This window comes from Spinacia oleracea, chromosome 5, assembly GCF_020520425.1.
Source record: "Spinacia oleracea cultivar Varoflay chromosome 5, BTI_SOV_V1, whole genome shotgun sequence".
Lineage (NCBI taxonomy): Eukaryota > Viridiplantae > Streptophyta > Magnoliopsida > Caryophyllales > Amaranthaceae > Spinacia > Spinacia oleracea.
Genome location: NC_079491.1, coordinates 101117242 through 101189330, shown reverse-complemented (window position 1 = coordinate 101189330; position 72089 = coordinate 101117242). Strand labels below are relative to the sequence as shown.

The 72089-nt window shown below is 38.5% G+C and overlaps 2 protein-coding genes and 1 long non-coding RNA gene across 6 annotated transcripts; 1 reads left to right on the top strand and 2 right to left on the bottom strand.

Moving 5' to 3' along the window:
* Positions 1 to 37655: 37655 nt before the first annotated feature.
* LOC130460852 (uncharacterized) lies at positions 37656 to 39335 on the bottom strand. Its single transcript, XR_008921039.1, has 2 exons — positions 39057 to 39335; positions 37656 to 38567 (listed from the first exon to the last, which is right to left on the bottom strand). It is a non-coding gene; the product is annotated as an uncharacterized lncRNA (long non-coding RNA).
* A 13558-nt stretch (positions 39336 to 52893) lies between these two features.
* Positions 52894 to 53832, top strand: LOC110784411 (uncharacterized). The gene has a single exon (XM_021988866.2). The coding sequence runs from the start codon at positions 52894 to 52896 to the stop codon at positions 53830 to 53832; it is 939 nt and encodes a 312-aa protein (XP_021844558.2).
* Positions 53833 to 57396: 3564 nt separating this feature from the next.
* Positions 57397 to 66059, bottom strand: LOC110784419 (peptidyl-prolyl cis-trans isomerase FKBP43). Of its 4 annotated transcripts, none has more exons than XM_021988875.2 (14): positions 65592 to 66050; positions 65324 to 65394; positions 63402 to 63649; positions 63189 to 63268; positions 62413 to 62599; positions 62076 to 62153; positions 60936 to 61031; positions 60659 to 60745; positions 59760 to 59855; positions 59413 to 59526; positions 59187 to 59303; positions 58643 to 58717; positions 58361 to 58489; positions 57397 to 57941 (listed from the first exon to the last, which is right to left on the bottom strand). In XM_021988875.2, the coding sequence occupies exons 1-14, from the start codon at positions 65746 to 65748 to the stop codon at positions 57707 to 57709; spliced, it is 1770 nt and encodes a 589-aa protein (XP_021844567.1). In that variant the 5' UTR covers positions 65749 to 66050; the 3' UTR covers positions 57397 to 57706. The 4 variants fall into 4 exon arrangements, 3 of the variants coding, with proteins under 3 accessions (XP_021844567.1, XP_021844569.1, XP_021844571.1); XM_021988877.2 differs by having other exon boundaries at positions 62413 to 62590; positions 65592 to 66048; XR_008921678.1 differs by having other exon boundaries at positions 57803 to 57941; positions 58233 to 58489; positions 65592 to 66059.
* Between the last annotated feature and the right edge of the window lie 6030 nt (positions 66060 to 72089).

Sequence of the window (72089 nt, the reverse complement as noted above, 5' to 3'; positions counted from 1 at the left end):
TGACGACTTGGATTCTTCTTCGTGCTTTCAATTTTTCTTTCGACTTGGATTGCAAGTAATTAAATTTCAATAAGGGACTTCTATTTTTATTCTTGTTATTCTATAGGCTCTAACATTTTTGCAAATTGGTTGGACCGAATCATGGATTGCCTACGTATCCGCTTTAAATAGATTTAATTTGGAATCAGGTCTTGCGTAGTTCTTAGCCAGAAAATGGTTTCTTAGAATGCCGAATTCGATAAGTATGTTCTGAGATGGAAACATATTATTTGAAACGGTAGAATAAGTGAAGTTTATTGTTATTTTAATCTGCTGCCTTGCCGTAAGCCAAAAATTTGTTTTATATATTTTTTTTGAGTACATGTATTTTTTGGTGGTATGTATTTTTTTGTGGTACGTATATCTGAATACGTGTTGTACCCCCCAAGTGTTCGTTATTTTTCCTTGCATGTGCGGATAAAATGAAGAGCACTTCTGGACAAATTTTAGCAAGCAGAGAGATTCAGCGCCCAGGCTGGGGCGCTAAAGATTTCGGCGCCCAGCTATGGGCGCTGAAAATAATTTCTGGGCGATCTTTTTGGTGCGCTAAATGCTTCTTTTTCTTTTTAGACGAACTTTTAAAGGCGCTTTGCAAAGTTTGCTTTTTTACATTATTTATTATTTTTTGTAATTTTCATTTGTCTTCTTTTTTTTATTCGTGACTCAAGACGGTTTGAAAGATGGGTTGAATGAGATAGGATAATTTGTATGGGTATTGGTCGATCATGAGGATTATATCTGCTAGGACTCATAATTTGCAGCCTCAAGCTAATGTCATGAGTTTACATCAACCAAGGTCAATGAGTAGCATGGGGACGGCTCAAGGGTATATCAACAGGATGCATCCAAACAAGGTATATGGTCATTATGCTAACGGTGATGTAATAATGGGTTTGGGCTTTGGAAATAATGGGTATGACGCACGTGTCAATGGCCGCACGTGGTCTGCAGTTGATAACAAGTTCAAGAACAAGAGTCGAGTTAATGGTTTCTTGGGTTATGGCGGTGAGAACATGGATGGATTAAATGAGCTGAACAGGGACCCCGGAGCGAAGGCGTCTCAGAGCATAAGGATTGGAAAGGGTAGACATCGTAGAATCTTATGATTTTTGTGGCATGATTTGGATTGGTTGGCTTAATTCTTTTCTTTCGTCTGCTTGGGTAAATTCCGCACTTTGGGAGGTACGGGCTAACTCAATTCTTTCCCTTCGTTTAATTGGGTAGACTTCGCACTTTGGGGAGGTACGGGCTAAGTATGCCATGGCTCGCTCTTTTCGCTCTCCCTTTTCTTTTTCTCTTTTTCCTCTTTTTTGCTTGGGATTTCTCCCCCTTTTTATTTGGGCTAAAAGGTAGATGGTTGTGGTCTTTGAGTCACGAGGTGAGACTGAGTGAGCCTCGTTTGGTAGGCCTATAGTGGACCTTTAATTTTAGTAGGCCTAGGGTGGACCTTTAATTTTAGTTGGCCTAGGGTGGACCTTTAAATTGTCTTACTTTGCAAGCGTATTTAGTCGTGTGCAAATAGCGTAGATTCAAAATGTTGTTTTTACTTTGTTGAAATTTAACGAAAGAATTACATCGAAAATAATTTTTTGTTTCTTTTCAGATTCCGGTTTTACGGGATTTAATTGGAAGTTGTGATTTAGACCCGAACTTTCATTAATCTTTCTGATTATAACCCGGGTATGAATATAAGGAGGTGGCCAAGACTCAAAATAATGATGTGGCGTAAGCCTATAATACTTGACCCAGCAACTCTAAGACTTAGGCTAATTGGACCATAACTTTCGTTGGTTGACACTTTAGATTTTAACCCTTGGGTGTTCATTTGTCATGCGCCATTTTTCTTAATGTTGGCAAGGTAGTTAGTTAAAGAGATCAAATTTTTATTTTTGCAAGACTAGAATCATTAGTGCGGCTTCTCTCTTAGTGTGTATTGCTTTACCCCAATGGTAGCCTAATGGTATGCCGATTTGGGTATTTTCATGGTTGGTCATGTTGCATTCATGGAAAATCTTTTAGTCCGTACTTAGTAGTATTTCAAGGAGCGAGTGACTCGAGAGGACTATGATAGTCGTGACCCAATGTGATTATAAGCCTTGAGGCCATTAATTTTTTCTTTGCCAATGGTATTGACACCTTAGGTTCACTTTTGGGGGTTATGCGACTATGGGGGAATGATTTTCAGAATGTGACCGTTTCCATTTTGCAAATACATAACATATTCTTTTTATGGGTGAGAGAGAGTATTGAGGCCGTAGACTCTTAGCAAGGGATGAAAATTACATATGGGTGCTTATTGATTTAAATGTTAGGAAGGGAGACTCAATATGGTTTAACCTTTTGACTTGCAGAACGACACCAAGCATTAGGACCGATTCTATGGATAAGACAACTAAGACATAGGATTTACATTGTACTTTTGGCATAGCCTAGTCTAGACTCGGATTTTTTTTTTTTTTTCGAACATTATTTTTCTTTACAGACTCTATTTCAACATTATTTTTTGAATACTTTGCCCATGTGACATTCAAGGTTATTTCGATTAGCGTGCTCGGTTTTGGAGCCGAACATTGTCGTCATAGGAGGCCTAACAACGACACAAAGAGTTATTTTATTTTTTACAAGTCGCTTTTAGAATCGAGTGCCTTTTCATACGCCCTTGCAGCAATTTTTACGAAAGGTTTTTTTTTTGCTACGTGTATATTTTTTTTTACGCGGGCACCGAGGCTGCTGCGCCTAACCAAAAGGCCAGGCAGCAACTTCAGCGCCCAGCGGTGGGCGTGAGAAATTTTAGCGCCCAGCCAAGGGCATTGAAAATGCGTCTTTGGCTGGTTCTCGTTTTCAGTTTTCGTCTACTTTTGTTTTTGAGACTTTAATTTTGCGTGCTTGCCTTATAACGTCCTTTACGCGTTATGCAGCATTTGTGGGATTCGTTACGGCCATCCCGAGCGTCGCTTATTTTTGTGGCGATCGTTCGGGCTTGCGGAACACGTATTTTGGTATAACTCTTTGGCCAATTGTTTCATGAATGTTTGGGCAATTTTTAAGGTCGTTGGTTTTCTAGCATTATTTGTCTAGCATTATTCGTACGCACAATCATAACATAGTCACATAGTTCGCTACACATAACTACATTACAAACATGGATTTGAAAATTAAATATGTCACGTAGTTTATGATAGGCTTCTATGGGTAGTATTTGCGCCTGGCTTGGTACCGCTTCTGTCGCAGATCCGACACATGCCCCGGTCGAGGTAGTGCCTTCAACAGACGAATTTCGTCCCAGAAGGCCAACCCGCAAGTGCAAGCCAAAGGGGCATGCAGGCGAGAGGGACCTAGTGGGCGAGCGATTGGGTTTGGGACGGGTGTACTACTAGCGAAAGTGCCAAGTGGACAACATTCAAAGCGTATGCACCCCCCGGTTGGCGATGGGTATCCTTAGTCCCAACTCCTGAGATGAAACACCAAGGGAGCCAAGATTCGTTATGCGGTTTTGTCCGTTCACATTAATATGCTGATTTTCAGGTCGTCCCAACTTGATGGGGAAATAAACGCGGGGTAGGATCGTTTCACCCTTCGCCTATTTTGATTACCTACAAGCACGAGTATTTCCTTCACTTTCCCCAGTGGAGTCGCCACTGTGAGGGGGTCGAAAAAGCACGAGGCTAATGCGTGACCTCGTCCCTCGTGAATGTGACGCTTCTTTTTGTCAAATCAAGTGTAATTGGATTTCCTGTGAGTTTACACACAATTGACTAGTAATATAGGAGTCGCCATTCAGTTTTTAACGACAATGAGAAAAACTGACAAAACCCGGTGATCGTGACATAAAGGGAGTGCAATTATGTTTGACCACGACGGCCGAAGGTTCCCTTGTGATCCCTGGTGGTGGGGATCGCTCAACGTACACCCGCAGGGTAGAGATTGAGGGTTCGGGGGACTGTAACTACCGAGAGGAGTACTCGCTCTTCGATAACTCCAGAGGCAGGATATCCTTACTAGCTCAGCATAAATAATTGAAGGGACATGCGTTACCTATTAAACTAATCTGAGTTGATTTTAACAATATGCAACATATAGTATTAGATCGAGCGCGATTATCTGATTTAGATTGTTTAAGGGACCTAGCATGATAATCCAATTTCCCAAAATATCATATTTATTAGGCGTGATCGAACAATCAGATTTAGTTAGTTTAACAGTTCATAAAAGGGCGAGGAAAGCAATTAAATCATAGAAAAGGGACACATTACGATGCACCCTTGAGAGGTGCGTCACGGTTCTCAGAAAACTAACCACTTTGACTTTGCTATTTCTCCTTTTATTTAACGAATCTCAAATTATGGGACAGGATACGTTCTGTTCGATTTATGGATCGATTGCGACAGAACGCGTGATCAGTTTTGCAGCGTGAGGCTTAGGCTTAGGGGTTTAGAGTCAATACTCAGAATATAATTGTGTGTTGTTGTGTGTTCTTTTCACGTCGAACTTAAGGCCCTATTTATAGAAAAGAGTTCGTGGAAAGATAGAATTGCAGAACTCTAATCCACGAGGAATTAGGAAAAAACACGTACCAGGTATTTTCAGCGCCCAGAACCAGGCGTTGAAAATAGGATCTGGGCTGTTTTCTTAGTAAGATTCGGATTCCTAGAATCCGGAGTATTTGAGATTTAATTGAGTCTTTTAGTGCGTATTAACCTTGTGACGGGATGCGTCTGGGCCCGTTACGAACTCTAGGCTCGTTAGGATTTTAATTAATACGTGACTCTTATTTTCGAATCATATTAGGAATAGGATTCTCTCATAATCTCTATCTCATTTAGGATTTATGTTGGAGTGCAACACCTAATTCTGACAGGTTTCTATCTTTTATGACTTGCCACTTTTAACAACTACCCATTTCCGCAGTTACTATTTTTAGCAGGTTTCCATAAATAGCAGGTTTCTATAAATAGCAGGTTTCGGGTGAAATGAAAAGGGGAATTGAGATTCGTTATTTTATAGGAGATGCGTTGTCAAGTGGAGATTTATGTTTTCATCATCAAACCTTCCCTTTCGGGAATGGGGACAAAAGTAGGTGTCTACAAAACCCAGTTGTGCGTGCGCACGATGATGAAAAATTGCCATTGTAGGACTTCAAAATCTGTGCGGGTGCACAAGATTGTTGTGCGTCCGCACAAGTCCTAAGTGCTGATTTCAGGACATTCTGCCAAATTCATGCGCCCACACACATTATAACGCTGCGCCCGCGCACAGCAATTGTGGTGGATTTCAGGACATTCTCCCAAATTCGTGCGCCCACATATGTTTTAACGGTGCGTCCGCACATGGATGTTTGTGCGTCCACACACTTATTCTATGCGCCCACACAAGAGTTGATCTAAGCCAAGCCTGAAACTCAACTGTGCCCCTGCGCGGTGCGTAACTTCTAATTCTTCGTTGTATGTGGACGCACGAAAATTCTTTGCGCCCACGCGTATAATTCTGTGCACACACAAAGACCCCTGTTCGCCCGCACGACGACACGGGCTGACTCTTTTTTGTAATTTAAATTGCCATTTTGGGGAATCATATAAATAGATTCTTTTTCCTCCTTTTTAGAAGTTAGTTTTTGGAGTTAGTTTTCAGAGTTTAGTTCTTAAACACTTTGTAATTCTCAAATTCTAGAGAGAGAAACTCAAGTTAATTCATAGTTTTTGCTTCCAAATTCAAGATTGTTCAAGATTTCTCAAGCTTCTTAGTAATTTCTCTTCTCCTTAATCTCAACTACTCTTTCTTTTCTTTCCTCTATTGGTTTGATTCTTGATTTTTGCACTTGTTATTTATTGTGATTTCCATTGAATCATAGAATTTCAAGTTTAATTGCTTGTTTTATTTTCAATTTTGTTTTCAATTCAATCATCATGTTCAATGTAATTCCAATTCTTAACCTAATTTCTCTTTCCATGTCTTGTGAGTAGTTTCCATGCTAGGGTTAGGGGTGATGCTTAGGAAGTATTTGGGGATATAGAATTGAATTGTTGATGGTTATATGATTAAATTGTGATGTGTTAGATAGGATTTCAATGTTTGACATGATTAGTAGTTGCAAATGCTATGGTTGTTATTAAAATTGTAGTGTTTATCATATACTTGTCAAGAGATTGAGAGATTGTGGTTGCATAAGAGTAGCTAGTTTATTTCAGGAACCATTCTAGTTCTAAGGTGACGCGAGAGCGTGCTATTGGAACTAGGTTGGCATTGCATTCTAACCGAGAGAGGTGAATTGCTATAATTGTTGCTTGCTCCCTAGAAAGCATGTCTTTGCATTATCATGTGTGTAATTCAATTTGTTTTCCCCATTGAAACCAAGTTGATCCCCAATTCCCCTAGCTTATCCATATTGATTGCTTGCCAAATTAGTCTAGATTCGTTAGCCTCGTTAAAACCAATTCAATCTCTCTTCTAAACTAGCTTGTTTGTTTAAACTCAATTCACTTCGTTCTCTTGGGACAATCCCTAAACTTGCCTCTATAACCAATATAGTGTGTTGGATTATGTGTTTCTATACATATTATTTAGTAGGTCGTATTCGTTCAACGACCGGAAATCGCCCTATCACTTATAATGGAAAAAAGAGACATATTCATGTGAGACAAGAATACGTGAGAACACTAATAGAGAATGGTGTAATCACTATGGACTTTGTAAGATCTGTGAGAAATATAGCAGATCCTTTAACTAAGGGACTAAAAAGAAGATTAGTTCTTGGTTGGGGGAGTTCCATATTTGTTCACTTTCTCAATAAAGAAATTGCCTAATCTGCACTATGTGTTGGTTCAATCGCAAGTCACCAACAATTAAGAATCAAACCTTCTAACAATGCTAAGAACTCTTTTTCTTAACTTTTAAAATGGGTCTTTGCATTTGTGGGAGATTGTTGGATATGATACAAAGAGTAAGCTTTAACACTATCTTTTGTGAAAATAGGTTTGTCCGACATTGGTAGAAATAAAAAGTGTGGGTTTCAACACTAGTATTTAATGAAATGTGTCTTCACCCACATTGAAGGAAAAAGGAGGTTTCCCTTGTTTAAATATAAGGAAGTGTTGTTTATACTTTGAAGTACTTCCCCTAGTGGTTCGGGTTAGAAGGGGGCAACCCCAAGCGCGCGTCGCCGCCGCCGCCCGGCCGGTTCGTGGCGTGTTTATGACACGTACGCGATGTTGCGGGGCCTGGTTTTTGGTCCAAGTCGTAAACTGACAGTCCAATTATTATGAGACCATTCAGTTACGTAGCTAACTCCACATTCTTAATTAAATATCGTAACTCTCGATTTACGTCTCCGTTTTAATTGTGAAATTGAATTATGATTTTTGGGTACATCCGTTTTAATTGTGAAATTGAATTCTGATTTTCGGTTACAAATTTTGCTGCCTTTATAATCAGGTTATGGGAGCACATTGGAATCAACGAAAAATATTCTACCTCTTTCTCTCTTTTCTGTTTTCCAAAACCTATTGTTCTTAGCATATTATTAGTTCCTAACTTCGTCTTATTTGAGTGCACATTAGGACGAATTGTTGTGTCAAATCTTGGGGGGCAACGCATATTCCAATTGTATCATAGTCACTGCGAATTTTTATTCTCGGACAGTGTTCTATAACACATCGCATCTTCACATATACACATCAAAAATTCGTCCCCATGTCCTTAATTATTTTCGGAATTTACAGTATCATTTCCTACAATCTAGAAGTAAAATTTCTCAACTGTTAAATCTGATTATTGATTCATCACTCATCAAAACTCTTCCTGATCTCTCCAAGCTGGAGTACTTGTTTTTTAGGGTGATCAGCTTGTTTTATCTCTTAATGGAGAATTTGCGAGGAAGGGATATCTATCTGGTGGTTTATTTATTTTAGAGATTGTTTGTTGTTGAATTTATGAATAAGACTTCTACTTCTGGTTATTTGCTTGAGTTCGTTGATATTTTGCATGATAGATTAGGTCATGTCAATTTATGGCTCTATGAAACGTTTCCAAACAATGTCTTTAATTCCTAATCTGAATAGTAATGGTCAAAGTAAATGTGAAATTTGTGTTGAGGCTAAGCACTCTAGAAATCACTTTAAACCAGTTACATCTAGACAAATTGAATTGCTTGAATTAATCCACTCAGACTTAGGTGACTTTTAGAATACCGAAAGTAGAGGTGGTAAACGGTATTATATCACTTTTGTAGATGACCATTCTAGATATACCAAAGTGTATCTTTTAAGAACCAAAGACGAGGCAGAACATAAGTTCTTAATTTATAAGGCAGAAGTTGAAAATCAAGTAGACCGTAAGATTAAAAGGTTTAGGTCTGATAAAGGTGGTGAGTATGGTACAACCTTTTTAAAGAAACTTTGTGAGCAAAAGGGAATTATTCATGAATTGAGTTCTCCTTATACTCCCCAACAAAACAACATTGCTGAAAGGAAGAATAGAACCCTTAAGGAAGTGATGAATGCAATGTTCACTAGTTCTAGCTTACCTGATAATATGTGGGGGAAGGCAGTACTTGAAGGATATGTGTCCTTCACCCAAGGTGCATTAGTCTAATAACCAAGGTTCAGATTAATTACGAACAATTAATTCAGTGAGATCAAGTGATCGGAACAGCTAGCTGGAGCAATGCTTCCGATTAGTGAGTTCTAATCTATATTAGGCTCACAACTTACTCTTGACTAAACTTATAAGGTCACACCAATGGCATGTAACAGATCACCGGATTAAATGAATCAGAAATTCATTTAATAGCTTTTCGGGAATTAGTTCGGAAAAACATAATATACGATATGACGTTGAATCTGAATCGTATATAGTATCGCGAATATTCGTAAGCTGGGCGAAACGAATAATCGTATCATACGACGGTGATTCATCGTGTACGATACAATAAATAATAGCCGTAAGGCGTTCGTCGCGAAAATGAGCCGCAACGGAGCTGCCGGCCCATCGAGCCAAGGGCGCATGCGCGCAAGGCCCAACGAGCCAGCAACTCGCGTGCAGCAAGCAGCCAGCCTGCAGGCGCAGCACATGCGCGCACAATGGGCAGCAGCGGAGCGAGAAAAGCAGCAAGGTCGGCGGCCCACTGCCCACTGCTGCGATGCTCGGTTGCGGAGTGTGGGCTTCGGTGAGTGTGGCCTTGTGTTGCCGGTTAGGGCCTTGTGCCTTGGCCGGTTACACAATATAACCTAAGGGTTATATTCCACACTACCAACTTGTTTTTCCAATCTGAAAACCTAATTCTAAATATTACATACGTTCCGTTTTTCTCTCCGCACAAAACTGTTCTTCCCAAAAGGAAACGATCTTGAGCATTGTCTAAGGTACGAATCTCAAGACGGATCTGAACGTGTTGGTGAACCAAATAGAGGAACGACGATTGGAGTTCTTTGTTCGTGTTCGTGAATCATAAACTCGGGAAAACACACTTCGAATGTAAGTTTGCTTAATCTGTTCTTTATACATGTTTCCTGGCTTTGGGGATTGTGCCGCACATGTTATATGTATTTAACTGTATTCCCCTACAGTGGTATCATGATCCTTATGCATTAAAGTACTTTTTAGCATGAATTATATGTTTTTGTATGCTGGCGAAATTATTCGGATTTTTTATTGAATTTACGAAATATTTGGATTATTGGATGAATCGCGTAATATGTTATGAATTAAAAGAGTGTCGAAATTTTGATTTTTCTGACCCTGATCTGATTGAAAACAATTTTCTAAGATCAACTCATATGAACAGAATTGCAAAAACAGGCCACGAAGTATGAGTTTTTGGGCGTTTTTGTTAATTAACGAAATAAAATTAACAATTTCGGAAAGTATTTCAATTAATTGGTCAACGTAAACTACTCGGAATTGATTGAAATTTTTCCCTACTGTTATTCGGTATATTTTAAAATTATGGTAAAATTTCCGGCCATAAATGTTAAGTATAAACCCTAATTTCACTTTCCCCATATTTGTAATTTTTAGATCGCAAATTGATTTTTTAAAAATAATTTAGATCTGGAAATTTGGTTAATTGGGAAAGGGAATATAATTTTATATAAAGTGGCAGTTTTTATAAATTATTGGATTAAAATTATGATTAGATTCGTTAATTTTAATCGTCACTTAAACCAAATTGGTAAAAATCTGAATTTTGAATGTTTAGAACGATTTAAAATTTTAGATTCGATTATCAAAAATGTTCAAATTTTTGTTGACATTATTCGTTCGTTAAATTTGAATATAGTTAGCCTATATTTAATAAATTTTGCAAAATTGGATTGTTGTAAAAATTAATTAAATCGTAAACTTGTTATTTTTCGAAAATAAAAACGATTAATTGGTTAATTTTATGAAAAATAACTAATGCAAATATGGATTCGTGAAATTGAAATATTATTATTTTTTAATTAGTTGGTTCGAATGGAACGAACCAAAGGAACGAGACAAGGGGTGTGCAGTGCGTGTGGCTCGGCGTAGCCCATGCGCGTTGCCTCGCCGCAGCACAGGCGCAGCAACGCGGGCAGCCAGCAAGCGAGCTGGCGTGCCGCGCGCGCTGGCCGAAGGAGCGAGCAAGGCAGGCGCTGCCTTGGCTTGCGAGCTGCGAGCAAGCAAGGGGCGTCGCTGCCTTGCCTTGCGCGCAACACAAGCACAACACGAGCACAGCGAAGGCCGCGAGCAGGGATGGCTGCGAGGGTGTGCTATGGGGCTTGCGATGCAGGGGCAATGGGCCTCGAGGCCTCGTATGGCCACAGCGCACATGGCATTGCTGGGTTGGGTGCAAGCCTAGCCCGCATTGCACAATATTTGGCAATTTTTGTTCGTTGTGTTTCAAAATTAATATTTGCATTAAAATGGCTAACGGGGATAATTAATTAATTATTTTATTTAACTTGGGCCGGGCCGTGAGTTTAATTAAATATTTATTATTAAATTATCCGAAATAAAATATTGGTTTGAGTGGGAGCCGCTTAATGGAATTAAATGAAATAATTATTTTAATTATTTTCGTAGGGCGCTTTATTTTAATTAAATTAAATTTTGATTAGAATAAATTCTAAGGATTAATAATTCAGAATTGATTAATATTTTAGGATGTGTTTATGTGAACGTGATTTTTAAATAAATCATGTAAATACTTGCATATTTAATTGGGCCATTCGTTTTAGGATATGAATGGATGAATGCATAGAATATATATTTTATGTAATGCACGTACTCAAAGTGACTAGTATGGCCAATCTTGGATAGTTAAATACGGTCTGCTGACCGTTTTATCTTTGAATATAAAGTTTTAAATATGGTCTGTGTAACATTGATATTTTGATGTAATTTTTTAATTATTTCAAGTATTTCTAGTTTAGAACTTTAAGTTAGCATTGAAAGACGATGCCAAGCTAACAAGGTGGTGAAGAAGATTGGATGCTTCAAGACAAGAGTTTTGTGCCATACTAGTTCACCAATTTTTATTTATGCACTATATATTATGATTGAATGAATATATTATGCATGATTGTTGTTTGTATGCTCGATTAGATTTAGCTAACTAAATAATCGAACCAACATAGAAACAACTAGGTCAAAAGTAATATTGAGTTCAAAAATTGCCTTCCAAATCAAGCACTTACAAAAATCTAAGAATCTAACGTAGTAGGTTTCCGCCAAAGTGAGGTGCTATTTTAGTTGACTTAGATGGTAAGGTATCCCGGCCCAAAGGAACACGTTGATTGTGGTTTTAACTCAAACAACAATGGCATATGTTGTGGCATTGGGATAAACTATGGTATTAATTTATTAACCAAGAGCGATTTGGAGATTGCTAGCAATAGGTTTTGCTTACCTAGAATCTTAAAAGACTTAAGACATGCCAAAGCTGCTTAAGGATTTAGGACTTTTAGGGTCTTGGAATCGTTTCTTTCATTTTGGACCATGTTTTGCTTTTGCATGAATGAAATGTTTAATAGCTTTAATGATTTCATGTTCGCATTTATTTCAAAGTTATTAAGGTTATGAATGGTTATTTATTGCAAATTCTTTTCAAATGTAGTAATCTAATGGCCGCAATCAAAACAACAATCAAATCATCGGAAATTCTAGATGTCGAGTTAAACTTGACTAACCTTCTTGAATGGGAAAGGAAACTTATCGAAGTTTTTAATGTTAACGAGATGCGCTATGTCATCGAACAACCTTTTCCTAGCTATTATGCGCGGGGTATGACTCCAGAAAGGTACAGAAATTGGGCACTTCACAAGTACCTTGTCTCGGAGTTTATCCTAAAGTCTATTCCCGAGAATTGGAGAGGGAGATTCATTACTTTTGAACCTCATGCTTTCCTAAGTCAACTTAGGGATAGATGTCGTGTGAGGTATCAACCCAAGGGCCAAATTGGTGGTAATAGGGTTGATGAATTGGCTAATTCAATGAGCAATCTCAAACTCATTACCCCACACAGGTCGTGTCTAGAGAACGACCTTCTAGAGGCAAAAAAACGCATTTACTCAACTAAGATGGACAGAAATACACCAATTCGGTCTCATGTGAATATGATGTCTGGATTATTCTTCACAATTGAGAGACTTGGTGGTTCCATCAAAGAGCCAATAGTTATTGCACTAGTGCTGAATTCTCATCATATGGGATTATGAGGGGTTTAAGATGCACTATCTCTTTAATCAGAAAGAGAGCACATTTTGTGAACTTGTGGAATGCTCGAGAAATTCGAGAGAATCCATAAGTTCAAGCAAGACCCTTTGAATGTGAAGTGCACCAAATTCAAGAACGTATGCAAGGGGAAGAAAAGCAAGGTTGCATCTTCATCCACTCTCGGAGGGAAACTGGCGCCTTCCAAGAGCAAGATGAGGAAGAATTCTTCTCTTTCTACATCGCAACGCTTCAATTGTAATGAAATTGGTCAATACAAACGAAATTGCCCTAAACTAAAGGAAGAGAAGAAGGACGGAAACGTTGCTTCTCCTTCAGGTATGTATGTTATACATGTAATCTTGCTAATTCTACTTCTTGGGTATTAGATACTGGTTGTGGCTCACAATTATATTCCAATTCGTAGGGACTAAGGAGAAGTAGAAGGCTTGATAAAGGCGAGATGGATCTACGCGTGGGAAATGGAGCACGGATTGCTGCATTAGCCGTAGGATCTTATTTTATTTCTTTGCCTAGTGGTTTTGTTTTGGAACTAGAAAACTGTTACTATCTTCCTAGTATCACCAGAAACATCATTTCTGTAGACACCTACTTTTGTCCCCATTCCCGCAAGGGAAAGGTTCGATGATGAAAGCATAAAAACTCCACTTGACAACGCATCTCCTATAAAATAAACGAATCTCGATTCCCTATTTCATTTCACCCGAAACCTGCTATTTATGGAAACCTGCTAAAAATAGTAACTGCCGTAAAAGGTAGCTTCTAAAAGTGGCAAATCATAAAAGATAGAAACCTGTCAGAATTAGGTGTTAGACTCCAACATAACTCCTAAAATGAGATAGAAAACTGCGAGAATCCTATTCCTAATAGGATTCGGAAATAAGAGTTACGTATTAATTAAAATCCTAACGAACCTAGAGTTCGTAACGGGCCCAGACGCATTCCGTCATGAAATTGATATGCGCTAAAAGACTCGAATTAATCTCAAACTCTACGGATTTTAGGAATCCGAATCTGACTAAACAAAGCTGCCCAGACCCTATTTTCAACGCCTGGCTCTGGGCGCCGAAATCTTCGGCGCCCAGGCCTGGGCGCTGAAAATACCTGGGTACGTCTCTTTTCCAAATTCTTTGCGGATTAGAACTCTGCAATTCTATCTTTCCACAAACTCTTCCCTATAAATAGGCCCCTAGTTTCGACGTGAAACCAGACACAACAACACATAATATATTCTGAGTATTGACTCTAAACCCCTTAGCCTAAGCCTCTCGCTGCGAAACTGTTCACGCGTTCTGTTGCAATCGATCCATAAATCGAACAGAACGTATCCTGTCCCATAATCGAGATTCGTTAAATAAAAAGGAGAAATAGCAAAGTCAAAGTGGTTAGTTTTCTGAGAACCGTGACGCACTTCTCAAGGGTGTGTCGTAATGTGTCCCTTTTCGATGATTTAACTGCTTTCCTCGCCCTTTTTATGAACTGTTAAACTAACCTAATCTGATTGTTCTATCACGCCTAACAAATATAATATTTTTGGGAAATCGGATTATCATGCTAGGTCCCTTAATGCTATTTAAATCAGATAATCACGATCGAATTAGTATTATATGTTGCATATTGCTAAAATCAACTCAGATTAGTTTAATAGTTAACGCATGTCCCTTCAATTATTTATGCAGAGCTAGTAAGGATATCCTGCCTCTGGAGTTATCGACGAGCGAAGTACTCCTCTCGGTAGTTACAGTCCCCCGAACCCTCAATCTCTACCTTGCGGGTGTATATTGAGAGATCCCCACACCAGGGATCACAAGGGAACCTACGGCCATCGTGGTCAAACATAATTGCACTCCCTTTATGTCACGATAACCGGGTTTTGTCAGTTTTTCTCATTGTCGTTAAAAACTGAATGGCGACTCCTATATTACTAGTCAATTGGGTGTATACTCACAGGAAATCCAATTACACTTGATTGAATAAAAAGAATCGTCACACCCACGAGGGACAAGGTCACGCATTAGCCTCGCGCTTTTTTCGACCCCCTCACAGTGGCGACTCCATTGGGGATAGTGAAGGAAATACTCGTGCTTGTAGGTAATCAAAATAGCCGAAGGGTGAAACGATCCTACCCCGCGTTTATTTCCCCATCAAGTTGGGACGACCTGAAAATCAGCATATTAATGTGAACGGGCAGAACCGCATAACGAATCTTGGCTCCCTCGGGAGTTGGGACTAAGGATACCTTTTTTCGCCAATAGGGGGGTGCATACGCCGCGCATGTTTCCCACTTGGTACTTGTGCAGGTAGTACACCTATCCCGAACCCAATCGCTCGCCCATTAGGTCCCTCTCGCCTGCCTGCCCCCTTGGCTTGCACTTGCGAGTTGGCCTCTTGAGCGAAATTCGTCTGTTGAAGACACTACCTCGACCGGGGCATGTGTTGGATCTATGATAGAAGCGGTACCAAGCCAGGCGCAAATACTACCCATAGAAGCCTATCATAAACTACGTGGCATATTTAATTTTCAAATCCATGTTTGTAATGTAGTTATGTGTAGCGAAATATGTGATTGTGTGTGACAAACTATCCTAGAAAACCAATGACCTTAAAAATTGCCCCAACATTCATAGACTAATTTGCCAAAGAGTTATACCGAAACACGTGTTCCGCAAACCCGAATGATCGCCACAAAATAAGCGACGCTCGGGATGGCCTGTAACGAATCCCACAAACGCTGTTATGCGTAAAGGACGTTATTAGGCAAGCACGCAAATCGAAGTCGCATAAACAGAAAATAGAAAACGAGAACCAGCCAGGGACGCATTTTCAACGCCCCTGGCTGGGCGCCAAAATTTCTCACGCCCACTGCTGGGCGCTGAAGTTGCTGCTTGGCTTTCTGGTCAGGCGCAGCAGCCTCGGTGCCCAAGCAAAAAGAAAGTACGTAGCACAAAAAAATGCTCATCAAAAGAATTGCTACGAGGGCGTAAAGCACTCGATTTCAAAAGGTGACTCGCGAAAAATTAATAAATCTTTGTGTCATCGTCAGGCCTCCTACGACGGCAATGCTCGGCACCAAAACCGAACATGCTAACAACTATGAATGTCACACGGGCAAGTGTTTCGAAAATCCAAAGAACGACCAAAATAAAAAAAAAAACCCCCAAAAAGTGTACCGAAAGAAGAAAGAGCGAAAAGAAAACACCAATTTAGAGAGTCGAAGTCTAGACTAAGTAATGCTTGAAACTTTGGGAACCTAAACTTTAGCTTATCTTATGCATAGGACTGGCCCTGCCACTTGGTGTAGATCAGGGAATCAACGGCTAGTGCGTCTCGAAGATACATCACCAACACCAGGTCTAGTAACTCCAAGCTCCGTCCGTCGTCCCTCATTTCAAGGATCTCCGCTTCCCCAACCTCGATTCGCACCTCATGTCCATCGAAGATTTGCGAGACCAGATGGTCCAAATGACCCAACTCATGGGCCAACTGAAAATGGAAAACGAAGCCTTAGCGGCTGCGCAAGCCAAAAATGACCTCGAAAACGAGAAGAGGATCGAAAAAATGGTCCTACAGCAAACCATGGGGAGCAACTACTTCTCCCTCGAGCCTGAACCTTTTTCTGGCAAATTACCAGAAAAGTTCAGTTCTTCTGACTTACCAAAGTTCAAGTCCACGGACAACCCCCGTGATCATCTACTGAGCTTTGTGAATACCATGAACTTGAAAGGCGTGGACAAGTCCATGTACCTACCTGCCTTTCCTTTGTCCTTGGAACCTGTGCCGCTCAAATGGTACTATCACCAGGACCCTAAGCTCTTCCCCACCTGGGAAGACTTTGCCAATGTCTTCATCAAGCAATACTCGTCGAACATCGATTTCCAAGTCACCATGCGCGAGCTGGAAATTCTCTTCCAAAAGAAAAATGAGGGTTTCACAACCTACTTTGCTAGATGGAGGGACCAGGCGGCCCAGCTAATCAATAGGCCTCCCGAAACAGAATTGGTCCAAAAATTCATTGACAACTTGGACCCGGCTTACAGACAACACCTTAGGTACCTGGGACTCGACACTTTCAAAAGGGTTTATGATGTGGGAATAAAAATCGAGGACGACCTCGCCAAAACCATACAGAGCAAACCTGCATATAAGACCAACACCTATAATCGGGGTAACACACCCCAAGCCCAAGAAGTCCATGCTGTAGAAGAGGCTCCCGCCCGAAGATACCCTGTAAGATGGGTCCGAGACCGAAAGTTTGCCCCACTCGGGTCAACTTTGGTACAAGCCTTTGAAAGACTAACCAATCAAGGAAAGTTGAGACCTATAGGCCCCACCCGTGACCCTCCTGTCAAAAACAAATATTGGGTCGAAGGTACTTACTGCAAATTTCATCAAGGAAATGGGCATGACACTGAAAACTGCTGGCATCTAAAACATACGATCCAGGACATTATAGAGGATGAAGTAATACATCTCCCTAACGTTGGCAAACCCAACAACAACAAGAGCCCACTCGGCTCTTGTCACATCTCTCTCGACCAACCAGAGAATTTCGACCCCACGGTGTATATTACACCTCAAGATGCACCACTCGCTGTGGTACCTATGGATCGAATCGAGGGGGAAGTGTGCGGTGTGTGGAACGATGATGCTGAAGATATTTACCTATCTCAAGTCTCGGGCCAGGACCTCTTCACTGAAACTTGGCCCGGGTATGCTCTCATTGACACCACCCCTCAGGAGCCCGAGGTCGACAACCTCACCCGATCCGGAAGGATATACCAACCGGATATTCACCCACCTCCTATGGACGACATCCCGGTTAGGCAAACTCCTGAGAACGGGCGGCACGCCACCGTCGCGGAAGTCATTGAAAATCCTCTCCTGAAACAACTGAAAAGAACCAAGGCTGAGATTACCATCTGGGATCTTATGTTTACTTCAAAGGAACATCGCGAAAAGCTTATTCGCTCACTTGACCTCATCTCAGTACCCACAGATATCACACCTGACTCATTGGTTAGCCATGTCACGAGAGATGCCGGAGAAAAGGCCATAGTTTTCACTGATAAAGACTTACCCAAATAGGGGGTGCTCACAATAAAGCCCTTTACTTAGTGGTTGGATGTAGAGGACAAAACATCCCCCTAGCGCTCGTAGATAATGGTTCGGCGGTTAATGTTTGCCCATTGCGAACCGCCCATTGCTTGGGGCTAGGAAGCGATGACTTCCAAACCTCCTCACAAGGGGTACGAGTTTATGATAACTCCCGAAGGCCTGTGTTGGGAAAAATCAACCTTACCATACAAACTGGGCCTGTGGCACGCACCACGGAGTTTCAAATAATCGACATCAAGCCCACTTTCAACCTCCTCTTGGGGCGACCTTGGCTCCATGACTTAAGAGGTGTGGCTTCAACCTTGCACCAAATGGTTAAACTTAACCATAACGGGGTAATACTAGAAATCCGCGCCCCTCCTTTCGACGTCAGTTGTACTATGGTTGGAACGGCCGAAACTGCAGATGACCTTTATGGGTTTCAAATGGAAGAAGCAATCCAGTTCATCGAAGATTATGATCCAGCATTCCTAGACCCGCATGCATCCCGAGTCATCCCTAGAATGCTGTTGGCTCAAGGTTATTTCCCAGGAACCCCATTGGGCATAAGGAAGAAGGAATGCACATTCCATCCTTTTCCTGACAAATCTACTCCCTTTGGCTTAGGTTATGAACCAACGGAGGAAGATATTGCTGACCGCCTATCTAGGCTACGCCTTAACAAAGCCAAACAAACCACCCTCCTTCCCCCATATCAAAGGACCCTTAACGGGATGTTTGTTCGGGAAGGAGAAGAACACCCATGCTGTGATTTCCCTGAACCCTTCGTTCAGGATGGCTTGCTAAAACCCGGATTTGAAATTTTCCATGACTGCCACACCTTGGATGAGGCACCCCACCTCACCAAGACTAAGAAAGCTGAAATATTGGACAACCAGGCTCTATGGACATTGTTTAACGAATCGAGGCCTATGGAGAACGAGACTGTGATGACTACCCTAGCTTTACAAGATGAAGGTTTCGATCCAACCCGGTTAATCTCTCCTGCATCAACACTAGAAGAGGTCGGGAACGGATGGGTGAAGACATATCAGTGGGTCAACGCAAAAGGAATAGGATTCAAGATGAGTACCGGTGAAGGACCGAAGTTTTATGAGACTAAACCCCAGGCTTGAGCCATATAGAGCACCATTAGTAGTTCTTTAGATTGATAGAAAAAATAATAGAGACTTTAGATGGTCCTAAGGCCCTTTAGAATATGGGTCAGTTTTATTTCAGTGTGTTTTCCTTACTTTCCAAATCAATAAAGGCGTAATATTTCTCCTAAAAATTTTATTCTAACACTAAATAAACACCAAATGTACTTGCAAAATAAAAAAAATAAAGAAGCGGCCCACTATAGGCCCAACAAACAAAGCCCACTCGGTTTTGAAATAATGCCATGCGAACCAGTTCCCGAAACCCACAAAATAAACCACACTATCCCATCCTCAAAACCTAAAAAGCCAACCAATGTCATCATGAGAGTTAATCCATGCAACCCAAAATCAAAAAAAAAATCAAAAATTTAAAACAAATGCAAATATTACCAAAAAAAATAAATTCATAAAACATAGAATCCACCGACAGCTGTTTCACATAGATTCCATCATACCCTCCACAAATATCTTCATAAGTTCCGCACCCTAACTCCATTTTCAAAACTGTTTTGAGTCACCAATAGAAAAAATTAATCTGGACAAAAATGCGTTTCACGCTAACAGTCAAAAAAGCCTCCAAAATAGCCTCAAAATTAACTTTAACTACGAAGCAAAATATCAAGGCACAAAAAACGAAATAGAAATAAACGCAAGAACATGTGAAGCAAAAACGTCAAAATTGACCGCCCAAGTTATTTTCAGCGCCCAGGGCTGGGCGCCTAAATTTCTGACGCCCCAGCCTGGGCGTTGAAACTCTCTGCCTGCCAAAAGTTTTCCTTTTTTCGAAAAGTGCTCGTCATTTTATCCGCACACAACAGAAAAATAACGAACACTTGGGGGGTACAGTACGTATCCAAATAGTTTCACCAACAAATTAGTCGAATTTTACGCAACCTATGGAAAACGACAGATGAAAATAATGGCAAATACTTCACTCAATTGACCGATTAAGTAATATGTTTCCACTTCAGGACATATCTACCGAAATCCGGCATACTAGAACTTATTCTAAAGCTAAGAACTACGCGCGACCTGATTCTGACAAGATACGTAGGCAATCCTTACCAAGGATTCGGTCCAAATAATAATAAAAAATTATATTCTTTGTGTAAAAAAGTGTTAGACATATAAACAAAATTGAATGGAAACTAAAAATACGCCTTTATTAAAATATAATAAGAAGGAAAACAAAGTGCTAGGAATAAAAACAAACACAACTGAAATAAATAGAGGGCACCTACACCCTAGCAAAAAACTACACTACTCTAGTTCTTCCGGATCATCAAATAAAGTCTTGAAGAGAGGAATGTTCGCAGGATCCACCCCCATAGTCTTCTGCGCTGCCCCAATATCATTCTCCATGAGAACTGGCTCCTGGACACTAACTTCCAAAGATGTCAAAGCTTTAGAAACATTCTCAGTTATAGCCCGCTCAGCCTCAAGGGCACAAACAGTGGTGGGAGAAGGATTACTATCATCAACTGGACTAGCCACCGTTTCTACAGGCGGCTGAGCCTTCCTAACCCATACATTGTTCCGGCGACGATCTCCGCGAGAGCTTGCATTTCTTTTGACAACAGCAGGCCCCTTCATGTTAGGCATCTTTTTAGGCCTGACACTGGAACGGGGAAGAACTTCCTTTCGCTTTCGATCAGGACGAGCTTTCACAGTCTTAAAACTATAGGTACGAGGTCTGGCGGAATCAGGACCCTCATACTTAACACGAATACGAGGTATCAAAAGCTCAGCCGGCTCCCCATTACGAGCCTCGGTCCTCACATCCTTGTCATCGGAACTCATCCACAACTTATAGTTTTCAGAAAGACCCACAAACCCATTTGTAGCTACAGCCCAACGCGGGAGACCATCATAATACCTAGCCCACGCTAAGACCCGTGTTTGAGCAAAGGTCGCTACCTTAGGTGGTACCGTATCAGAAAAGGGGATAGTCTGCCTTAAACCATATTGACGCATGACTCAGTAAGGGAAAATATAAATGGGACAAGATAGCCCCAACAAAGAAATATAAACCGATACATCAGACCCCCCTGTCATAGTAGTCAAACCCCACCATGGTACCACCCACTTAATAGAACAAATGCCATAAGTGAAAAAGGAGGTCCATTCGGCCTCGTCCTGGCCTTGGTGCAAGTATTTTCGGTTACCCAAAGCTATAGGGCGATAATGTTTAGGATCGGCAGGAGCTTCCAAAAGTCTAAGCCGTTCCGCAAGCCAAATCTGCAAAAACAGGTACGATCGAATCAAAAGAATGAAAAGAAAGAAAAAAGGTTCCTGGGGCGCAGTTTCAACGCCCAGCCCTGGGCGCTGAAACTCAGCCCCAGGCGAAAAGAAATATATAAAAGTAGCATATGTGTGCGCAAAGAAAAAATAGATTACCTGCAGTAATAGGGGGCTTCCCTTAAAAATTTGGAATTTGGCATCCTTCTTCAGCTCATCCGCACTCAGCAAAGTCTCAGCAACAACCAACGGCATAATAGAATAGCAACTTTCCATCTGGCTAATCAAGGGGATCAGCCTTATGTCACCGAACTCACCATTATTATTCGACAGCAAATAATGATTCAACAAGCAAAATACAAGGGCTCGAATGTTCAATTTTTGTTCGGTCATATTCTTACTAGGCCTAAAATGATGTTTTACGAGTTTTGCCAAGTTAACCTTATCGTCTACAACGAGTTCAGCAAACATGTTATCATCTAGCCCTAGGAAATCCCTTATGGTTGTTTTACCCTCTTCAATAGTGTCAGGGGTAACAGGAGTAGCATTAGTAGGATAACCAAGGATCGCAGCAAATTCATCAGGCAAAGGACATATTTCATTGCCCCGAAAGGAAAAAACATGATGATCGGAGTCCCAAAAGTTTAGGGCAGCATGCAGAAAATTATAATCAATATTAATTTGTTGTAAGCCTAAAAGTGCCTCTAAGTGGTATTCTTTTAACAAAGCTTTTTCTGTGGGAGTAAGGGCTCGTAGCCAACTCCTAACAGCCCGTTGGAGTGAGAAAGTAGGGATCGACATGGCAAAAGCAGTAAATAATTAGAGCACAGCAAAAAAAAGAGAAAGAATTTGAAAGTGGTGGAAAATAAGGACGTACCTAGCCCCTATATATAGCTGAACGCACCCAATAAACATCTTGATCCCATTCGGAAACGTGTTTAGAAATCCGAAAATCAAATATTACCAGGAAAGAACTTTCAGCGCCCACCTCTGGGCGCCGAAATTTTTAACGCCTGAGCTGGGGCGCTGAAAATGCAGCCCAAGGCCCAGATTTCACAAAACACAGAATAGGAAAGGACTTAAGACCGTGTTGCTAAAACACGAGGCCCTATTACAAGTAAGATCAAGCCCAAAGCACCTTTAGCTCCCAAATAAGCAAAAAAATAATAATAACATTGAAACTTGGTCGAAACTTAGACTCATCTCAGAAAACGCTCATGTACACTTTTAAAAAAAAAAAAAGTTAAATATCATGGTCATTCTACGAAACACCAAAAATATGTGTCGTCAAGTCATTGGTTTTCCAAATAGAAAATGTCTGTCTGTCAAAGGGATAATCCGGGCCAAGCCAAAACCGGATGTCGCCTGAAAGCTAAAGTCGCACTCCACGGCTTCACTAAAATAGTACACTACTATAGGAGGTCGCTCGCACATACGAGCGTGACCCCAAACATGATTACAAGACGCAAAAAACAACCGACGAGCCCCAACACTTGGGGGCTCGCGAAAGTGGACTCCAACAAAGAGCGCGCAATCAAAATCACATTCCCAGACTGCGCCACGCACCATATCATGTTTGGATATCTCAAAAAATGTATTGTTAAATATACACAGTGTGGACCCACTTATAGGACACATCTAATCAGGAAATATTACGACCCACCAACAGGTTGTAATCACCAAAAGCTCTTCTACATAGGCAAAATAAGAAATTTAAAATGGGCTCGCCCACCCTCAGCGGGCGGGGTCTGCGTCACTAGCCGCGCAGGTCCTCAGTTTTTCGAAGAATAAAGTCTTCAAATTTAAAATAGGCTCGCCATCTTCAGCCGGCGGGGTCTACGGCGCAAACCGCGTAGGTCCTTATTTTCAAAAAAAAAAAACAAAAACAAAAATTTCAAAACAGATTCATCCACTTCTATCGGACGGGGGGTCCACCCTCAGCGGAAAGGTTCGCCATCTTCAGCCGGCGGGGTCTACGTCACAAACCGCGTAGGTCCTTATTTTCAAAAACATCAAACAGATTCGTCCACTTCTATCGGACGGGGGGTCCACCCTCAGCGGACAGGTTCGCCATCTTCAGCCGGCGGGGTCTACGTCACAAACCGCGTAGGTCCTTATTTTCAAAAACATCAAACAGATTCGTCCACTTCTATCGGACGGGGGGTCCACCCTCAGCGACAGGCTCGCCCACCTTCAGCGGGCGGGGTCTGCGTCACTAACAGCGCAGGTCCTTAGTCGCTGCAGCGATAACTTTTATTGGTTTTCCCTTTTTCTAAAAATTAAAGGATTGGATTTTCCTTCGTTTTACGTCCTATAAAAACAAGGGGGTTTTCTCGTTTAGCTAGCCCTGAAAATGAGAATCTTTAAAAACGTTTTACCTCGTGATTGGGCTTGGCCAGGCCCAATTACACTTTACAGCTTTAATTTCGAAAACATCTGTAGTTACTCCCAATGACAAAGTGAGGGAGTTTCTACGCATCTTTAGATCCTTCCAATGACAAAGTGAGGAAGTTTCTATACTATCAGTTGACAAATCCCAATGACACGTGAGGGATATGTCGACACTTCAAGTGATGACCCTTAAGTCAAATGTTATCACTCGGGGGCTCGTAAGACCCTCGCAAAACAGGTCACATACACCATGGCTTGTGTGACGCACTCCGTCTAATACTTTGACCATCGTCTTACTCTAAGACTCAGTCAAAGTGGGGGCTAACTGTAGAAACCTACTTTTGTCCCCATTCCCGCAAGGGAAAGGTTCGATGATGAAAGCATAAAAACTCCACTTGACAACGCATCTCCTATAAAATAAACGAATCTCGATTCCCTATTTCATTTCACCCGAAACCTGCTATTTATGGAACCCTGCTAAAAATAGTAACTGCCGTAAAAGGTAGCTTCTAAAAGTGGCAAATCATAAAAGATAGAAACCTGTCAGAATTAGGTGTTGCACTCCAACATAAATCCTAAAATGAGATAGAAAACTGCGAGAATCCTATTCCTAATAGGATTCGGAAATAAGAGTTACGTATTAATTAAAATCCTAACGAACCTAGAGTTCGTAACGGGCCCAGACGCATTCCGTCATGAAATTGATACGCGCTAAAAGACTCGAATTAATCTCAAACTCTACGGATTTTAGGAATCCGAATCTGACTAAACAAAGCTGCCCAGACCCTATTTTCAACGCCTGGCTCTGGGCGCCGAAATCTTCGGCGCCCAGGCCTGGGCGCTGAAAATACCTGGGTACGTCTCTTTTCCTAATTCTTTGCGGATTAGAACTCTGCAATTCTATCTTTCCACGAACTCTTCCCTATAAATAGGCCCCTAGTTTCGACGTGAAACCAGACACAACAACACATAATATATTCTGAGTATTGACTCTAAACCCCTTAGCCTAAGCCTCTCGCTGCGAAACTGTTCACGCGTTCTGTCGCAATCGATCCGTAAATCGAACAGAACGTATCCTGTCCCATAATCGAGATTCGTTAAATAAAAAGGAGAAATAGCAAAGTCAAAGTGGTTAGTTTTCTGAGAACCGTGATGCACCTCTCAAGGGTGTGTCGTAATGTGTCCCTTTTCGATGATTTAACTGCTTTCCTCGCCCTTTTTATGAACTGTTAAACTAACCTAATCTGATTGTTCTATCTTGCCTAACAAATATAATATTTTTGGGAAATCGGATTATCATGCTAGGTCCCTTAATGCTATTTAAATCAGATAATCACGATGTAATTAGTATTATATGTTGCATATTGCTAAAATCAACTCAGATTAGTTTAATAGTTAACGCATATCCCTTCAATTATTTATGCTGAGCTAGTAAGGATATCCTGCCTCTGGAGTTATCGACGAGCGAAGTACTCCTCTCGGTAGTTACAGTCCCCCGAACCCTCAATCTCTACCTTGCGGGTGTATATTGAGAGATCCCCACACCAGGGATCACAAGGGAACCTACGGCCATCGTGGTCAAACATAATTGCACTCCCTTTATGTCACGATAACCGGGTTTTGTCAATTTTTCTCATTGTCGTTAAAAACTGAATGGCGACTCCTATATTACTAGTCAATTGGGTGTATACTCACAGGAAATCCAATTACACTTGATTGAATAAAAAGAATCGTCACACCCACGAGGGACAAGGTCATGCATTAGCCTCGCGCTTTTTTCGACCCCCTCACAATTTCCATTTCAAGTTTGGATTCAAAAGGTTTTAGTTTTCAATTTAAAGACAATACTTGTTCTTTTTCTTTGAATGGAATGATTTATGGTTTAGCACAACATGAAAATGGTCTATATGTGCTAGATATGAGCAAACACATTTAAAACATAAACACTAAAAAGGCTAAAACCGGTGATTCCGATCTCACATATCTGTGGCATTGTCGATTAGGCCATATAAACACAAAGCGCATGGAATTACTTCAACGGAAGGGAATTCTAGAATCATTCGACTTAGAGAAGATTGATCAATGCGAATCTTGTTTACTTGGAAAAATGACATAGCGACCTTTCTCAAAGGTGGGAGAAAGAGCAAGCGAACTACTTGGGCTAATACATACGGACATATGTGGGCCTATGAGTACGAAAGCTAGCGGTGATTTCAGCTATTTCATAACGTTTACGGACGATTTTAGTAGATATGGCTATATTTACTTAATGAAACACAAGTCTGAATCGTTTGAGAAATTCCGAGAATTTCAGAATGAAGTAGAGAATCAACATGGCAAGAAAATTAAAGCTCTAAGATCAGATCGAGGAGGTGAATATCTTAGCCACGAGTTTGATGACCATCTAAAAGAATGTGGTATTCTTTCTGAATTGTCTGCTCCGGAGACACCTCAATGGAATGGAGTGTCGGAACGGAGAAATAGGACCCTACTCGATATGGTCAGGTCAATGATGGGTCAAGCCGAACTTCCTTTACAATTTTGGGGACATGCGTTGCAAACAGCAGCACGCACACTGAATCGTGCTCCGTCAAAAGCTGTTAAAAAGACTCCATACGAATTATGGACTGGGAAACTTCCAAAGTTGTCTTTTCTAAAGATTTGGGGTTGCGAAGCATATGTCAAGCGATTAACTTCGGACAAGCTCGAACCAAAATCTAACAAATGTTTCTTCGTTTGGTATCCAAAAGAAACAAAGGGGTATTACTTCTACAACAAGTTAGACAACAAAGTATTCGTTACTCGTGACGGAGTCTTTTTGGAAAGAAATCATATTTCCAAATTGACAAGTGGGAGAATAATAGACCTCGAAGAGATTCGAGACGAACAACAAACCAAGAACTCTTTAGAAGCAGTTCAAGGTGATGGACCTCCGAGGCCTTTAGAAGAGCCAGTGGGAGTAGTTCCTCAAAACGTTGTTGCCCCTCGTAAGTCAAATAGAACTAAGGTTCAGCCGGACAGATGGACAGGCGCCCTCTTGACTGAAAACTTAGATGTTCTCATATTAGATAGTGATGAACCTATGACCTACAAGCAAGCTATGACGAGCCCCAAGCTCCACTAAATGGTTAGAGGCCATGAAATCTGAGATAGACTCCATGTCTGAAAATCAAGTCTGGGATTTGGTAGATTTGTCGGATGGGTTCACACCTATCGGATGCAAATGGGTCTTCAAATTGAAGAAAGACAATGATGGGATTGTATACATATACAAGGCTAGATTGGTAGCAAAAGGTTACAGCCAAGTTCACGGCGTTGACTACGATGAAACCTTTTCTCCAGTCGCGATGCTTAAGTCTATTCGGATAATCCTTGCGATTGCCGCGTTTCATGACTATAAAATATGGAAAATGGATGTCAAAACTGCCTTCTTGAATGGTGTTCTTGAAGAGACTGTGTTTATGACGCATGCAGAGGGATTTTTCGATCAAAAGAACCAAGGAAAGGTATGCAAGCTTAAGAAATCCATTTATGGATTAAAGCAGGCATCAAGGAGTTGGAATAAACGATTTGATGAAGCAGTCAATAAGTTTGGCTTCATCAAGAATCAGGGCGAATCTTGTGTATACAAGAAGGTCAGTAGGAGTAAAATTGCATTCCTAGTCTTGTATGTAGACGACATACTATCTATTGGAAACGACATTCCTATGCTGGAGTCTGTAAAGACTTGGCTTGGAAAGTGTTTCTCAATGAAGGACTTAGGGATAGATCTATTGAGAATCAAGATCTATTACATATTGGGAATCAAGATCTATAGGGATAGATCTAAAAGGATGATTGGACTAAGCCAGAGCACTTACATTGACAAAGTGCTAGCTAGGTTCAATATGATGGAAGCCAAGAGAGGCCATCTACACATGACACATGGCACATATCTAAGCAAGACTCATTGTACCAAGACATTTGATGAGCATAGAAAGATCAGTGGAATTCCATACGCTTCGGCTATTGGATCCATCATGTATGCTATGATTTGTACAAGGCCGGATGTTTCGTTCGCACTCAGTGCAAGGAGCAGGTACCAGTCAGAACTAGGTGAGGCGCATTGGACAACTGCCAAGAATATCCTAAAGTACCTGAAAAGGACTAAGGATCAGTTCATGGTCTATGGTGGTACAGATGAGTTCATTGTTAGAGGATATACGGACGCAAACTTTCTAACCGACAGAGATGATTTCAGATCACAGTCTGATTTTGTGTTCTTCCTTAATGGCGGAGCAGTAACCTGGAAAAGTGATAAGCAAAGCACTTTCTACAACTGAAGCCGAGTACATTGCTGCCTTAGAAGCAGCAAAGGAAGCTGTTTGGATTCGGAAGTTCATCGAAGAACTTGGGGTTGTCCCCTCCATTAAAGGACCAATGACTTTGTATTGCGAAAATAGCGGAGCCATTACCCAGGCAAGGGAGCCTAGGAGCCACCAGAAGTCCAAGCACGTATTGCGGCGATTTCACATACTTCGAGAAATCGTTGAAAGGAAAAAAATCGAGATTTGCAAGGTTGGAACTGACGACAACTTCGCTGATCCATTGACTAAACCATTTCCACAAGTGAAGCACAACGCACATGTAGCAACCATTCGAATCAAGAATATTTGAGAATGGCTTTTATTTTCTAAGTGTTGTTTTAGAACATCTGTTAGATCTTTGTTTAAAACAATTGGTTTAACCATTTTATATTTATGAAATTATTCATTTCATATTAATTTAATTTGGTTTAGTATTAAATGAAAAGTCCATGTGACTCAAAGCATTCAAATGGAATGTCAAGATGGATTCTTCGACAAAAAAACACCCATAAGTGAACTTGAATATTTAAGTAACAAAGGATCCCTAATCGAGGTCCTTGAAAGGTGGACGACCAATGACTAATGAATATTAGATTGCAAGTAGATTTGTAGTTCGGTTTCTTGAACTAGATTGACTGGATGTTAGAATCTTTTGCATACATACTTATTGGATCTTGTATCGGATTGACCATGAGAACACTTTAAGAGATAAAGTCATGTCATAAGAAGTTCTCATTAATGATGATTAGAACCATTCCTCGGAACATGAGTAATTATGATTGCTCGTTTGAGAATTAGTTCGCTCTAATGCTAGCAAAACGTCGCACCGTAAAAGGAGGCTATGGATTGTCCTCCTATCTTTGATAGGATATGGTGTTGTTGTGTAACAAGGCCTCTCGAAGAGTTAGATACTGTGAAAATTCATGGCCGTGCTCAGAATGGTTAAGGCTTTACCTTCTGTAAAAGTTAAACAATTGAACTCAGTAATCCGAGAAACACTTCTTGACCTAATAAGGATGGCTTGGATCATACATATGTTCAGCAAGTAACACTAAGCGACAAAGGAATGTGAATGCACACTTGTCTGGATGACAAGTGGGAGACTGAAGGATATGTGTCCTTCACCCAAGGTGCATTAGTCTAATAAAAAAGGTCCGGATTAATTACGAACAATTAATTTAGTGAGATCAAGTGATCAGAACACCTAGCTGGAGCAATGCTTCCGATCAGTGAGTTCTAGTCTATATTAGGCTCACAACTTACTCTTGACTGAACGTATAAGGTCACACCAATGGCATGTAACAGATCACCGGATTAAATGAATCGGAAATTCATTTAATAGCTTTTCGGGAATTAGTTCCGAAAAACATAATATACGATATGACATTGGATCGGAATCGTATATCGTATCGCGAATATTCGTAAGCTGGGCGAAACGAATAATCGTATCGTACAACGGTGATTCGTCGTGTACGATACGATAAATAATAGTTGTAAGGCGTTCGTCGCGAATAATAGCCGCAACGGAGTTGCACGCAAGGCCCAACGAGCCAGCAACTCGCGTGCAGCAAGCAGCCAGCCCGCAGGCACAACACATGCACGCACAATGGGCAGCAGTGCAACGAGCAAAGCAGCGAGGCCCGCGGCCCACTGCTGCGATGCTCGGCTGCCGAGTGTGGGCTTCGGTGAGTGTGGCCTTGTGCCTTGGTCTTTTACATAATATAACCTAAGGGTTATATTCCACACTCCCAACTTGTTTTTCTAATCCGAAAACCTAATTCTAAATATTACGTACGTTCAGTTTTGCTCTCCGCACAAAACTGTTCTTCCCAAAAGCAAACACTCTTGAGCATTGTCTAAGTCATGAATCTCAAGACGGGTCTAAACATGTCGGTGAACCAAATAGAGGAATGACGATTGGAGTTCTTTGTTCGTGTTCGTGAATCATAAACTCGGGAAAACACTCTTCGAATGTAAGTTTTCTTAATCTGTGTTTTATACATGTTTCCTGGCTTTGGGGATTGTTCCGCACATGTTATATGTATTTAAATGTATTCCCCTACAATACTTTCTGCTAATTATGTGTTAACAAAGTACTCCATAAGAAGTTAGACAAAACCCCTTATGAGCAATGGAAAGGACATGGACCCAACCTGAAATATCTAAAAGTGTGGGGGTTTTTAGCTAAAGTGGGTTTAACATCTTTTAAATTGGAAAACATTGGTCCAAAGACCTTTGATTTTGTGTTTGTTTGTTATGCTAAAACAGTACAACTTATAGGTTCATGTGCTTGAATGGTAGGCCAATACTATAGATGCTGGACTTTTTGAGCATATTTTCCCCTTAAAGATTAATGTTTTCTCACATGAAAATTCCCATGATGCTTCACATTATGTCTCTATGTCTATTCCCTCTTCCTCTTCTATGCCTTTATCTTCTCCTGTTGTTCAAACTGATGTTGTAGAACCTAGGAAAAGTAAGAGGCGTCGAACTGAAACTAGTTAAGGTCCTGATTTTTTGACTTTGTTTCTGTCTGAACTCAATGATGTCGATGAAATAGATGAGTTAGTTGTATTTCTTCACTTGTTTGATAATGAGCCTAAAACTTTTGATAAGGCCATGAGTTCCATTGTTGCTTGGTTTTGGAAAGAGGTAGTTAACAGTGAAATAGAGTCCATTATGTCTAATCATACATGGGAACTAGTTGAATTACCTAAAGGTAGTAAGGCCATTGGTTGTAAATGGATTTTAAAAAGGAAAAGGAAAACTAATGGTGCGGTTGACAAGTACAAATCTAGACTAACAATTAAATGCTTCACTCAAAAATTTGGTGTTTATTTCTTTTATACTTACTCACCTGTAACTAAAATCGCCACAATTCGTGCTTTACTTGTTTTCACTTCAAGTTATAAGTTAATTGTGCATCAAATAGATGTAAAAACTGCTTTCTTGATTGACGACTTAGAAGAGGAAATTTATATGGTTTAACCTCATGGTTTTGTAGTTCCAGGACAGGAATATAAAGATGGTAAGTTAAAGAAATATTGTATGGGTTAAAACAAGATCCAAAATGATGGTACGAAAAATTTCATAAAACTATTTTGAGTTTTGGATTTATTGTGAACCGTGTTGATGCTTGTTTGTACTCAAAAATGTTTGGTGCCGATTTTGTTATTGTCCGCTTATATATATATGATATGTTGATTTTTGGTACACATATTAATGCTATTAATGAAACTAAAATGTTTCTATCCTCTAAATTTGAAATGAATGACATGGGTAAACTGATGTGATTTTGGGCGTTAATGTTACCAAAACTAGTAATGTTATCTCTTTGTCTCATTCTCAATATGTAGATAAAGTGTTTAAGATATTTAATAGTTTTGATGTGGTGTCAGTTAAAACTCCTTATCATTCTAGCATACACTTTAAAAAGAACAAACGCAATGGTGTATCTCAATATGTATATGCTAAAATAATTGGGAGTATAATGTTTCTTATGAATTACACTCCGCCTGGCATAACCTAAACGATGATTAGGCTTAGCCGGTATACCCATAACCCTAGTAGAGATCAATGGAATGATCTTAGGCATTTGTTAAAGTATCTTAGAGGTACTATGGATTGGGGTTTGCATTATGTTGGATTTCCTGCTGTTTTAGAAGGTTAATGTGATGCAAACTAGGTATCTGGTAATGATGAGGTAAGTTGCATTAGTGGATATGTATTCACTTTATGTGGAGCAGCTATCTCTTGGAAGTCTTCTAAAAAGACTTGTATCGCCCGGTCAACTATGGAGTCTAAATTTATTGCATTGGACTTGGCCGGCCAAGAGGCGGAGTGGTTGAGAAACTTAATGGTTGATATTCCATTGTGGGGGCGTCCTGCTCCACCAGTATCTCTACATTTTGATTCTCAAGCAGCTATTTGTGTTGCTAAAAACAGTGCTTATAATGGTAAAAAGAGACATTATCATGCGAGACATGAATCTGTGAGAACACTAATAGAGAATGGCATAATCAATATGGAGTTTGTAAGATCTGAGAGAACTATAGCAGATCCTTTAACTAAGGGACTAAACAGAGGATTAGACCTTGATATGTCGAGGGGAATAGGGATTAAGCCCGTTAGTTGAGGAAATCATGGTGGACACCCAACCTTGTTCACACAAGGTTTCTTGTGGTCTAACAAAGACATGGAAAGACTCATTCTTGTACACTTCCCATTCATATGACTTGTACCTTTTTTATGAGGTTAAACTTTTTAGATTTTAATGAAATTCATATCCGAGAGTTTGGGTGGTCGTAATGAGAAGGACTTGATGAATTCACTGCATGTGAATTGAGAGGTTGAGAAATACCTCTTAATGATTTCATATCCCAGGATATGGGTGGTCTATGTGATAGACTTGATAAAATCACCTACTCGAGTGTGAAGGTTTGGGCACCTTCTATAGAAAACTTTGGAAAGTTTTTCTAGAGCACTCATGAGCATCCCAAGTAATGGCTATTGTTGGTTGGTTATCGCAGAACTCATAATGGTCTAAGTTAAGATATGTGTTATTATGATCTATTTCTTGGTTTGTGGAGTTCCATATTTGTTCACTTTCTCAATAAAAAAATTGTCTAATCTTCACTATGTGTTGGTTTAATTACAAGACACCAACATTTAACCATCAAACCTTCTAAAAATGCTCAGAACTCTTTTTCTTAACTTTTTAAAATGGGTCTTTGCATTTGTGGGGGATTGTTGGATATAATGCAAAGAGTAAGCTTTAACACTATCATTTGTGAAAACGGGTTTGTCCCACATTGGTAGAAATGAAAAGTGTGGGTTTCAACTCTAGTATTTAATGAAAAGTATCATCTCCCACATTGAAAGGAAAAATGATGTTTCCCTTGTTTAAACATAGGGAAGTGTTTTTCATACATTGAGATACTTCCCCTAGTGGTTCGAGCTAGAAGGGGGCATCCCCATGCGCGCGGCGCCGCCACCGTCCGGCCGGTTTGGGTCGTGTTTGTGTCACGTGCGCGGTGTATTGGGGTCTCCTTTTTGGCCCAAGTCGTAAACTGACGGTCCAATTATTATGAGACCGTTCAATTATGTAGCTCACTCCATACTATTAATTAAAGATCGTAACTGTCGATTTACGTCTCTGTTTTAATTGTGAAATTGAATTTTGATTTTCGGTTACAACCGTTTTAATTGTGAAATTAAATTGTGATTTTCAGTTACCAATGTTGTTGCCTTATAACCAGGTTATGGGAGCTCATTTGAATCACCGAAGAATATTCTACCACGTTCTCTCTTTTCCAAAACCTATTGTTCTGAGCGTATTATGAGTTCCTAAGGTCGTCTTATTTGAGTGCACATTAATACGTACTGCTGTGTCAAATCTTGGGGGGGCAATGCATGTATTCCGATTGCACCATAGTCGGGGAGAATTTTGTTTCTAAGACAGTGTGGTATAACACGTCGTAGCTTCACCTAAACACATCAAATATCCGGCCCACATTTCCTTAATCATTTTCTGATTTTACAGTATATATCAGTTCCTACACTTAATAGGTAGGTAATGATCATTAATTTCCAAAAACGTTGTTTAACTGTTAGAAAAGTATGACAATTTTTGGCCTTTGTGTAGCTTTATTTTGTTATGTAACGTTAGTGATTAAGCTTTCATCTCCACCACCATTTATTTTTTTCATTAAACAAATGAATTAAAAATAGTTCGTTACGTAAGTGACAACTAACAAGTGTCTCTCGCAATATTATATATGTCAAACGGATAGGGTCAGACTTGAATAAATTATTTTCAGATTATAGTTCATTTTGAATGGTCACTTTTGAATTTGAGTTGATAACCCAGAATCTTCGTATTGAGGCTGATCAAATAAGGAAATTTTGGTATTTACTACCTTAAAAATACACCACTTTTGTATTTACTACCTTATGAAATTTTTATTTTAAATTACTACCTTAAAGTTCCAATTTTTTTTCATTTACTACCACTTTACAGTTTTCTCATTTTAAAACTGGGATATTTCTTTCATTTCTTAACCGTTTAAAGTGATTCAAAGTTCATTATTTTCCTTTTTCTATAAGGATTTAATTGAGAACGACATTTCAAAATAATTCGTTTGGTGATTCATAAATATTTTAAAGTTTTAAAGATAATATTTAATATGTTTAACCTTTTACAAAATGTTAAAAGCAAGATCCCTATGGAATCGTTACACATAAACGAGAAGAATGGGCTTTGAATCACTTAAAATGATTAAGAAACGAATGAGATATCTCAATTTTAAAATGAGAAAACCGTAAAGTGGTAGTGATTGCAAAAAAAATCATACTTTAAGGTAGTAATTTATAATAAAAATTTCATAAGGTAGTAAATACAAAAGTGGTGTATTTTTAAGGTAGTAAATACCAAAAAATCCATCAAATAAATTAAAAGATTTAATATTGTTATACACATTTTAATACCTACTAGACTACCAATAAAGGTATATGGTTAGTTAAATGGGCTCAATATTATATAGGATCCTATCAATAAGGTCAAGCCCAATAAACCACGGCTTCAAAAAGAAAGAAGTCAGCCCAAGATAGGTGAAGCTCAACAAATACGCGAGCCTAGAGGAATAAATCCCAGTGCCAGTTGCAAGAAACTTGGACGCTCGGACCAGGTCAAGGAGGAGACAAATACGCGAGCCTAGAGGAATAAATCCCAGTGCCAGTTGCAAGAAACTTGGACGCGCGGACCAGGTCAAGGAGGAGTTGAGCTGATGTGGCCACAACATGCTGGTTTTTTCCCTATTCAAGCAGTTAAGGGAAATAGCTCCCACTCTCCCTCAAATTCTCAGTAACCACACGGTCTCATGAGAATAAATAGGGCAGAAAATGGCATATTGAAGACAACATCAACACACAAACAAAACTTTTCTTAGATTTCTTAGCTTTCTTTAGCATTAGCCGTAGCGATTAGTTTAGCCTTAAGCTTGGTATCCTAGCAGTAGCAAAGCATTAGTTCATAGATAGTTTTCTCCATGTATTGAAGGACTCAAAGTTGCTTGCATTGGTGTGTTTTTTCAAGCATTCAGCCATGGAGGTATACTTCTTCGTGATTTAATTTTTGTCCAATTTTCTTACATATTAATCAATGATATTTATTAGCCTTGTATGTTGTTAATCTTAAGCATTTCATTTCATATTAAATACTTTCTAATCGGGTTTGATTTGGTAGTTTCTTACTAAATTACTCGTTTACGAGCAACGCCTCAACATAAAAAGGTCAGTCGTCCCTAAGGCAGTACCTCTGAGCACCTTGATCCCCCTACAAGATAAGGTGTTATTGCTTGTTCGCGTATAGCGTCAACAAGTTTTTGGCGACCATAGTGGGAGAGATAATTAATAAATTAATTAATAAATCTATTGTAATTCTAACTGCGTAATTTTTCATCCAAAATTATGCCACCAAAGACTAAGTGAACAGAAGAGAAAACCCATAAGCGGATGATGATGAATAATGACATCTCCTCGGAAACCCTCCTAGACCAACAACTCCTTTCCATGACACTTCCTCTCCTGGATCCTATTGAGGTTAAAAGTCCACAAGAACATCTAACCCAAGTCTAGAGTTAGACGAATCCTCTCCTATGAGGGGTGGCCAGGCCTCTTCCCATACTAGAAATTTAATCGGATAAATACTTTATACACTGGGTATTTAGAGATAGTGAAGGGTTTATTGGATGAAACTAGGGAGAGTCAGCGGATTCAATTCGATTCTAAATACCAGATGCTTGTAGAGGAGTCTGCTAGAGTATTCACTGTCATACTAAGTAATGTATCAAAATCTTCTGGGGAATCAGTACCAAGTCATGTAAACTTAGTAATAATTGATATCAACAATACTCTGAACGTAACCAATGATGCGTTGACAAAAAGCGTAGCAATTGAGGTAGTGGTTAAACTAGAACAACTAATTGAGACGCATATTTAATTAAATGAAAGAATACTGAAAGCCCTTGAAAGTAATAATAATCAACCTAGAAATAAAACTCTACAACATAATCAATGGAATTACTTCCTACTAGGGTATCCTCCATAAGAAAAGGATTGGCCATGCATCTAGTTAAAGAGCAGTTAACAGAAATCATAATCTTCCCTCGAATCGGTCCAGAGCCATAAATATCTCTGATGGTTACGAACATCTTAGAATGAATGAAGGGTTACAGAACATGTTAGATTAATACTAGCAAGCTTCCATGTCATCAAATCCTTCTATGATGCATAATGAGTTTCCTACAACCTCATACGAAATACATGTTTAGTACCAAGGATTTCACCGGCCCACTCCACAAAGGATAGGACAACCAAATTTCCTTCCTAATGATAATCCAAATCATGACGGTGGAGGATATTATCGGGCTCATAAAATATATGTGCCAAATTAGACCAAACCTCCATTCCCAAGACCACCATATGGGTTTTCAATAAGACCCCCTCCTAACCATGTCATGAATTTTGGTAGCTAGTTATCCTATTGGGGGGAATTAATATTACCAACAAACCTTTCCTCCTACGCCTAACAACGATAGGTGGGGAACTCCCCGAGTCAATCTTCCTCAAGGCCAACATGAGCCACTTGTGAGGCATTTGGGGAGTCTAGGGCAAAGACTAGTAGGTGACCGCTTAGTTACTAGGATAGAAGCAGTCATGGGAAAACCAATTCTCAGATGGATAATAGGTTCTTACCTTTTGCCTAGAAATATTAGAATGCTTAGACCTCATTTTCATCACTGGAGATGAGAAAATTATCAAATATGAGTGTTAGTGTAGAGAATTTGATAATGACTACCTAAACTTGAAGATGTTTGTCTGTTCCTTAACGGGAATTTCTTTTGAATGGTATTCCCACGTGCATAAGGGTACAATGAATAGTAGGAAGGCCATGGTTAGTCAGTTTAAGAGTCACTTTAGTAGAATAGTAATCGGAGTCACAATAAGAGATTTAGCTAATTCAACAAAAAACCGGAGAGTTAGTACGAGACTATCTCACCATGTTTAAAAATGCTATAACCACGTGACATGTCCACATCCTAGAGGCAAAAATTTTACAGATGGCACAAAAATGGGCTATCTATTCAATTCCCTAAGAAGTTGGATGGTTCACTCTTCAGGGATTTCTCAAGTCTGGCCCAATCAGCTACTAGCATTAAGATAACTCTGCAGGAGGAATCTAACCTCATATACAAAGCATAATATAATAACGCCGAAGATTACGATTTTAACATGACATTCGAGGTTGACTTAACCCAATTAATTACACGTCTACCCTTTAAATGTACTCCACTGGAAACAAAAGAGTCAGTGACCAGTAGGGATCTCAGAGCCGGCAAAAGGAGAACTTATACTTTAAATCTTATGAAAGAGGATGAAATAGTAGACTAGTTGTCTAGGAATAAAAAGATAAAGGTCAATAATAGAGGAATAACCAAATCACCTGAAGAAAGCAAAGGCAAAGTTTTCTTTAAATGGCATATTCCTTTCCCACTTTAAAATTTATTGACTAGGAATATAGTTTGTTGGGAATAGGATACAACTCTACAAGGTTGATAACTATTTTTCAACATATATCATGATGTTTCGGGAAGTTACAATGATTTAGAGTGAAGTTACATAATGTGCAATAAATATCTTATTTGAAACAAACACTTTATCATGAAATTTGATGCTTGTGTCCATTCATAGTCTGTCACGACTTAAAAAAAACAATCCAGCACATACTGGCTCTGACCTGTACAGTTCCGGAAGGAATCTGGCTTCTCGCACATTGATGGTCAGTATACAATGTCAGTTCACTATCAAGTGTATTATGTAACAAACAGGATTCTCGTTGCATATCAAGAGCCTGCTCCACTAGTTGCTCTAATCTTCTTTCAGGTACAATCGTTGCACCAGGAAACAATTTCCGCAATTTCTCCAGAATGTCTGGCCGTGAACTGACACATATAGTTTCGGTACCAATTATTTCGGATTGCTGCGAATGAGAGATAAGGCAGGCATCAAGCTGAGGAACCCTGTTCGTGTTTATAAGAAGAGGTGAAATCTCATTTCTTAGCATCACCATTGCATCCTCAGTATTTCCACTTTGTATGAGTTCCAGAAACTTTGCTCGAAAATTATAAATTTAACGGATTTCTCAGTTTGAATTGGGACGTTGATAGCACGCAAACTGAGGATACTCTCATCCCATTTCCCTTCCAATACAAGCTGCATAAACGACGTAACTCTAGATGAATGCAGAGCTATTCCTGTTTCTTGTTCTAAAAGGGCTCCAGTCTTATTATAACCAAGGAAATACAAGGCCTTGGTAATAACTTTAACAAATTCATCTTTCCTTATAAACCCTTTTGATCCTACCATTTCTCTTTCGAAGGGTATAGTTCTAGCCATTGTATCTCCCAAATCAATGGCAATCGAATTGATGGTACAAGATTTCTCCAAGAAGCTATTTGATTCCTCTAAAGATTCTTTAATACGTTTCAAACGCGGATCAATGTCATTTATACCTCTCATAAAGTGCAATATTCAGCTCATATAAGTTGTCCTAGAAAAGCGTAAGGAAAGAGTCATTAGCAAATTGCAAACAACCATAGATTACTAAATTCAAAGGTCAATGAGACCATTCATGACAGAATAACTAAAATGATGCATGCATTCCAAGAAAAAATTTGAAAACCCTTGTTAATTTTCAACTGTATTAGCTTCCCCAAATTCAATTAATCACTTTAACATGAACACTTCCGTCCAATTTTAATGGATAGCATTATGGATAACTTATCCAAGAACTAAAATGAAATTAGATACTTGCACGATATCATGATCACTAGCAAAAACAAAAACATATCAACTGACTACTCAAAATGAACAATTAGGAAAACAAAATGACAACTAAATAGAAAAATTCCAACCCATCAAAGTATAATATGCAAGAAACAGTAAAAACTTAATGAAAAACAGAAATAATATACATAATAATAATCAAATAAGTATTTATGAAACACCAAGAAGAAAAAGGGAAACCCAAGAACCTAACCTGAAATCAAGATAGAATGAATCTGAAGCCCTTGAATTCTGAAACAGAAACACCCAGAAAGCAAAACCCAGAATTAAGATTGAAATCCGAATAGAGAATGCAAAGATGACCACCAGAAGAGAGGAATGCGTATGAAGGAGGGAAACAAGCTAAATGCGCCGAAGGGTTAATAATTTAGTAGTTTATCTCGTACGACTATTTTACTTAGTTTTTACAAAAGAGTTCCTTTAGATTTGGGTTTTCTGTTTTAAGGGAAATCTTTTTGTTTGAGGTAGTTGTCTGTTTTGCATGAATTTTCTTGGCAATTGACTCTACTTATATAACACTCCACTAGAGATGGCAACGGGTCCAAGACCCTACCCTGATCCTGTCAGACCCTACCCTAAAATTAGGGTATGGGTCTTAATTTTCTAGACCCTATAGGGTAAGGGTAGGGTATGGGTATATGATGTATCGAATAGGGTAGGGTAAGGGTCCAAGACCCTTACCCTACCCAGACCCTACCCATAGACCCTTAAGATCCATATCCTACCCAGACTCTAAACTAAATCCGCTCAAATTTCATTAAAGAAATATAAAAATAACACAAAACCTTAAGGCAATCCACAAAATCACATTTACTCCTCTAACAACCATCCAACACTACCACTCACTAGTCAAAAAAACCTCTAACATTGACATTGTGTACTTGAGAACCTGAGATTTTTTTTAATTCGTGACCTTAGTACATTAAATTGTAATATGTTTAAGGAAATACAAGGATGATTTGGGGCACTAGGATTTATTTGTTTTAAAATGTCAAATTAATCGTTTGTCTTGTATTTTTTTTTGTGCATTACATATGGTTGGATATAAAAAAACTTGAAAAAAGTTATAGAAAAAATACGCAATACGGACCCGCTCCGGACCCTAGACCCTACCCATACCCTACTGGACCCATAGGGTCCGGGTAAGGGTCTTGTAATTCTAGACCCTATAGGGTAAGGGTAGGGTATGGGTATAGGTCAAAAAATTAGGGTTCGGGTCCGGATATTACTAGACCCTACCCAAACCCTACCCATTGCCATTCCTACACCCCACCACAATCCGCAGTTTCACGTGATACTAGAAAATAGAAATCAGCACAAAAGATTACCTTCCCCCAAGTCTTCGACCTCCTCTATCTTCTTCTCGAGTACATTTAGATCTTCTATTCACCTTAAATAAGTTCAGTCCAGTTCAATTAAGATACGATAAGTTTAGAAAAATACTTCGTAAATAAAAATCAAGTGATTAGAGTGCACTCTTAACGGATGTTTGTTTTACCAAAAGAAAAGGAAATAACATAACAAAGGGAAAAAAGGAGAAAGGAAAGAGAAGAAAATATGTAATGTGAATAATAATCATTCTATAAATTTTTATAAATGAGAAAAGCTAATCAAGCTAGCAAAAATACACACTTGGTTCCATATTTACACATAATCTTATATGTATCTAGGAACAAAATGATTTTTCAAAAAATTGAACATATTACTGATTGTGTTCCGATTTAAGTGAAATTCCAGCCGACACTCCCAAGTATAACATAAAGTTGTCTTCTAATTTTGGTGAACTTAACATAAAATTGTCTTCTAATTTTGGTGAAATTAAGTAATTCAAACACCTTTCATGCAAACTTTTTAAGAACTTTGATGATTATGTACGTTTTTAAATACAAGTAACATTTGAATTTTTTGCACACTTTGACCATTACTATCATTAATTATATATTAAAGAAGTTATAAAAAAGTTAGATGTCAAGAAAATATATATTGAGTTCCACCCAACATTACTTAAATTGATGACATTTAATTTTTTTTATATAAGTAATAAAATAATTAATAATTGCATAGTGCAAAAGAGTCAAATGTGGCATGTACATAGAAATAGTGAGATCACATCTTGTGTCAACCTAAAAAAAGTACGAGAACGAGCAACCATGGTCATGTATGCGGGATAAAACATAACCTCGGTTTGAGGAATCTTTGAAAAGAGTAAGTAAAAGTATTGGCATATGTAAAAATTAAATTGTTGTAACAAAAAATGAACAAACTTTAGGGTAAACGAATTAAAGGGGCACTTTTCCATTTGAATTGTAGAAAATATGTAATAAAACACAAGAACCGGCCAGTTAGATTTTATCCGATTCATTTTTTCTATTTTGTCCTGGTCTCTAAGCTCAGCCCATGTCTTTCTTTTGGACACAACTCACAGAAGTAGCTCAAGTAACTTAAAAAAACCAATAATTGGCTCTGTTTAGTACTCCCTCTGTCCCAGATTAGTTGTTACACTTTCCTTTTTCGTCCGTCCCACATTAGTTGTTACACTTTCCTTTTTCGTCCGTCACAGATTAGTTGTTACACTTCTAAATTAGGAATGACCCCACAATTATTATATTGTCTCTTTCTTCCCACTAAAATTTTTTTTGTCCCCACACCCTCTCTCATTCAATTAAGAAAATACCCCACTAACTCCTATCACATCTACTTTTTCAATAAAATAACAATTGATAACCACACTACTACATATCGCATTAAACTATGTGCCCAGGAGAGTGTAACAACTATTCTGGGACGGAGGGAGTAACTTTTTTTGTTGATAAAACACCTTATATTAATATTGTTACATAAGCATACCTTAAGGCATGATTCAGAAGAAACAAAAATCAAGCCTTTCGTAACACATATATATAATACACGGAACACAACCCTAAAACGACATAAACTCCTAAACATAAACTACGAACAATAGGGAACATAACATATTACATAAACCGAAATTCTAGATACACTATAATTCCTAATACTCCCCCTCAAGTTGGAGCATGTAAGTCACAAATGCCCAACTTGCGTAACAGAAACCCAAATTGTTGCCGACCAAGTGCCTTTGTTAGAATACCCACCAATTGATGATTAGTAGGAACATACGACGTAGAAAGATTACCCTTTAACAGCTCATCATGAACTAAATGACAGTATACCTTAATATGCTTAGTATAGTAATCCATAGCAGGTTAACTGTCGCATACCAACTTCATAGGCCTAGAATGCAGAATACCAAGGGAGTGAAGCAAAGATTTCAACAATTTTAACTCACAAGTGGCAACAACCATGGCACCATATTCAGCTTCAACAGACGAACGAGACACGGTAGACAACACCAAACAAAAAACAAACCAACCTCTGTTCTGAAGTTATGTTAACTATAGTGTTAGATTATGTAGATAATCCAATGTAATCGTACATATTATTCTGTGAATATCGTAGATTTATTTAGTGTATATTTTATAACCCTAATGTACCTAGTATATATACCCTTTGAGGTTAATGCAAAGATTACGGAAAATATTCTTTCATGGTACCAGACGCCTAGGGTTAATTTGAAGGAAATAATGCCCTTGGTCCAAATATGCATTCTATGTTAAGTCTAATAAATGCGGTTCAGTATTAATTAACAAGTTAATAATTCAGTGAGATCAAGTGAGCTGAATGCCTAGCTAGAGGCCGCTTCAGTTCAAGTGGAATTAATAATATTAATCCACAGCTTACTCTTGACTGAACCCGTAGGGTCACACAAATAGTACGTAAACGGATCAAGTATTTAATGGCATTAGATACTCCATCTATGGATATTCGGAATCGACGGATCTTGGTTTCAGTGGGAGCTGAGATCGTCACAGGCAAGAAATGAATACTCCGGAAACGATGATATTGCCGGAAACGGAAATATGGATCGTATCGGAAATATAAATATTATCCAAGTCGTAGATGTTGCCGGAAACGGAAACATGGTACGTATCGGAAAATATTATCGGAAATGGAAATATTACCAGAATCGAAAATATTGCCGGAAACGGAAATATTGTCAGAATCGGAAATATTATCGGAATCGGAAAATAATTCCGGAAACGGAAATATTAAATATTTGTTCGAAACGGAAATTGATTCCGGAATCGGAAATATTAAATATTGTTCGTATCGGAAATGAATCCCGGAACCGGGAATTTAATCGGAAGCGTATCGTACGAATTAGCATCGGACGAGGCCTGCCGGACGAAGGCCCAGCACGAAGTCGGGCCATCGCCCAGCAAGCCAAACGCGCGCCCAGCCAAGGCAGCGCCCAGGCCCACCACAAGGCAGGCCCAGCGCGCGCCTAAGGCCATGGGCCTCGCTGCGTGGGCTGCTGCTCGCACGCACGCATGGGCGGCCCTCGTGGCTGCCGTGTGTGTGTGTGAGTTTGTGTTCATGCACGATTCCTAAAACTATTAGAAATTAGTATATGATTAAATTCCTATTCCTAAAAGGATAAATTAATTAATTAGAGTTCTTATAGGATTCTAAGTTTAATTAATTCGTATCCTACTAGGATTCCAATTCCCTTTCCATAACTCTATAAATACGTGCCTAGGGTCACATATTTTCAGAGATTAATTCAAGTATTCAAAGTGAGTTTTGAGAGAAAAATTCAGCCATATTTCTTACCTAAGAGTGCCGAAAATTCTAGTACCTTAAGGGCGATTCTAGTTGGTCAATCTTAAGGCGGATCCGGACGTGCTGTGGACTATCTACGGAGGGACGACACTTGGAGTCCTAAAGACTTGTTCTTGTTCGGTTCGGGCGCAGCTAGGGAAGGCACGCAACAAAGAGTATGCATCTAAATTATGCTATATGATTATGTGTAAATAATATGTATTCCTGGCTAAATGGTTTTTCCGCATGATTTATGAATTGTCATATGTATCATAACCTAACAGTGGTATCACGAGCCCCTTATTATTTTCATAATCTAAATTGCACGAACATGGTTAAATATTACAAATTTGCATGAATTAAAAGGGGTGATTAATTTTCGTAATTGTTAATTAATTGCAAATTGCGTTTATTTAATTATACGTACGCAGTTTTTCGGCAGTTTCTTCGTTACTCATCCAAATCGAGTGATTTTTGTGTCAATTCCGCATGTAAAAGGCATTCTAAAATTTTGACAAAAATAATATTTTTCTACCGAACCCAGAATTCTCAAATTCGAAGCCTAACTATGACTTTTCGAAGGTTTTAGTTTTTCGAATGCAAAATTTCGTAAATTTAAGATGTTAAATTAAATATTTGCGATTCTTGTTGATAAATCTTGAATTTTTGATTGACCTACTGTATATGTTTAACAAGTTTTAATCCCTAGCCTTGTTAATTATGCAATCTAATTTGTAATTATGATTAATTTGTTGAAAATTAGAATAATTTAGAATTAATTTGATTTTCATAATTAATTATAATTTAATTAGAAACCTATGATTAAAAACCACCATAAAAATTGTAAATTTATGATAAATTTTAAATTTTTATGACCTAGACTTGAATCCATAATAATCGGAAATCAATTGGATAATAAATTTTCGATTTTTCGCCCTAAAATTATGAAATTAATATTATTTATTAATTTGTCATTAATTTTAAATATAAATTTTAAATTTTTTATGCGATTCGTTCATATAACTTGCACGCACAAAGCAATGGACGCTTCGTGTTACCCTTAAGGGGTGTTGTATAGTGCGGGCATGCGACGACGAGCAAGGGAGCTCGTCGCCCGTGCGGCACGAATGCAATGAGCAAGGCATGGTGCACGAGCACAAGGCAGCAGCCCTGCCTTGTGTCGTGGGCCACGAGCTATGGACGTATGGGCATGGGCGAAAGGAAAGCCATGGCAGTCGCGTGTGGGCAGCAAGCGAGCTGCGCCACAACGCGCACTGCCTCGCGCAAGCGCGCGCAGCCTCGCGCGCAGCGAGCGCAAGCTCGCGTGCCACGAGCGCTGCGCCCAGCGTTGAACGCGCGCAATTGCTCGCGCACAGCGAGCGATGGCTCGCGCGCACAGCGAGCGATGGAGCGCGCGCAGCGTGCGCTGGCGAGCGCGCACAGCGAGCGATGGCTCGCGTGCGTCGAGCGCTGGCGCGCGCGCAGCAAGCACCACAGCGTGCGATGGCTTGCGATGGAGATGCAGCAGCTATGCGACGAGCGCATAGGCTGCGCGCACATGGCCAGCGATGGCTGTGTGCGTGCGGCCCATGGGCGTGCGATGCGTAGGGTGTTTGCGTTGCGATTAGATCGTTTTGAATGTTTAATTTGAAATTTTTCAGTTTACGTAATTTTAATTAATTTTAAAATTAATAATTTAAATTATTTTCTTGGATTTTGATTTTGAATATTGTAATTATAATAAATTTTATTTATTCTAATTATTTTACTAAAATTAAAATCATGAATTAATTTAAGTACGACTGAAATTAAATTAAACTTTTGGATTCAATTATAAATTTATATGAGCTTTAAATTTTAATTAAATTTGTATGTTTCCGGTTAGACTAGAAATACATTTTTATGTTTAAAATTAGTAAAGCATATGAATTTATTGGTTTAAGTGGGAGCCCTTTTAGTCATAAACTCTTGATTAGGTCTACAAATCCTTAAGGTTAAAACAACTTGATTAGAATTAATAAGGACTGAATAATTGGTAGATTATTGGTGCCCTTGATTAATTGCTGCAAATGTTTACGTGATGTATAATGTGTTTTACTAACCAGCTAAGTGGGCCATTCATGATAATGAATGGGTGAATGGTATATATTGTATATGTACTGTTTTGCAGGTTATGAAGTGACTAGTATGGCCCAAATAGAATAGAAAATATGGTCTGCGTACCATTAATTTGAATGTAATTGGTCTAAAGTACCAAAGTTGTTTTTCAATTTAAATATGGTCTGCGTACCATCAAATAGTTGTAATTAGTTTTAATTATAGCTTATTCTATTTGAAGAAAATGGTGCCTCCCACAGAGATTTTCAAGACGGACTTTGAAGTTAAAGCTTCAAGATGAAGTCGGGCCATACTAGATCACATTTATCTTATGCATGTTTAAGTTATTTATTGCTTTTAAATATGTCTTAAAATGCATGAGATCAAAAGCTTGATTATGTTGCATGATTAAGGATTTTAGTTCACTTAAAATCTAACCAACATAGTAAGAGCCTTAAGTTCCAAACTTAAAAATTGAGTTAAAAGGTGCCATGCCAAAATATACACTTGCTTGGATATCCTTTACATCAATCTAGTAATAGTTTTCGCTCAGCGAGGTGTTACTTATTGGTCCTAAAGGGGCAAGGTACACAAATAATTGTGAGTACACGTTAGTTTTGGTGAAACTCAACGATATAAGTAAGGAGTCCTTTTATGTCGTGGCAAAATCGATAGGTTTACCTAATAAGTTCTTAGACGTACCTATCAACCAAGAATAGTTTCTAGACTATTAGCAAAAGGCTTTTGCTTACCTAAGATGTTTTAGGATTAAGTCGACAAACTGTGCTTAGTTCTTCAATGATTTTAGGATCTTGGAATCATTTTATTCACACCTGCCGGAACACATAATTCGAATAAAATGCTAATGACTTGATTAAATTGCATGATTGCTTTCATTTTCAAGTTATTATTCATGATAAATGTTTAGACTTTGCATGCTTCAATGTATGTTTTAATTATTGTTTATAATTAAATATCTTGCACTGCAGTAAATCCTTTTAGAAAGGTAACAGTAAATTTCCTCGATTGGTAGTGAATCCAAGAACGATTCACGGAAATGAGAGAAAATGAGCAATTTAAAATGTACGTTTCTTATAGCGACTTTTATGGTTGTTTTCGAGTATCAAAATCGAATGGCAAACCAATTGGTGCTTGTGAATTCAAAATACACTGTAGTTTTGAGATCATAAAGCAATGAGTTTAAACGCTCAGCTTTACCAATGGTTAACAACCTAATATCTTTGTCCATTTAATTCTCGAATGAGTCTAGTCCCTAGACATTCGAATAGATCGATGCTTAGAGAACTTTAGAAGCTTCTGGTAAGATCATCTAGTTGAAACAGAATGTTCAACATAAATTAAATGGAAAGAACCTTGTTGGTGACATTGGACATGTCTAACAAAGTATAAAAGTCAACACTAAAGAATTCAATTCTTAAGACTATAAGAAAGGGTACAAGAAATAGGAAAACAAGGAACAAATGAAAGGAGTTTACGATTCCGTTTCTACCTATAAGTTTATGTTTAAAGAAAAGTGACCTAGCAATCAAACTTCCTTGGTATCATATACCGCTTGAGGTTCTTACTTCGGTAATAACTCAAACAATGAAGCTAGGCTACACTAATGACCTACAAGTGGGAAATGAAGCATGGCAATGCTACATTAGTTGTAGGGTCATCTAGTTTGTTTTAAGTCCTTTCAAGGCTGGAACTTAATGGCTATTTTGTTCCATAATCAGCATACCTAAATTTCTGTTTCAAACACAGAAAGACTCACATTCAGAAGAACAAAAACAATGTTTGTTTGTTTATTTGAATGAAATGGTCATTTACGGGTTGAGTCAATATGCTTGATTAAAACAAACAACTCTTTAAAAAATAAAAACTTTACTAGGTTCAAATCAACCCCTTGATTTGAGTTCCACTAATCTTTTGCATTGTTGCTTAGACCATATCAACAAGTTAACATTCAAAAGCTCTATTTTAATGGACTTTTGAAAGTTCATTGATTTCTAGATCAATTTAAGACGACTAGTCTTACTTGTTGAAAGTAACAAAAGATATGAACTATTGTTAGAACGCCTAGACAATAGAGTTCAAAGCTAAAGAAAGATTTTATGACTTCATTATTTCACATGGATTTGAGTGAATATAGGTTTATTGACTCAAATGTGATATAAGTTGAATCTGTTTGGCTAGTTCAAAGATTCAGAAGTATAAATCCCACTTGGCAAGAAATCATAAAGATCTAGGTTAGATCATGTTTATGATTACTTGAGACCAAATATGATCATCAATGATTGTGTGTTGTAATTTCACAATCTAGGTCCATAAGATATGGCATATCTTAGTTGGAATAATCGAAGTCAATTAGTACTTGATTCGATCAATGATGAATCATAAAGACTTTTCCTATAATTTCTAAAACAAAATGCTCAACTACCACCAAACTAAACCAAATTCCTCAAAGCTATTGAAAAGTAATTTCAGAATAACTTTTTCATAAAATATATCTAGAGAGTTGCTAAACTCAGTGGGAGCTTAGTGTTTGTTATTCAACAAACTAAGGCCCAAGTATAGATATACGTTTCATTGTGATTTATTCAAATGAGACACAAGGGTATTGTTTCTACCACGAATTTTTGAGAACATAATGTTTGTTTGCTCGAAATGATGTCCTTTTGGAGATTCGTTTCCAAAATGACAAGTGGGAGAAAATAGACCTCGAAATTCTTCGAGGCGAACAACAAACATAAACGGACATTCCGGAGGCTTTTCGAAGTTCTTCAGAAAATCCGAACTTATTCTGTAAGGACTTTACAAGTGGCTTTAAAGAATAGACATCTCTTAGAAGACTTTACAAGTGCTTCAAGGAGAACAGAATATTCAAAGGACTTTTAAGTGGCTATTGACATTCTGTTGTTTGATGTTCTATACCCTTATAGGCATAGAGTTCAAGTCACTGAAACTATGAGATTCTTCTATTAGATAGTGAAGAAACATGGAGTTCAGGTCACTGAAACTATGCAATTCTTCTATTAGATAGTGAAGAAACCTACAACTTGCAGTCAAACTATTATCATGTAGATTAATGAGTTTGTGACTTATAAGAAAGCTATGACGAAACCCAGATTCCCTAAAATGGTTAGAGGCCATATATAGACTCAAAGGTTTTAAATGGTTAGAGGCCATAAAACATACTCAATGTTTTGATGACAAAATTGAAATTTTGTTGATTTGCAAGAATAGTTTCACACCTATTGGTTGCAAAGTTTGTTTTAAGGATAAAAACCATCAAACATGAAATTTTGTTCACACACAAAGCTAGATTAGTTGCTAAAGGTTACAAGCAAATTCACGATGTGGATTGTGTTGAAACCTCATGCAAAATCATAATGCTTAAGTCTATAATTCAAGCAATGATTGCATATTGGTACATATGGCAATTGGATGACAAAACATCTTCCTCAGTCAAATATTGGAAGAAACTATGTACATGCTATGTCATAGGATTTGTGGATCCAAATAAATGCTTGAAAAGAAAAGCTAGTTTATAAAATCTAAGTACAGATTTAAGCAAGCAATTGGGAATTAGAAATGTATTTTAGTGAAGCTAATAAGTATTTTAGTTTCATAAAATGTACATGATTCTTATAGATATATAAGAAGTTTAGTGGGAGTACATAAAACTTAATTGGTCCTATGTGTATCACACACATATCTCTCTATTGTGAAATAACATTCAAATGCTAAATACTTAGATTTGAGATTATTCATCAATGATGGACCAAGGCGAAACTTAGTACATACTGGGTACTAAGATCTATTTACAAAGATCTTATAATATTGTTTTGGATGAAGTAATGGCATTTACTAAATCAAACACGAAATACTCCATTGGAGATATTCGACCCATGTGAATAAATCTAAGTAAAAGAATGTTTGAACTATGTATAAGCATTTACTAAGTTAAAACATCAAAGGATCTAAGTGAGATTCTTAACCTATATTATATGTCAAAGAATTTAGCTGGATTCAGTATCTACCGAAATTGAATGAGCTAAAGTTACATGAATAGAATTCAATTGGGAATTATTCTGCAAAAGAATTTATCATGTATGATATAATATGAGGATCGCCAAAAATGTATCGTATGACTTTAGGCATGACGAACATATACCAATCTCTATTGATCTAAGTGAAGATCAACTAGATTGAGATCAAGAACACTTATGGTACTTGAAAAGGTACATAGGAATAGTTCTGGATTCAAGGAAATAAAGATATGCTAAATATTGATGCTACACGCATAAACACTGGCAAAGGATCAAGCAAGACCCTTTGGAGTTAACCATTGACAAGGACGAGCTAAAGAGCATCGTGTTTCGAAATGGCAACATGGATTGGAGACCATGAGTTGTTGCGTGGGAAATTAAAATATTAATTTCTATGTTCTAAGATACAGCTGGAAAGTCTTCCACATATCTGTGAACTGCTTGGATAAGCAAATCCAAACAAAGCATCACTAGCAACCTAAACAGTTGAAGTAAAAGTACTTATTGCCTAAGAAGCAATAAAACAAGGTTGTTTATGTTAAAGAGTTCTTCACTGAACTTGGGAAGATCACCTATCTGCTGGCTTGATAGTTCTTCATTGAAAAATGCGTAGAACCACTCTTGAAGCAAGAAAAAGGTCTGCTAACTTGATGGTTCTTCATTGAGAAATGCGTAGAACCACCATTGTAGCGAGAAAGACTAGATCACAAAATAAACATACTCAAAAGATCTTATCATCTATCTCGAAGAACATTCGATGAAAAGGATATTAAGATTGGCAAAGCATGATAACTAAACCTATGCAACAAGTGAGAAGCAACACTTACATTGTAGCACTGGAAATCAAGCATAGCTTTGAAATTCCATGAACAGTTTTAGAAGATGGGTTTGAGGCCCATGGTTGTAAAACATTGGGGTTGAACATTTATCATATATGAAATGTATTTTCATATTCCATTTAATCTTGGTTTAGTATTAAATGATGAGTCCCTTCAATTTGACGATATATTCAAGATAGACTGTCAGGACCAGTCCTGTGACTAAGAAATGTCTATCAAGTGAACTTGAATGTCAAAGGTTGAAAATGGTCCCTAGTCGGAGTTTTCTATAAAATTGGACGCATAGAAAACGTTAGACGATTAGAATGCAAGATGACTAGTAGTTATGTTTCTTGAACTATGTGGACATGGCAATGTCATAATCATTTGCATAGATACTTACTTTGGGAAGACTAGTATCGGACAAGACCTATGAAACTTTACTGTAAGAGATGAAAGTCTGTCATAAGTAAATTTCATTAAATTATTAGACACTAAATCCTCAATACCTGAGTGATTTGAGATTACTTGTTTGAGAACTGGTTGCTTTGACGTTGACCAACCGTCGCACCGTAAAAGGAGGCTATAAAGGCAACGCTCAGGTAATCACCTATCAAACGAAGTCTAATCTCAAGATCGCAAGATTGGGATTGTCCTCCCATAAATCGGGATGAGATGCTTAAAAGTTGTACAAGGCCACTCGGAGAGCTAGAAACTGTGAAATGCATGGCCGTGCTCGGATGAATCATAGGCTATGATTATCTGTTTATTTAATCAGTTGAACTCTGAAACCGAGGAACACCTCTGGACATAATAAGGATGACAACTCTTACCTTATGTTCAAGAGCAAGCATCGAGCGACAAAGGAATTAGGAAATGCACACTTGTCCCTAAGGACAAGTGGGAGACTGAAGGAAATAATGCCCTTGGTCCAAATATGCATTCTATGTTAAGTCTAATAAATGCGGTTCAGTATTAATTAACAAGTTAATAATTCAGTGAGATCAAGTGAGCTGAATGCCTAGCTAGAGGCCGCTTCAGTTCAAGTGGAATTAATAATATTAATCCACAGCTTACTCTTGACTGAACCCGTAGGGTCACACAAATAGTACGTAAACGGATCAAGTATTTAATGGCATTAGATACTCCATCTATGGATATTCGGAATCGACGGATCTTGGTTTCAGTGGGAGCTGAGATCGTCACAGGCAAGAAATGAATACTCCGGAAACGATGATATTGCCGGAAACGGAAATATGGATCGTATCGGAAATATAAATATTATCCAAGTCGTAGATGTTGCCGGAAACGGAAACATGGTACGTATCGGAAAATATTATCGGAAATGGAAATATTACCAGAATCGGAAATATTGCCGGAAACGGAAATATTGTCAGAATCGGAAATATTATCGGAATCGGAAAATAATTCCGGAAACGGAAATATTAAATATTTGTTCGAAACGGAAATTGATTCCGGAATCGGAAATATTAAATATTGTTCGTATCGGAAATGAATCCCGGAACCGGGAATTTAATCGGAAGCGTATCGTACGAATTAGCATCGGACGAGGCCTGCCGGACGAAGGCCCAGCACGAAGTCGGGCCATCGCCCAGCAAGCCAAACGCGCGCCCAGCCAAGGCAGCGCCCAGGCCCACCGCAAGGCAGGCCCAGCGCGCGCCTAAGGCCATGGGCCTCGCTGCGTGGGCTGCTGCTCGCACGCACGCATGGGCGGCCCTCGTGGCTGCCGTGTGTGTGTGTGAGTTTGTGTTCATGCACGATTCCTAAAACTATTAGAAAATAGTATATGATTAAATTCCTATTCCTAAAAGGATAAATTAATTAATTAGAGTTCTTATAGGATTCTAAGTTTAATTAATTCGTATCCTACTAGGATTCCAATTCCCTTTCCATAACTCTATAAATACGTGCCTAGGGTCACATATTTTCAGAGATTAATTCAAGTATTCAAAGTGAGTTTTGAGAGAAAAACTCAGCCATATTTCTTACCTAAGAGTGCCGAAAATTCTAGTACCTTAAGGGCGATTCTAGTTGGTCAATCTTAAGGCGGATCCGGACGTGCTGTGGACTATCTACGGAGGGACGACACTTGGAGTCCTAAAGACTTGTTCTTGTTCGGTTCGGGCGCAGCTAGGGAAGGCACGCAACAAAGAGTATGCATCTAAATTATGCTATATGATTATGTGTAAATAATATGTATTCCTGGCTAAATGGTTTTTCCGCATGATTTATGAATTGTCATATGTATCATAACCTAACATAATTTTCTCTCAACTTCCACTGTGCCCTAGCCGTACACTACCCTCTTTCTCTTCCCCTTTCTTCTTTTTCTCCGGTCTTTCTCTAGTCGGCACCAACCATGCCTGACACCAAGACCACCTTTCATCCGGCTCTTGCCGTCTCCAATATCAAGAACCATGTTTCCGTCACTTTTGAAATGGGAAACGTTCAATATGGAACGTGGGCTGAGTTGTTCAAGGTCCATGCTCGATCTCACCGAGTTCTTCACCATATTATTGCACCTGTGAAGGAAGCTGCTGATAAAACCACCGAGGACGACGACATGTGGGTTACCCTGGATGCTACAGTTCTGGGTTGGATTTTTTCAACCATTTCCAACGACCTTCTGACCACCATCACTGAGCCTGACATGACTGCCATGGAGGCTTGGGAGCGGTTGGAAAGCATTTTTCATGACCAAGCGAATTCGCGTGCAGTTACTCTTGAGCAAGTACTCACCCACACCCGTATGCAAGACTTCCCTAACGCGTCGGCATATTGCCTGCGCCTCAAGATGCTTGCTGACCAGTTGAAGAACGTGGGGGCTCCGGTCTCCAATAATAGGTTGGTGTTACAGATGGTTGCGGGTTTGACGGAGGCCTACAAGCATGTGGGGACGAATATTCATCAAAGTAAGGTTCTTCCTTCCTTCTATGAAGTCCGGTCGAGTCTATGTCTTGAGGAAAAAGGTTTGGCCGCGATGTACACCACCGGGGGCGGTGGCTCAGCCATGGTTACGGACTCTGATGATGCATCTGACGGGTCGGGTCATCGCAACCCTACCCACCATCGTGGGGGCAATAACCGGAATAATGGGGGCAAGAAACATGGCCACAAATCCGGCGACGGCAGTAAGTCCGACGGGTCTCACTCCAGCGGTGGAAAGAACCGTGGCGGCGGGAATGGCCACGGTGGCCAGCAACAATCGGTGCAGCAGGGGCAAGCCTCGTGGCTAGATCAGTCACCATGGGGTTGGTTTCCTCCATTGGCTCTCCCTCCTTGTCCTTACCCAACATAGGGTTGGGCCCGTCCAGCAACTAAGGCCCAACAGCAAGCTGGTGTGCTTGGGTCAAGGCCTAACCAACCTTCTTGGACGCCTCCTCAACAGGCTTATGTAGGGTGGACTCCCCCACAGGCGTGGGATCCACCTATTTGGGCCCCACAACAGGCTTATGCAGCTTACCCACAGACGTCGACGCTGCCATGCACACGATGTCGATGGCCCCACCGGATGCTAACTGGTATATGGATATCGAAGCTACTTCTCACATGACTACTTCCCAAGGTAATCTCACGCCTTATACTAATTTGAGCAATAAAAATGGTATTACTGTTGATAATGGTCATATGATTCTAGTTCATGGTAGTGGTCATACGTGTTTATCTCCCCCGAACCCCCCTCCCCCTTTTCATTGAATAATGTCCTCCATGCCCCAAATATTGTTAAAAACCTAGTGCCGGTTCGTAAGTTTACTTCCGATAATTCTGTGACCGTGGAATTTGATCATTTTGGGTTTTATGTGAAGGAATTTTAGAAGGGGAGGCACCTAATGAGATGTGAGAGCCGGGGGAATCTCTATCCAATCACCACCGCCATCAACAAACCATCCACAAATCCGTCAGCTTTTCTGGCTTCATCTCTCTGGCATGATCGCTTAGGACATCCGGGCGACTCTATTTTGGATTTTCTTAGGCTTAATAAACATATTGAATGTAGTAGACCTTGTGGTTCATCAGTTTGCCATTCTTGTGTACTTGGAAAACATGTTAAATTACCTTTTGTTGCTAGCAATTCTCATTCTTTGTTGCCATTTGATATTATTCATAGTGATATTTGGACTTCACCTGTTTTGAGCTCCTCGGGCCATAGATATTATTTGTTGTTTTTGGATGATCACTCAAAATTTCTGTGGACTTTTCCTATCGCCAAAAAATCCCAAGTTTATTCTATTTTTTTGGCATTCCAGGCACATGTTTCCACTCAATTTGAGCGTCATATTAAGAATATACAATGTGACAATGGGCGGGAGTTCGATAATGGGCCATTTTGGAAATTTTGTGAGGAAATGGGCTTTATTGTAGACTCTCTTGTCCTCATACTTCATCCAAAATGGAAAGGCCGAACGAAAAATTCGTTCTATAAATAATATAATAAGGACTTTCCTCACTCATGCTTCCTTACCACCCACATTTTGGCACTATGCTTTGCAAATGGCAACATACCTCCTTAACATTCTTCCAAGTAAATTATTGGCCAATAAAACGCCCCTTCAGGTTTTATATAAGAAAAATCCATCGTATTCGCACATTCGGGTGTTTGGGTGTTTGTGTTACCCCCTTTTTCCATCTACCACCATTAATAAATTACAAGCCCGGTCGACGCCTTGTGTGTTTTTGGGATATCCGTCCAACCACCGGGGGTACAAGTTCTTTGACTTATCTAGCAATAAGATTATCATATGTCGTCACGTTGTGTTTGATGAGAGTAAATTTCCATTTGCTTCATTAAATAATCCACCTGCTCCTTCGTATGAATTTCTTGATTGTGGTTTGTCACCTTACATGTTGCATCAATTAAGCCAATTAAATGCATCCCCAAACACAACTACTGTTGACCCCTCTCCTGCGGCCCACATTCCAGCAGCCCACTTCCCCGCTGGACCGTGTCAGCCACATGGGCCAGCCCTCCCTTGCCCACAAACTTCCCCCATACCTGTCCACTCCAACCCTCATCTTCACGCATTGCAGGCACCGTCTGCTCCACGCCCTTGTGCTGGACAGGCGGGCCCAGTTCCAAACACTCCACAAAATCAGCCCCAACCAGCCATCACGAATGACCCCCACAGCCAACGGGGTGTTTTTAAGCCAAAACGTTAGTTTAACTTAAATACCACGGTTACGAGATCCTCCATTCCTCGTACCCCTTTGGAAGCCCTTCGTGACCCGAACTGGAAATTGGCTATAGATGATGAATATAATTCTCTTATTAGTAATAAGACGTGGGACTTGGTTCCCCGTCCGTCTAATGTTAATATTATTCGTTCTATGTGGATCTTTTCTCATAAGGAGAATTCAAATGGTGATTTTGAGAGGCATAAGGCCCGTCTTGTAGGTGATGGAAAAACTCAACATGTTGGCATTGATTGTGGTGAGACGTTCAGTCCGATGGTCAAACCGGCGACCATCCCAACTGTACTCAGCTTAGCTTTATCTAAGGGTTGGTTTATGCATCAACTTGATGTCAAGAATGCCTTCCTGCATGGTGAACTCAAGGAAACCGTGTGTATGCATCAGCCTATGGGATTCCGAGATCCTATTCATCCTGATTATGTATGTCTTCTGCGGAAGTCCTTGTATGGCCTAAAGCAGGCACCTAGGGCGTGGTACAGGAGGTTTGCGGATTATGTTACTACTCTTGGGTTTTCTAACAGCAGGTCAGATAATTCTTTGTTTATTTACCGAGAGGGTAACGACATGGCCTATTTGTTGTTATATGTTGATGATATCATTCTCACTGCATACTCTCATACTCTTCGCTGCTCAATCATGGCTAAGCTTGCTTCTGAATTTGCGATGAAGGATTTGGGTCCTTTGAATTATTTTCTTGGCATTGATGTGACTCGTCATACAGGTGGTTTGTTCTTATATCAAAGAAAGTATGCGGAGGAGATTATTGATCGTGCGGGCATGTCCTCGTGCAAGCCTTCCTCCACTCTGGTTGATACCAACCCGAAGGTGAGTTCGACATCTGGGGGTCCGTTCAAGGATCCAACTTTATACCGTAGCTTGGCCGGTGCACTAGAATATCTTACATTCACGAGACCAGACATCTCGTATGTTGTGGAACAAGTTTGCTTACATATGCATGCTCCACAGGACGACCATATACTTGCCCTCAAACGAATCATCCGGTAGGTTCAAGGTACGGTTTCTCACGGGCTACACCTCTACCCATCTTCCGTCACTGATCTGGTTTCGTATATTGATGCGGATTGGGGTGGGTATCCTGACACTCGGCGTTCAACGTCGGGGTATTGTGTGTTTTGGGGGGACAACCTGGTCTCATGGTCGCCTAAACGGCAACCTACCTTGTCCCGTTCTAGTGCTGGGGCAGAGTACCGGGGTGTTGCTAATGTTGTCTCTGAATCTTGTTGGATTCCAAATCTCCTGCTTGAACTACATTGTCCGATCTGTAAGGCTACATTGGTTTACTGTGACAATGTAAGTGCCATATATATGTCCGGTAATCCGGTGCAACATCAACGAACCAAACATATTGAGATGGAAATTCATTTTGTTCGGGAAAAGGTTGCGCGAGGCGAGGTTCGTGTGTTGCATGTTCCTTGCCGTCATCAGATTGCTGACATCATTACTAAGGGGCTTGCTTTGGTACTATTTGAGGATTTTCGGGACAGTCTCAGCGTTCATTTACCTCCCGTTTCGACTGCGGGGGTGTGTTAGATTATGTAAATAATTCAATGTAATCGTAGATATTATTCTGTGAATATCGTAGATTTATTTAGTGTATATTTTATAACCCTAATGTACCTAGTATATATACCCTTTGAGGTTAATAGAAAGATTACGGAAAATATTCTTTCATATAGCATGTTAGTAAACAACATATATTCCTTACAACCTACATTACGCAGAAATTAGATACAATAATGCAAGTGTTAAGCTTGCCAAAGTCTGAGTCAAAATTATGCATCCAAGAATACTACATTCCGAATGTCATCATGTCAAAGTGGTTAACCTTGAAGCCTTGGAGAATATGACCGTGTACGCCATTACACAGCAATACGCTGCTTTAACTTGCGTGTAAAGACTTCTCAAAATGGAAACTAAACCGAACCACCAAAATATACGTAAGATTCGATACAAGACAAGACTTAGCGCTTGGCAATGGCTGGCAAACCACAAACAACAAGTTGATTAGTTCCGGGCACATTTTCTTGCATCTTTACTGGTTCAACATTGTCTTGAATCTGTACTGGTTCAACATTGTCTTGAATCTTCATCGGTTCAACATTGTCTTGAATCTTTATCGGTTCAACATTGTCTTGAATCTCTACTGGATCAACATCCTGTTTTCTAGAAATACGGGCAGAAGTACGAGTGGGGGACCTGAAAGAGATGAACATATGTCATGTGAACAATAATCATTCTATCAACAAACAATGGCATTTAACGGCCCGTTTGGTAGCCGGTCATAATTGGGGTTAATAGGAATGAATTTGTAAGAAAAATCAATATCCATTCCCATAGTAATGCCAGTTCACTCAAAATTATATCTTTTTCTTCATAAAGTTTCATTACCAATTTACCATCCATTACCATTTGGAGAGTGGTATTAGGTGGGACTGCAAATTTAAATTTATGAAGAAAAACATCAAGCTTGTGATAAAATTTCATTACCAAGGACATCGTGATGTTATTTTCTTGCCAAATAACACTTAGATTTGTTCACATTCCCACCATTTATTTACCGGCTACCAAGAATCACAACACTGGATAAGTTGCTTTAAGGAAAAATGACTTCACACCTGACTTCACCGACTTTAACACCCTTTTTACTCTGTTTCTTTGATTTTTTAGCTTGTCTAGCATCTAGTGCAGAATCTTCCTGTTGGTCATTCAATGCAGGATCTTCCGGTTGGCCGTGCAGTGCAGATCTTTAAAAAATACACCAGAAAAACACACACAATCAATAAATATAACTGTTACAAGAGAAAGAAATACATATCTATGAGGCTAGATGATGAAAGATGGAATAAGTTGCATTATCACTAATAGCATACAAAGTATATATTATTATGATTAGCTACCTGACCAATTCGTCTTCATCAACTTTTGCTCTTCGTTTCTTCCTCTTCTCGACTCTTTCAAAACCGGACGCAGCTCTTATCGACAAAAGTTGTTGCACGAAAAACAACAATAAACCATAACAAAATTATCATCATTATGGAAAACCTTGAGAAAACATATCTGATATCTGTTTGGTAAGATCATAGCACAAATGACAAGATGGGACGTTTGATAAAAAGAATAACAAGCAAAGAAAGAATTATGGACAAGTATGTAGAGGGTCAAGGCCGCACACGTGTTTGACAAAGAAGATTTCATTAGTATAGTCAATCAAAAATCATTCACACAGCAAGATATTTCTATAAGCAGAATGGTAGATAAAGTAGCAAATAATTACTACAGTGCAAGAATACAACACAAAAACAGCCCGAACTTCTGTGAAGATAAATCTATATTCAGAAAACAAAACTGAAGACTTTAAGAGATTCAACTTAAACTGAAAGAAGTAACATGCGATTAGACAGAAAATATAACGAGACTTGAACATATACAAGGGCAACACACCTGTTTTGATCGTCATCATCAGATGTCTGTTTCTTTTGTTTCTTCTTCTCCCTCTTCAGTTTTTTAGCTTCCTTGGAATCAAGTGCAGGATTTTGGAGAAATCCATGGTTTTCAGATCTTATCAATAGAGAAACACGAGGAAGTAGCCCAAATTTAATCAAAACCCCTATAACTATGAGACTTTCAGCTTAAACTGAGACTTAAACAGTATACAAGGGCAACACACCTGTTTTGATCATCATCGTCAGATGTCTGTTTTTGTTTCTTCTTCTCTTTCTTCAGTTTTTTAGCTTCCTTGGAATCAAGCACACGATTTTGGGGAGATCCATGGTTTTCAGATCTTATCAACAAAGAAACACGAGGAAGTACCCCAAGTGATTATGAAGGGGGAAAGAGAGGATTACAGATGAAATGACAAGGCTGAAAAAAAGAGGCTATACAAGTATAAAGTGGCATTTATTATTGCCTTTTTAGGAGCTGATCATTTGATATGAAATACTTCGTAACACAAATGATATCTGAGTAATACATATATTATCAGTTGCGTGGGGGATCATGCTTATGACTACATACCTGATATCAATCATATCATCGTGATATTCAGAAATCTGGTTTTTCTGCTTCTGAACTTCTCCAGAATGAGTCAAAGGCGAGTCAAGCTTTAATGATCTAATCAATAAGAAAATAATAACAAAGTGAGAAGACACATCAAAACACGAAAATCAACAAAGACTATAAATAGAGTGTGATCAAAAAACAAAATGAAATCGTAAATGAAATGACACAATAAGAAGAAATACAAAGCCTTTCACTCATCAAGTGAAATCACGCATTGTGACTACACTTATCAGCATTGATATGATACATCTTGTTCATCATACAGCTTCGGTTTATTCAGCTCTTTAGTATTTCCAGATTGAAATAGGTGATAGTGAGGACTAGAGGAGAGCCATGGCTAGCAAGATAATATTCTAGAGCAAACATTCTTGGGTAGTCTGTAATTCTCTACTCTCAATTCTTTCTCTAGAAGCATAAAAATCAATTTCCTGAAAATCTTTACTATTTTCTTCCTAAATCCACCAATTGATATTTCACTAACCTTTTATCATTTGAAAGTCTGTTTTGCTTGTGTATACTGATCACCTACGTTGTTGCATTTCCAAATACAAGTATCAACAACTCAAACTGACTGAAATTCAAAAATATTACTTAGAAGATCTTATCGTAAATGATTTTATCTACTTGTATATGCCTTTATATCATAATCTAGGAACAAATACAAATATTATAGTCCATGTACGCCAAAATAAAACAAAAATGCCGTCCAAAAGAGTAAACAGAATAGCATGTATTCCAAATCCAAATCTGGTCCTCCGGGTCAAAAAAGGTACAATAAAGCGTTGTTAAGCCACGAGGATTGACTTTACTTATTTGGTATGGAGATAAAGTGAAACATGTTAAGAAGGCCTCACCCATCATCATTATCTTCACCAACTCTATCAGCACTTGGAAGTTCCTCTTTATGCTTATTCTTTCTTTTCCGTTTTGTTTTTTCTTCCCTAAAAACACAAAGAAAACATGGTGTAAAGGCAAAATTTAAATCAAGAGTACATCATGGCCAACTCTGAAAGAAAATTTAGACGACATCTAGAGACAAATTTCCAACCCATCATCATCCTTACATAATAATATTTCAGTCTTAACGTAGTTGGTATAAAAATATAGAGAAACGTGTTAATAAGGTCTCACCCTTCATCATTATCTCCGTCAAGGGCATCAACTCTATTAGTATTTGGAAGTTCCACTAGACACTTATTCTTTCTTTTCCGTTTTCTTTTGCCCTCACTAAAAACACAAAGTAAACAATCATAAGAATCATAAGTACCTCTGAAAGAAATTTTAGAAGACATCTACAATTCTACAAACAAGTTCCCATCCAATCATAATCCTCGCATACTAGTATTTCAGTCTCATTCAAGGAATATAAGACCAAAAGATATTAGTTATCATATTGAGCAAATTTAAAGAAAAAACTTGAGCCATACCAAAGAAATATCCCTGGTTGATAAGAACAAGCACAAAGGCATTTACTGCAAATCCGTCTTCATCATAAAAATCAAGTTAGCAAAAAGGTAGATTTTACGATTGCTAAACGGTTTCAAATGAGTGTGCTGTTGTAGTAATTGGTTTGTCCAGGGCATCGAGCTACATAGCATTAAGCTTTTAATTTACTTAAGAAGCTTCCAATACAATTGTCTAAAGGCATTAGAAGACAAAAACCAGTTTCAAGGTTTACACTAAAACAACTATTGACATGCAAAAGCCTTTTGCAGACATTTGATCCTGCTAAAATGCTGGCATAGAAGACTTCAACAGATAAATATGATGCTTAGATCAGGATTTTGTCATTTAAGTAGCACATTTAACATTAAAAGAAATCTCTTGCAAAGGGATTTTTTAAAACAAAGTCAAATCAGTACTTGCACTGAAGTTGGTACATAACGTAAACTGCAATAGTGCATACAAATTAATGGTTCACAATTTACTCTAACAACTTATTTTTGACAGCCATACACCTCCGCATCACTGTGAAAAAAGATGTTGCTATAGTGAAGCTTTACTTGAGTTGATGATACAAAAATATCACGGACCGTTGTGGTATCATATAGCGTATACCTTCATTAAAGAACTTGTGTTCTACAACAATCATGTGCCTTTCCAAATCAAAATTACACATCTTAAAGGATGCATAATTGGGAAGTGAAGGTCTCCATTCGATTTCTAGTATAAGAGGTGAATCAATTGATCACACTAAAATATAGTATTATCCGAAAGTAGTATTTAAAAAAAAAAAAAACAAATAAGCAAGCAAGAAAGACGGTACGGTACCTTTCCTTCTCATTCCCATCAACTTGTCCATTTGGTTCCTGCACTTCTAAATCAAGTTTTCTTTGTGCAGAATTTGTGCTGCAAGGAAAGGTGAATCGAGAAAGGTAAAGTTTAAACCACATATTGTAATAAAACCTCGCAAACAGATTTTCTCTCTAGCAGTGGAATAACGGGAATTCTTGGAATTAAAGAATGTCAAAAGAAACAAAAGTAAGAAGGAAATTTTGTTCAAGACTTGAAGTTTGTTGGCAAATTCTCCCTTCCATGATTACAACTTAAAAGTACCAACTTTTGTGACATTTTTCGATATTAAAATTGTGGTGAAAGTGAAACTCACCCTCGTTGTTTATCTTCTTGTACAATAGTTTCATCTCCTTGGTTTGTTGCAGTCATATATTTACGAACAATTGACGTAACACTAAGAATTGGTAGTTTCTTGAGAGCTTCAGTTAGATCCTGCAGCATTTCGGAATTGCCTTCTTCTCTGACTGGTTCGCCAACAACGTCAGACGTACCTGAAAATACTTGTTTTTGTAACAGAAAACTAATTGGAAATTACTTGCCACAAAAACAAGACTACCTTACTTTTGAGGATGTGATATGTAAGATCAATCCTTCCTCAAGTGAACTCAATTAGACTAGACTAGAGATTGATCTTAAAAAATAACCCTTTAAATGAAAGATCTAAAAAACTTTGCAAAGAAATTAAACCAGAAGTAAAACGAACTCGCTATGTTACTTGGACTCTTCATTTTACCTCAAGTACTCATGTCTGATCTCATGTCTGATCCCCGACACTCAGCCATGGGTATGTTGGGTATGACGTCGGGGCACCATACACTTCATTTTGGACCAAAATCATGATTTTTTTCACAAAATAGATGAGTCTGAAACTTGAACAGTGTCCAACATGGATACCGAGTTCGAGTAACATAAAAACGAAGTAGATGTAACATATCCAACAATAAGTGAATAATCTAACAAAACACACTTTTGACAAATATTACACTAGTAGTAAGACTTAGAGTAATACATAGGGTGGATATTATCATAAATGTGACTCAAATATGGAATGAAGGCAAAAACATTCAGAATTTGTTTTGTACGACCCACCTTTTCCTTGAAACTCATTTTCAAGAATGATTCTCGATACAGATTCTTCTATTCTACCACCAACTCCTCCATTGTTGATGCTGCACCATCCACATTAAGAGTAAATCAAACTGATTTTGTTTGTAAATAAAGCAAGTGCTACAACTAATGATAATGTAAAGTTGACAAGAAAAGAAGAAAATAAATAAACAGTGGATTGTAAAATGAAGTTACAGTGGAGGAGCATCGACATTAGTAGCTGACGATTCACCATAGAAACATCCAACCAAGTGGATTCCTCTAGGACCTTCGACAGTAAAAACGATACTATGAGGATGTTCAAGATCGAAATCCAGCTCTGTCATCTCACAATTATCAATCCGCAAAGAGCATAAGTAACTTTCAGGGTTGTCTCCATATTTGATCGACAGTACACTTCGTGCCTCGGTAAACTTATCAAGACAAGGCTTCCCTAAAATGGCCTGCAAAAGGCCAACCATTTTTTTCACAAAAATAACAACTATAGTGAAACAAATTTAGTGAGAAGCACGGATAAAAACAAGGATACAAAAATCGAAAAAACACATACGAAGTAAATGAATGATGTAGGCAGGCTTCTAGATTAAACAAACACATATTAAAAACAAGTGAGGTAAAACCATGGAAGAAATCATGAAAAAAAAAAACCAATACAATGTACTACTTCGTGTAATATGAAGTACTTGTTAACAATTAAGTTTTACGGGGTAATATATTGTTCCTAGCTTGCATAAAAAAAAGTATTGTAATAATTTTGTCGGAGAAAACTAACAGGAACATTACGCTTCGTTCTATTCGACTTATTTGTCTGAACTTATATTATGCTCGAACTTATCTTAATTTATACTAACTTGTCTTAACTTATTTTATCTGAAAAAAAAACTTAAACTTTCTATAATAAACTTATTTGTGTTTGTAAGTCGAATAGAACACATCCATAAACAAACACATCTAACATTACTTTAAAAAAAATTAAAGTAATGTTAAATGCATACCAAAACTCTAATTAATATAAGGAAGACTTTTCAATGGCTACAATAAAATAGTAGCCACTGTAATTATATCGAATCTAAACCGTTCGATAATAAAGATTGAATCTCATCCCTCTATTTGTTTGACCCCAATCTTCAGAAAAAAATAAAGATTTTTTTTTTTTTTAAATAAACAGTTTGCATTACGAAAAAAACGGTTTCAGAAAATTCACTTGCATAAAAATTAGCACAATTTCATATTTATCTGATTGTTTACCCATCCAAACCCACAAGAATAATAATCAAATACGTAGTACATACTATCATTAGTTTTATGATTACTTTTACGATTAAAAATACCATTTAAACTAAATGTTGAAATCAATTTTGGGATTTATACTGTGTTGGTTGTTTTCATTCTAATGGTGATTTTCTTCTTTAAACAACCCAATTTTCAATAGTGTAAAATTTTGTAAAACAATACCTCATATATGATAACTCTTTCAGAAAGAAGCCGTGCAAGTTAATACTTGTAAAACGAAAAAAGCATTGGTTGATGATAATCATGGAGTTTTAGAGAGGAGAAGAAACGAAATTAGTTTTTTTTCCTTCTAATTATTATTTTCTTCACTTTTTTTAAATATTAACATTTGTTTTTTAAAAAATAAATAAAAGTCAAGTCAATAGAAAATTAATGGTGTAGATTAATATATACTTCGTAGACGGTCAAGATTAAAAGCTTATAATGGCCACCAAATTGATGTAGCCATTGTAAAATCATCCTTAATATAAAGATTATAAACTACTACTCCATCCATAAAGATTGTCTCATTACATTTTTGGTATGAATTTATACCACGAATTATCACTAATTCACTTAGTCGTGTGTGAGCTTATTAGATTCAGCTTTGTTATTATTATAAAAAAAAATTAAAAATGTTTTCTAAAGGGAAAATCTTGTAAAAGACGGCTTACGGATTCTAATTCGTCAAACCTAAGTATAATGATACCAAAAACAAAATTTGGTGAAATTAAACAATTAATTGGTCTGATCGTCTAACAAAGACCGAGTCTTTCAAAATTATGATAAACTGTAGTAAAAAATTAAAAAACATAAAAAAAAAAGAAAAAAGAAAGAAAGCAGACCTTAGATAAGCGAAGGCGTCTGTGGTTGCGGAAAGTGACCGTGACAGGGTGCTCCGGCGTGACCACAACCCCTTGATCAGATTAATTAAAAAAAATTAGTGATCTAAACCTGAATTAGTCAATATAATGCATGCAATTACACCATAAGCATAATTAGTACTACGAACTAAAAAACCATGCAAAATTAGTACATTTTAATTAAATTAAAAATTGTTTGAACAAATAAAATCAATAAAAAAGATGAAGAAAATCTGAAGTAAATTCATACCCCAAAATGGCTTAGGAGCAGAGTATGGTGATGGTGATGGTGATGGTGATGAAGGCTTAGACTTGGGCAGAGGGCCCTTTATCCGGGTTTGGGTTTGGGTCTGGGTTGGGAAATTTCCGGCGTCGTTGTCATTGTCGGAATTTTCAGAAATGAGCATTTTTGATGGATTTTGGAGGGTTTTTTTTTTTTTTTCGAGTGTGAAGGTTAAATGGAAGAAAATGGAAGAAAATGGAAGTAGTGACAGTTAATTTAAAGAATAGAACAAGGAATGAATGAAAAGGGAAGAGTTGAAATCAGGCCCATTTTCCAATGAAAAGGGAAGAGTTGAAAACAGTGGGTTGCTGTTGCCTCTTCAGTCTTCAACAAGCTCTCTTGCTTAATTACAGAATCATGATCTCTTTGTAAGATTAGAGAATCATTTTTATTTTATTTTTTGAAAAAGTAAGAAAAATATATTAGGAGTTCCTTCATAAAAGAATTACTTCTAAGCAATCACTGCCTAAAATGGAAAGTAATTAGGGATTATTATAAAATTCGATATTTTTGGGGTTGCTAATTGCTAATGACCAATCAATTTGCTGCTCAGTTTGCTTCCTGGTAGACGTGTTTAATACCACAATTGTCGAAGAAGGTGAGAATATCGTTGATATCTTGAATAATGAAGTGAAGCTTCCACGGGATTTTTCAAGTTCCTTTTATTGCGTTGATGACCATCAAATTGTCTCCTTTGATACTAATATGCTTGATGTTAATGTATTTTGCTTCTCGAAGTCCATTGTGAAGAGCACAAACTTCTTCCATAAAAGCTTGTGTAATGCCCAAATTGTGAGTGTAAGGCACTAATCGTCAGGCCCGGCTAAAGGGAGGTCTGGGCGGATCCATAGAACAAGGCCCCCAAAATTTTAGGGCCCATAAAACTTTGCTGGCTGAGTTAAAAAAAAAATTTTAAAAAAAATGAAAAAAAGCCCTTCCTTCTTATCCATTTTCGTGAAACCTGAAACCGAAGTAAGCAATTATTCTATCTCCAACTTTCTACAATTTGGTTTTCAACAAAATAATTAATTACATCTCCTAAAATTCCTCCATCCTTAATAAATCAACAATGAAGAAACCTTTTAATTTCTTTTGCAATAAATTAATACAATCATTTTATTTTGACTAGAATACTTGCTGGCTCATGGGGAAAAATTCAAATTCTTAAAAGTTGGAAGAAAATTCTCATGAAATTTGGTCTTTTTGCCCATGCTAAATTCTGCAGATCTGAAACTCCAAAACATATTGCCTCCTGAAATTAGAAATTGTGATTTTGATTATGAAAACGTATTAAAAAAGGTATAGTTGAAGTGTTTATTTATGTACGAAAAACGTCTTTAAATTTTCATTGGGGCCCAATTTTCTACTCAGCACAGGGCCTCCAGATCGTCGGAGCCGGCCCTGCTAATCGTGGCGTCATTGTTGTCGCGAATAATAAACCTCGCTTTTTCTATGACTTTATGAATGTAATATTATGTACACCATACTTGAAGGAAATAATGCCCTTGGTCCAAGTATGCATTCTATGTTAAGTCTAATAAGTGCGGTTCAGTATTAATTAACAAGTTAATAATTCAGTGAGATCAAGTGAGCTGAATGCCTAGCTAGAGGCCGCTTCAGTTCAAGTGGAATTAATGATATTAATCCACAGCTTACTCTTGACTGAACCCGTAGGGTCACACAAATAGTACGTAAACGGATCAAGTATTTAATGGCATTAAATACTCCATCTATGGATATTCGGAATCGACGGATCTTGGTTTCAGTGGGAGCTGAGATCGTCACAGGCAAGAAATGAATGCTCCGGAAACGATGATATTGCCGGAAACGGAAATATGGATCGTATCGGAAATATAAATATTATCCAAGTTGTAGATGTTGCCGGAAACGGAAACATGGTACGTATCGGAAAATATTATCGGAAATGGAAATATTGCCGGAATCGGAAATATTGCCGGAAACGGAAATATTGTCAGAATCGGAAATATTATCGGAATCGGAAAATAATTTCGGAAACGGAAATATTAAATATTTGTTCGAAACGGAAATTAATTCCGGAATCAGAAATATTAAATATTGTTCGTATCGGAAATGAATTCCGGAATCGGGAAATTAATCGGAAGCGTATCGTACGAATTAGCATCGGACGAGGCCTGCCAGACGAAGGCCCAGCACGAAGCCGGGCCATCGCCCAGCAAGCCAGCGTGCCACAAACGCACCAGCCAAGGCTGCGCCAGGCCCACCGCAAGGCAGGCCCAGCGCGCGCCAAGGCTGCGGCAGCGTGTGGGCTTGTGGCAGTGGGCTGCGAGCTCGCGGGTTGCGCGCGCGCGCATGGCGCCCCTCGTGGGCTGCTGTGCCTGCGTGTGTGTTTGTGTGCTATACGAATCCTAAAGAAATCAGGTTTCAACTAATGATTAAATTCCTAAACCTAAAAGGATGAATTAATTAAATAAGAATTCTATTAGGATTCTAGTTTAATTAATTCGTATCCTAATAGGATTACGATTCCCTTTCCATACCTCTATAAATAAAGGCCTAGGGTCATTATTTTGCATAGAGTATTCAAGTATTCAAAGTGATTTTTGAGAGTAAAAATTCAGTCATACCATTGCCTATACTAGCCGAAAATTCTAAGTACCTTAAGGGCGATCCTAGTTGGTCAAGCTTAAGGCGGATCCGGACGTGCTGTGGACTATCTACGGAGGGACGACACTTGGAGTCCTAAAGACTTGTTCTTGTTCGGTTCGGGCGCAGCTAGGGAAGGCACGCAACAAAGTGTATGCATCTAAACTATGCTAAATGATTATGTGTAAATAATATGTTTTCCTGGCTTTATGGTTTTTTCGCATGATTTATGAATTGTCATATGTATCATAACCTAACAGTGGTATCACGAGCCTCTTATTATTTTCATAATCTAAATTGCATGAACATGGTTAAATATTACAAATTTGCAAGAATTAAAAGGGGTGATTAATTTTCGTAATTGTTAATTAATTGCAAATTGCGTTTATTTAATTATACGTACGTAGTTTTTAGGCAGTTTATTCGTTACTCATCCAAATCGAGTGATTTTTGTGTCAATTCCGCATGTAAAAGGCATTCTAAAATTTTGACAAAAATAGTAATTTTCGGCCGAACCCAGAATTCTCAAATTCGAAGCCTAACTATGACTTTTCGGAGGTTTTAGTTTTTCGAATGCAAAATTTCGTAAATTTAAGATGTTAAATTAAATATTTGCGATTCTTGTTCATAAATCTTGAATTTTTGATTGACCTACTGTATATGTTTAACAAGTTTGAATGCCTAGCCTTGTTAATTATGCAATCTAATTTGTAATTATGATTAATTTGTTGAAAATTGGAATAATTTAGAATTAATTTGATTTTCATAATTAGTTATAATTTAATTAGATACCTATGATTAAAAACCACCATAAAAATTGTAAATTTATGTTAAATTTTAAATTTTTATGACCTAGACTTGAATCCATGTTAATCGGAAATCAATTAAATAATAAATTTTCGATTTTTTCGCCCTAAAATTATGAAATTAATATTATTTATTAATTTGTCATTAATTTTGAATAAAAATTTTAAATTTTTATGCGATTCGCTCATATAACTTGCACGCACAAAGCAATGGACGCTACGTGTTACCCTTAAGGGGTGTTGTATAGTGCGGGCATGTGACGACGAGCAAGGGAGCTCGTCGCCCATGCGGTACGAATGCAATGAGCAAGGCCATGGTGCACAAGCACAAGGCAGCAGCCCTTCCTTGTGTCGTGGGCTGTGTGCAATGGGCGAATGGGCGAGGGCGAGAGCAAGGCACGAGCAGTCGCGTGTGGGCAGCAAGCGAGCTGCGCCACAGCGCGCACTGCCTCGCGCAAGCGTGCGGAGCCTCGCGCGCAGCGAGCGCAAGCTCGCGTGCCACGAGTGCTACGCCCAGCATCGATCGCTCGCGCGCAGCGAGCGCTATTGTGCGTGCGACAAGCGCTGCGCCCAGCGATGGCGTACAGCATACTTGTTGCGACGTGCGACGAGCGCTGCGCCCAGCGATGGCGTGCAGCGTGCTTGTTGTGCGTGCGACAAGCGCTGCGCCCAGCGATGGCAAGCAGCGTGCTTGTTGCGACGTGCGACGAGCGCTGCGCCCATCGATGGGCTGCGGCAGCATGCTTGTTGCGTCGAGCGCTGGCGCGCGCAGCGAGCACCAGCTCGCGTGATGCCTTGCGATGGTGAGTAGTAGCGATGCGACGCAGCGCATGGGCTGCGCGCACATGGCCAGCGATGGCTGTGTGCGTGTGGCCCATGGGCGTGCGTTGCGTGGGGTTGTTGCGTTGCGATTAGATCGTTTTGAAATTTTAATTTGAGATTTTCAGTTTACGTAATTTTAATTAATTTTAAAATTAATAATTTAAATTATTTTCTTGGATTTTAATTTTGAATATTGTAATTATAATCAATTTTATTTATTCTAATTATTTTACTAAAATTAAAATCATGAATTAATTTAAATACGACTGAAATTAAATTAAACTTTTTGGATTCAATTATAAATTTATATGAGCTTTAAATTTTAATTAAATTTGTATGTTTCCGGTTAGACTAGAAATACATTTTTATGTTTAAAATTAGTAAAGCATATGAATTTATTGGTTTAAGTGGGAGCCCTTTTTAGTCATAAACTCTTGATTAGGTCTACAAATCCTTAAGGTTAAAACAACTTGATTAGAATTAATAAGGACTGAATAATTGGTAGATTATTGGTGCCCTTGATTAATTGCTGCAAATGTTTACGTGATGCATAATGTGTTTTACTAACCAGCTATGTGGGCCATTCATGTTAATGAATGGGTGAATGGTATATATTGTATATGTACTGTTTTGCAGGTTATGAAGTGACTAGTATGGCCCAAATAGGATAGAAAATATGGTCTGCGTACCATTAATTTGAATGTAATTGGTCTAAAGTACCAAAGTTGTTTTTCAATTCAAATATGGTCTGCGTACCATCAAATAGTTGTAATTAGTTTTAATTATAGCTTATCCTATTTGAAGAAAATGGTGCCTCCCACGGAGATTTTCAAGACGGACTTTGAAGTTAAAGCTTCAAGATGAAGTCGGGCCATACTAGATCACATTTATCTTATGCATATTTTAAGTTATTTATTGCTTTTAAATATGTCTTAAAATGCATGAGATCAAAAGCTTGATTATGTTGCATGATTAAGGATTTTAGTTCACTTAAAATCTAACCAACATAGTAAGAGCCTTAAGTTCCAAACTTAAAAATTGAGTTAAAAGGTGCCATGCCAAAATATACACTTGCTTGGATATCCTTTACATCAATCTAGTAATAGTTTTCGCTCAGCGAGGTGGTACTTATTGGTCCTAAAGGGGCAAGGTACACAAATAATTGTGAGTACATGTTAGTTTTGGTGAAACTCAACGATATAAGTAAGGAGTCCTTTTATGTCGTGGCAAAATCGATAGGTTTACCTAATAAGTTCTTAGACGTACCTATCAACCAAGAATAGTTTCTAGACTATTAGAAAAAGGCTTTTGCTTACCTAAGATGTTTTGGGATTAAGTCGACAAACTGTGCTTAGTTCTTCAATGATTTTAGGATCTTGGAATCATTTTATTCACACCTGCCGGAACACATAACTTGAATAAAATGCTTAATAAACATTGAATTATGCATGTATGCTAGAATTTAAGTTTATTAAGAGAAACTGTGAATGGTTATTTATTTGTTTATTCTTTTCAATTGTAGTTTTAAATATGGCAAACAACAATCAAAACATCATCATGGGTTCTGAGCTTATGGTCAAGCTGAACCTGGCAAATTTTCTTGAATGGGAAGCTAAGCTAGTTGAAATAGTCAAACTCAATGGACTTGAGTATGTACTATCACATCCCATGCCAAGCTACTATGCCAGAGACATGACCCCTGAGAGATTTTACGCCTGGGATGCGGATCTCAAAAAGGTTATGGGTCTCATGCTGAACAATATCCCTGATGATTGGGCTAGAAGGTTTGTAGCGTATCAACCTTTTACGCTCATCAAGAATCTGAGGGATATCTGTCGTGGAAGCACGGAGGACAGGGACCTGAACGTCCATGAGTTGATTGAATCAATGTCTGGTCTAAAGGTTAGTTCTCCCAACAGGTGTTATAGGATGGAAGTCCAAGAAACACATGTTCAGCTCCTTCGCACTAAACAGAGGGTAGGCGTCCCACTGAGGTTCCATGTGGATCTTATGCGTTCATACTTTGATTGCCTAAGTCTACTAGGAACACCAATAAGCGAAAGGATGGCAGTCTCTATCTTACTCAATTCACTACACAGTGGGTTTGGTCGCTTCAAGCAACTATACCTAAGTGAACCAAGAGAAGAAACAGTTGCAGAATTTGTTCACCTTGTCAGAAAGGCTGAAATAATACTGGACTGTGAAGCCAAAG

Excerpts from the sequence above, each read along its gene's own strand:
- LOC110784419 (XM_021988875.2), bottom strand. The coding sequence starts at position 65,748 with ATGCTCATTTCTGAAAATTCCGACAATGACAACGACGCCGGAAATTTC. Across the intron at positions 61,032-62,075 it reads GATGGGAATGAGAAGGAAAG|TGAGGGCAAAAGAAAACGGA; the intron begins GTACCGTACCGT and ends TTGTGTTTTTAG. Across the intron at positions 57,942-58,360 it reads GTTAAAGTCGGTGAAGTCAG|GTCCCCCACTCGTACTTCTG; the intron begins GTGTGAAGTCAT and ends CATCTCTTTCAG.
- LOC110784411 (XM_021988866.2), top strand. The coding sequence starts at position 52,894 with ATGCCTGACACCAAGACCACCTTTCATCCGGCTCTTGCCGTCTCCAAT.